This window comes from Zea mays, chromosome 4 (genome assembly GCF_902167145.1).
Source record: "Zea mays cultivar B73 chromosome 4, Zm-B73-REFERENCE-NAM-5.0, whole genome shotgun sequence".
Taxonomy (NCBI): domain Eukaryota; kingdom Viridiplantae; phylum Streptophyta; class Magnoliopsida; order Poales; family Poaceae; genus Zea; species Zea mays.
The window spans coordinates 224,525,065-224,597,153 of record NC_050099.1 but is presented as its reverse complement, the minus strand read 5'-3'; the positions used below and the strand labels follow the sequence as shown (position 1 = coordinate 224,597,153).

General features: G+C 43.5%; 2 protein-coding genes, 1 non-coding gene and 1 pseudogene across 3 annotated transcripts; 2 read left to right on the top strand and 2 right to left on the bottom strand.

The window, feature by feature from the left end:
* The first annotated feature begins 22,504 nt into the window (after positions 1–22,504).
* LOC103655932 (nuclear pore complex protein NUP214) lies at positions 22,505–24,358 on the top strand. Its single transcript, XM_008682604.1, has 6 exons — positions 22,505–22,519; positions 22,865–22,882; positions 22,985–23,042; positions 23,410–23,543; positions 23,623–23,747; positions 24,319–24,358. Exons 1-6 carry the CDS (start codon positions 22,505–22,507, stop codon positions 24,356–24,358), a joined length of 390 nt encoding a protein of 129 aa, XP_008680826.1.
* A 2,700-nt stretch (positions 24,359–27,058) lies between these two features.
* Positions 27,059–28,159, top strand: LOC118477090 (uncharacterized; annotated as a pseudogene).
* Positions 28,160–28,557: 398 nt separating this feature from the next.
* Positions 28,558–30,743, bottom strand: LOC542617 (ribosomal protein S27). The gene is made up of 4 exons (NM_001112144.2): positions 30,658–30,743; positions 30,476–30,577; positions 30,295–30,323; positions 28,558–28,886 (listed from the first exon to the last, which is right to left on the bottom strand). The coding sequence occupies exons 1-4, from the start codon at positions 30,658–30,660 to the stop codon at positions 28,760–28,762; spliced, it is 261 nt and encodes an 86-aa protein (NP_001105614.1). The 5' UTR covers positions 30,661–30,743; the 3' UTR covers positions 28,558–28,759.
* A 391-nt stretch (positions 30,744–31,134) lies between these two features.
* Positions 31,135–31,322, bottom strand: LOC111591473 (U2 spliceosomal RNA). The gene has a single exon (XR_004858090.1). It is a non-coding gene; the product is annotated as a U2 spliceosomal RNA (small nuclear RNA).
* Between the last annotated feature and the right edge of the window lie 40,767 nt (positions 31,323–72,089).

Sequence of the window (72,089 nt, the reverse complement as noted above, 5' to 3'; positions counted from 1 at the left end):
GGTGTTACTGTCTTTAGAAGAAGTGATGATTCAGTAGCATTTAAGGGAGTGTTAGAGGGTCAGCTATACTTAGTAGATTTTGATAGAGCTGAACTTGACACTTGCTTAATTGCTAAGACTAACATGGGCTGGCTCTAGCATCGCCGACTAGCACATGTTGGAATGAAGAATCTTCACGAGCTTCTAAAGGGAGAACACATTTTGGGACTAACAAATGTTCATTTTGAGAAAGACAGGATTTGTAGCGCATGTCAGGCAGGGAAGCAAGTTGGTGTTCATCATCCGCACAAGAATATCATGACGACTAACAGGCCACTCGAGCTCCTACACATGGATCTTTTCGGCCCGATAGCTTACATAAGCATCGGCGGGAGTAAGTACTGTCTAGTTATTATGGATGATTATTCTCGCTTCACTTGGGTGTTCTTTTTGCAGGAAAAATCTCATACCCAAGAGACCTTAAAGGGATTCTTGAGACGGGCTCAAAACGAGTTTGGCTTAAGGATCAAGAAAATAAGAAGCGACAACGGGACAGAGTTCAAGAACTCTCAAATCGAAGGCTTCCTTGAGGAGGAGGGCATCAAGCATGAGTTCTCTTCTCCCTACACCCCACAACAAAATGGTGTAGTGGAGAGGAAGAATAGAACTCTATTGGACATGGCAAGGACCATGCTTGATGAGTACAAGACTTCGGATCGGTTTTGGGCGGAGGCGGTCAACACCGCGTGCTACGCCATCAACCGGTTGTATCTACACCGAATCATCAAGAAGACATCATACGAACTTCTAACCGGTAAAAAGCCCAATGTTTCATATTTTAGAGTCTTTGATAGCAAATGCTTTATTCTTCTTAAAAGAGGTAGAAAATCCAAATTTGCTCCTAAGGCTGTAGAAGGCTTTTTACTAGGATATGATTCAAACACAAGGGCATATAGAGTCTTTAACAAGTCCTCTGGACTAGATGAAGTTTCTTGTGACATTGTGTTTGATGAGACTAATGGCTCTCAAGTAGAGCAAGTTGATCTTGATGAGCTAGATGATGAAGAGGCTCCATGCGTCGCGCTAAGGAACATGTGCATTGGGGATGTGTGTCCTATAGAATCCGAAGAGCCTCCAAATGCACAAGATCAACCATCTTCCTCCATGCAAGCATCTCCACCAACTCAAGATGAAGATGAGGCTCAAGATGATGAAGGAGAAGATCAAGAAAATGAGCCTCCACAAGATGAGAGTAATGATCAAGGGGGAGATGCCCGTAATCAAGATGAGGAAGATGAACAAGTTCCAAGGCCGCCACACCCAAGAGTCCACCAAGCAATTCAACGAGATCACCCAGTGAACACCATCCTCGGCGATATTCAAAAGGGGGTAACTACTCGATCTCGTGTTGCTCATTTTTGTGAACATTACTCTTTTGTTTCCTCTATTGAGCCACATAAGGTAGAGGAAGCACTTCAAGATTCGGATTGGGTGGTGGCGATGCAAGATTCAGATTGAGCCACATATTCAAAAGGAGGTATGGCATTTAGTTCCACGTCCTAACCAAAATGTTGTAGGAACCAAGTGGGTTTTCCGCAACAAGCAAGATGAGCATGGTGTGGTGACAAGGAACAAAGCCCGACTTGTGGCCAAGGGATTTTCACAAGTCGAAGGTTTGGATTTCGGTGAAACCTATGCACCCGTAGCTAGGCTAGAATCAATTCGCATTTTACTTGCCTATGCTACTTACCATGGCTTCAAGCTTTACCAAATGGACGTGAAGAGTGCCTTCCTCAATGGACCAATCAAGGAGGAGGTCTATGTTGAGCAATCTCCCGGCTTTGAAGATAGTGAGTATCCTAACCATGTATATAAACTCTCTAAGGCGCTTTATGGGCTCAAGCAAGCCCCAAGAGCATGGTATGAATGCCTAAGAGACTTTCTTATCACAAATGGCTTCAAAGTCGGAAAGGCCGATCCTACTCTATTTACTAAAACACTTGCAAATGATTTGTTTGTATGCCAAATTTATGTTGATGATATTATATTTGGGTCTACTAACGAATCTACATGTGAGGAATTTAGTAGGATCATGACACAGAAATTCGAGATGTCTATGATGGGGGAGTTGAAGTACTTCTTAGGATTTCAAGTGAAGCAACTCCAAGAGGGCACCTTGAGAGCACCTAGAGGGGGGGTGAATAGGTGATCCTGTAAAACTTGAACTTAATGCCACAAAAACTTGGTTAAACCTTAGCACAGTATTGCCAAGTGGCTAGAGAGGAGTCTTAGCGAAACACAATAACCACAAGAGGATCAACACAGGTAGACACAATGGTTTATCCCGTGGTTCGGCCAAGTACAACACTTGCCTACTTCCACGTTGTGGCGTACCAACGGACGAGGGTTGCAATCAACCCCTCTCAAGCGGTCCAAAGACCCACTTGAATACCACGGTGTTTGCTTTTCTTTTCTATATCCCGTTCGCGAGGAATCTCCACAACTTGGAGTCTCTCGCCCTTACAAAGATGTTCACAAAGAAGCACGAAGAAAGGGAGGGATTAGCAACTCACACAAGACACAAAGATCACAGCAAATACGCACACACACAGGACCCAGACTTAAGCTCAAAAGACTAGCACACTAGAACGGAGCTCAAATCACTAGAATGTCGAACAAGTGCGCAAGAATGGAGTGTGAGTGATCAAGAGTGCTCAAGGAATGCTTGGTGTGCTCCTCCATGTGCCTAGGGGTCCCTTTTATAGCCCCAAGGCAGCTAGGAGCCGTTGAGAGCAATCCGGGAAGGCAATTCTTGCCTTCTGTCGCCTGGCGCACCGGACAGTCCGATGCACCACCGGACACTGTCCGGTGCGGATTTCCTTCCTTATTTGGTGAAGCCAACCGTTGGCAGCCTTGGAGCCGTTGGCGCACCGGACACTGTCCGGTGCACACCGGACAGTCCGGTGCCCCCTCCCGACCGTTGGCTTGGCCACGTGTCTCGCGCAGATCGCGCAGCCGACCGTTGGCCCGGCCGACCGTTGGCTCACCGGACAGTCCGGTGCACACCGGACAGTCCGGTGAATTATAGTCGTACGTCGTTAATTCCTTCCCGAGAGCAACTAGTTTGCCTGAGCCAGCCTGGCGCACCGGACACTGTCCGGTGCACCACCGGACAGTCCGGTGCACCCAGACAGAGCTGGCTTTGGCTGAAACAAGGCTATCTCTCTCCAATTTGTTTTCTCCTGTTTCCAGCACTTAGACACAATACGTTAGTCTCTAAAACAATGTACTAAGTCTGAGAAACATACCTTTATACTTGATTTGTACTTTGTCCACCATTTGACACTTAGGCACTTGTGTCGGACACTAAATCACTAAAACACTTAGAAATGGCCCAAGGGCACATTTCCCTTTCAATCTCCCCCTTTTTGGTGATTTATGCCAACACAACATAAAGCAAGTAGAACAAGTACAAAATCAATTCAAATAAGAACTCAAAATTGTTTTGATTCATATTTGGCATATATGGATCACTCTTTGCCACCACTTGGTTTGTTTTTGCAAATCAAACTCAAATTTCTATCTCTAAGTCAAACACACTTGTTAAGACATAAAGAGAGTCATTCCAAGAGAAATTGATTCAAGATTTCAAAAACTCCCCCCTTTTTCCCATAATCAACACTTCTCCCCACAAGAAGCCAACTTTTGACAAAAAGAGCCAATAAGAGTATTTTGACAAAACAAAAGCTCTATTCTATTATTTTCAAAATTCTTAAGTGGTAGCCGATCCATTTATTGCTTTGGCCTTTATTTTCTCCCCCTTTGGCATCAAGCACCAAAACGGGATCAATTGTGGCCCTAAAACCCCATTGCCTCACTAAAATCTTCAATAAGAATACAAAGGCAATAAGAGTACGTGAGATGAACTTGGAATAAGTTACCCTCTCATCGGAGTGCAGTGGAAGTCTTTCATGGTCCAAGTCCACCTTTTCCCTTTCAAACTTCCTTTGAGACTAAAACAAGAAAACTCGAGCACATTGTTAGTCTCAAAGGGTCAAGTTGTAACACATCTCCCCTAAATATGTGCATCACTTTGCAACGGACTTGTGAGGTCCGGGGAGTGCTTGTACAACTTGAGCGCCATAAATAAGCAACAAAATGCATAAGGAACATGATCAAAGGCATAAACACAAGTATGCTATAAATCAATCCAAGTTCCACGAATCTAAGACATTTAGCACACTACGCAACTTGCAAAAGGTCTGCTCATCTAAAGGCTTGGTAAAGATATCGGCTAGCTGGTTCTCGGAGCTAACATGAAACACTTCGATATCTCCCTTTTGCTGGTGGTCTCTCAAAAAGTGATGCCGGATGTCAATGTGCTTTGTGCGGCTGTGTTCAACAGGATTATCCGCCATGCGGATAGCACTCTCATTATCACATAGGAGTGGGACTTTGCTCAGATTGTAGCCAAAGTCCCTGAGGGTTTGCCTCATCCAAAGTAGTTGCGCGCAACACTGTCCTGCGGCAACGTACTCGGCCTCAGCGGTGGATAGGGCAACGGAGGTTTGCTTCTTAGAACTCCTTGACACCAGGGACCTTTCTAAGAATTGGCACGTCCCCGATGTACTCTTCCTATCGACCTTACATCCAGCATAGTCGGAATCTGAATATCCAATCAAGTCAAAGTTAGACCCCTTTGGATACCAGATCCCGAAGCAGGGCGTAGCGACTAAATATCTAAGAATTCGCTTCACGGCCACTAAGTGACACTCCCTTGGATCAGATTGAAATCTAGCACACATGCATACGCTAAGCATAATATCCGGTCTACTAGCACATAAATAAAGCAAAGAACCTATCATTGACCGGTATGCCTTTTGATCAACGGCCTTACCTCCTTTGTTGAGGTCAGTGTGTCCGTCAGTTCCCATTGGCGTCTTTGCGGGCTTGGCGTCCTTCATCCCAAACCGCTTTAGCAAGTCTTGCGTGTACTTCGTTTGAGAGATGAAGGTGCCATCCTTGAGTTGCTTCACTTGGAACCCAAGGAAGTAGTTCAACTCGCCCATCATTGACATCTCGAATTTCTGCGTCATCACCCTGCTAAACTCTTCACAAGACTTTTGATTAGTAGAACCAAATATTATGTCATCGACATAAATTTGGCACACAAAGAGATCACCATCGCAAGTCTTAGTGAAAAGAGTTGGATCGGCTTTCCCAACCTTGAAAGCATTAGCAAAAAGTCTCTAAGGCATTCATACCATGCTCTTGGGGCTTGCTTAAGTCCATAGAGCGCCTTAGAGAGCTTACACACGTGGTCGGGGTACCGTTCATCCTCGAAGCCAGGGGGTTGCTCCACGTACACCTCCTCCTTGATTGGCCCGTTGAGGAACGCGCTCTTCACATCCATTTGGAACAACCTGAAGGAATGGTGAGTGGCATATGCTAGCAAAATACGAATGGACTCTAGCCTAGCCACAGGAGCAAAAGTCTCCTCAAAGTCCAAACCTGCGACTTGGGCATAACCTTTTGCCACAAGTCGTGCCTTGTTCCTTGTCACCACCCCGTGCTCATCTTGTTTGTTGCGGAACACCCACTTGGTTCCCACAACATTTTGCTTGGGACGAGGCACCAGTGTCCAAACTTCATTCCTCTTGAAGTTGTTGAGCTCCTCCTGCATGGCCAACACCCAGTCCGGATCTAGCAAGGCCTCCTCTACCCTGAAAGGCTCAATAGAAGATACAAAGGAGTAATGCTCACAAAAATTAACTAATCGAGACCGAGTTGTTACTCCCTTGCTAATGTCACCCAAAATTTGGTCGACGGGATGATCTCTTTGAATCATTGCTCGAACTTGGGTTGGAGGTGCCGGTTGCGCTTCTTCCTCCATTACATGATCATCTTGTGCTCCCCCTTGATCACACGCCTCCTGTTCATCATCCTGAGTTGGGGGTTGCACCATTGTTGAGGAGAAGGTTGATCTTGCTCATCTTGTTCCTGTGGCCGCACATCTCCAATCGCCATGGTGCGTATTGTGGTCGTTGGAACTTCTTCTTCATCGGTTAGAAGCTCGTACGAAGTCTTCTTGAGGAGGCGGTGAAGGTAGACCCGGTTGATGGCGTGGCAAACCGTGTTCACGGCTTCCGACCAAAAACACTCGGGGGTCTTGAACTCTCCAAGCATCGTCCTCGCCATGTCTATAAGTGTCATGTTCTTCCTCTCTACCACACCATTTTGCTGTGGTGTGTAGGGAGCGGAGAACTCGTGCTTGATCCCTTCCTCCTCAAGGTACTCCTCCACTTGAAGGTTCTTGAACTCGGACCCATTGTCGCTCCTTATCTTTTTCACCTTGAGCTCAAACTCGTTTTGAGCTCTCCTTAGGAAGCGCTTGAGGGTCCCTTGGGTTTCAGATTTATCCTGCAAAAAGAATACCCAAGTGAAGCGGGAAAAGTCATCAACTATAACAAGACCATACTTACTTCCTCCTATACTTAGATAGGCGACTGGTCCGAAGAGGTCCATGTGAAGCATCTCCAAAGGTCTTGATGTGGTCATCACGTTTTTGGTGTGATGAGAGCTTCCCACCTGTTTGCCTGCTTGACAAGCTGCACAAGGTCTATCTTTTTCGAATTGCACATTAGTTAAACCTATCACGTGTTCTCCCTTTAGAAGCTTGTGAAGATTCTTCATCCCCACATGTGCTAAGCGGCGATGCCACAGCCAGCCCATGCTAGTCTTAGCAATTAAGCATGCATCTAGACCGGCCTCCTCTTTTGCAAAATCGACTAAGTAAAGTTTGTCGTCTAATACACCCTTAAAAGCTAATGAACCATCACTTCTTCTAAAGACAGACACATCTACATTTGTGAATAGACAATTATATCCCATATTGCATAATTGACTAATAGATAACAAATTATATCCAAGAGACTCAACTAAAAACACATTAGATATAGAGTGCTCGGATGAAATAGCAATTTTACCTAACCCTTTTACCTTGCCTTGATTCCCATCACCGAATATTATTGAATCTTGGGAATCCTTGTTTTTGACGTAGGAGGTGAACATCTTCTTCTCCCCCGTCATATGGTTTGTGCATCCGCTGTCGATAATCCAGCTTGAACCCCCGGATGCATAAACCTGCAAGGCAAATTTAGGCTTGGGTCTTAGGTACCCAACTCTTGTTGGGTCCTACAAGGTTAGTCACAATTGTCTTAGGGACCCAAATGCAAGTTTTGTCTCCCTTGCATTTTGCCCCTAATTTTCTAGCAACTATCTTCCTATCCTTCCTACAAATAGAAAATGAAGCATTTAAAACATGATATATTGTAGAAGGTTCATTAACTTTCCTAGGAACATTAACACCATTTCTCCTAGGCACATTTTTACCATGCATACAGGAAGAACTAGAAGCAAACATAGCATATGAATCATAAACATGTGAATCAAAAGCATCATGACTTCTATTTGCATTTCTAGCATGTCTCCTATCATGATACATAAAGCATGGTTCTTTTTAGCACTACTAGCCATAGGGGCCTTCCCTTTCTCCTTGGCGGGGATGGGAGCCTTATGGCTTGTTAAGTTCTTGGCTTCCCTCTTGAAACCAAGTCCATCCTTAATTGAGGGGTGTCTACCAATCGTGTAGGCATCCCTTGCAAATTTTAACTTATCAAATTCGCTTTTGCTAGTCTTAAGTTGGACATTAAGACTAGCTACTTCATCATTCAATTTAGAAATTGAAACTAGGTGTTCACTACAAGCATCAATATTAAAATCTTTACACCTAGTGCAAACCACAACATGTTCTACACAAGATGTTGATTTATTAGCTATTTCTAACTTAGCAGTCAAGTCATCTTTTATGCTTTTTAAACTAGAAATAGAGTCATGGCATGTAGACAATTCACAAGAAAGCATTTCATTCCTCTTTATTTCTAAAGCAAGGGGTTTTTGAGCTTCTACAAACTTGTCATGTTCATCATATAAGAGATCCTCTTGCTTTTCTAGCAATCTATTCTTATCATTCAAAGCATCAATCAATTCATTTATTTTATCCACCTTGGTTCTATCTAGACCCTTGAATAAACATGAATAATCTATTTCATCATCATCACTAGACTCATCCTCACTTGAAGAAGCATAAGTACTAGTGTTACGAGCGCTTACCTTCTTTTCCCTTGCCATGAGGCAAGTGTGATGCTCGTTGGGGAAGAGGGATGACTTGTTGAAGGCAGTGGTGGCGAGTCCTCCGTTGTCGGAGTCGGACGACGAACAATCCGAGTCCCACTCCTTACCAAGATGTGCCTCGCCTTTTGCCTTCTTATAATTCTTCTTCTTCTCCCTCTTGTTCCCTTCTTCCTGGTCACTATCATTGTCGGGACAGTTAGCAATAAAATGACCAACCTTACCACATTTGAAGCATGAGTGCTTCCCCTTTGTCTTGGTCTTGCTTGGCTGCCCCTTGCGACCCTTTAGCGTCGTCTTGAAGCGCTTGATGATGAGGGTCATCTCTTCATCATTGAGCCCGGCCGCCTCAAGTTGCGCCACCTTGCTAGGTAGCGCCTCCTTGCTCCTCGTTGCCTTGAGAGCAATGGGTTGAGGCTCATGGATTGGACCGTTCAACGCGTCGTCGACATATCTTGCCTCCTTGATCATCATTCGCCCGCTTACGAATTTCCCAAGAACTTCTTCGGGCGACATCTTGGTGTACCTAAGATTTTCACGGATATTGTTCACCAAATGTGGATCAAGTACAGTAAAGGACCTTAGCATTAGACGAACGACGTCGTGGTCCGTCCATCGTGTGCTTCCGTAGCTCCTTATCTTGTTGATAAGGGTCTTGAGCCGGTTGTATGTTTGGGTTGGCTCCTCTCCCCTGATCATTGCGAATCTTCCAAGCTCGCCCTCCACCAACTCCATTTTGGTGAGTAAGGTGACGTCGTTCTCCTCATGTGAGATCCTGAGGGTGTCCCAGATCTGCTTGGCATTGTCCAAGCCGCTCACCTTATGATACTCGTCCCTGCACACAGAGGCTAACAACACAGTAGTAGCTTGTGCATTTCTATGAATCTGTTCATTGATAAACATAGGACTATCCGAGCTATCAAATTTCATTCCACTTTCCACAATCTCCCATATGCTCGGATGGAGAGAGAATAGGTGACTACGCATTTTGTGGCTCCAAAATCCGTAGTCCTCTCCATCAAAGTGAGGAGGTTTGCCAAGTGGAATGGAGAGCAAATGAGCATTTGTACTTTGCGGAATACGAGAGTAGTCAAAAGAAAAGTTTGAATTAACCGGTTTCCTTCTCTCGTAGTCGTTGTCGTCGTTGTCCTTTTGGGAAGAGGTGGACTCATCGCTATCGTCGTAGTAGACGATCTCCTTGATGTGTCTTGTCTTCTTCTTCTTCCCATCTTTGCGTTTGTGGCCCGAGCCCGAGTCGGTAGGCTTGTCATCCTTGGGCTCGTTGACGAATGACTCCTTCTCCTTGTCATTGATCACAATCCTCTTGCCCTTAGGATCCATCTCTTCGGGCGGTTAGTCCCTTACTTGAAGAGAACGACTCTGATACCAATTGAGAGCACCTAGAGGGGGGGTGAATAGGTGATCCTGTAAAACTTGAACTTAATGCCACAAAAACTTGGTTAAACGTTAGCACAGTATTGCCAAGTGGCTAGAGAGGAGTCTTAGCGAAACACAATAACCACAAGAGGATCAACACAGGTAGACACAGTGGTTTATCCCGTGGTTCGGCCAAGTACAACACTTGCCTACTTCCACGTTGTGGCGTCCCAACGGACGAGGGTTGCAATCAACCCCTCTCAAGCGGTCCAAAGACCCACTTGAATACCACGGTGTTTGCTTTTCTTTTCTATATCCCGTTCGTGAGGAATCTCCACAACTTGGAGTCTCTCGCCCTTACAAAGATGTTCACAAAGAAGCACGAAGAAAGGGAGGGATTAGCAACTCACACAAGACACAAAGATCACAGCAAATACGCACACACACAGGACCCAGACTTAAGCTCAAAAGGCTAGCACACTAGAACGGAGCTCAAATCACTAGAATGTCAAACAAGTGCGCAAGAATGGAGTGTGAGTGATCAAGAGTGCTCAAGGAATGCTTGGTGTGCTCCTCCATGCGCCTAGGGGTCCCTTTTATAGCCCCAAGGCAGCTAGGAGCCGTTGAGAGCAATCCGGGAAGGCAATTCTTGCCTTCTGTCGCCTGGCGCACCGGACAGTCCGGTGCACCACCGGACACTGTCCGGTGCGGATTTCCTTCCTTATTTGGCGAAGCCGACCGTTGGCAGCCTTGGAGCCGTTGGCGCACCGGACACTGTCCGGTGCACACCGGACAGTCCGGTGCCCCCTCCCGACCGTTGGCTTGGCCACGTGTCTCGCGCAGATCGCGCAGCCGACCGTTGGCCCGGCCGACCGTTGGCTCACCGGACAGTCCGGTGCACACCGGATAGTCCGGTGAATTATAGCCGTACGCCGTTAATTCCTTCCCGAGAGCAGCTAGTTTGCCTGAGCCAGCCTGGCGCACCGGACACTGTCTGGTGCACCACCGGACAGTCCGGTGCACCCAGACAGAGCTGGCTTTGGTTGAAACAAGGCTATCTCTCTCCAATTTGTTTTCTCCTGTTTCTAGCACTTAGACACAATACGTTAGTCTCTAAAACAATGTACAAAGTCTGAGAAACATACCTTTATACTTGATTTGTACTTTGTCCACCATTTGACACTTAGGCACTTGTGTTGGACACTAAATCACCAAAACACTTAGAAATGGCCCAAGGGCACATTTCCCTTTCACACCTTCATTAGCCAAACGAAGTATATTCAAGACATTCTAAACAAGTTTGGGATGAAGGATGCCAAGCCCATCAAGACACCCATGGGAACCAATGGGCATCTCGACCTCGACACGGGAGGTAAATCCGTAGATCAAAATGTATACCGGTCAATGATAGGATCTTTACTCTATTTATGTGCATCTCGACCGGATATTATGCTTTCCATATGCATGTGTGCAAGATTCCAAGCCGATCCTAAGGAAGCTCACCTTAGGGCCGTAAAACGAATCTTGAGATATTTAGTTTATACTCCTAAGTTTGGCCTTTGGTACCCTAGGGGATCCACATTTGATTTAATTGGTTATTCGGATGCCGATTGGGCAGGGTGTAAAATTAATAGAAAGAGCACATCGGGGACTTGCCAGTTCTTGGGAAGGTCTCTGGTGTCTTGGGCTTCAAAGAAGCAAAATTCTGTAGCTCTTTCTACCGCCGAAGCCGAGTATATTGCCACAGGCCATTGTTGCGCACAATTACTTTGGATGAGGCAAACCCTTAGGGACTATGGTTACAAATTAACCAAAGTTCCTCTTCTGTGTGATAATGAGAGTGCAATCCGCATGGCGGATAATCCCGTTGAACATAGCCGCACTAAACACATAGTCATTCGGTATTATTTTCTAAGGGATCACCAACAAAAGGGGGATATCAAGATTGCATATATTAACACCAAAGAACAATTAGCCGATATCTTTACCAAGCCACTAGATGAACAAACATTTAACAAACTTAGGCATGAGCTAAATATTCTTGATTCTCGGAATTTCTTTTGATGTTTTGCACACATAGCTCATTAATATACGTTTGATGATATCTCTTTTATATGCTATGACTAATGTGTTTTCAAGTGTATTTCAAACCAAGTCATAGATTGAAAGGGAATTGGAGTCTTCGGCAAAGACAAAGGCTTCCACTCCACTCCATCAAATTACTCACCCTTCGCCGTCACTCCACGCAACTCTCCAACTTTGGTATAATCTTCACTCTTATGTTATTTACCATAGGGAGAGAAAGTAAAAGGGCTTATATTTCACTCAAGTATCCGTTTTTGGCGATTCATGCCAAAGGGGGAGAAAGTATTAGCCCAAAGCAAAAGGACCGCACCACCACCAATTTTCAAAAATTTGAGTTAAGAAAAGATGCTTCAATTGATAATTTTTTCAATAGGTATCTTATTTTTGATAGAATTTCAAATTGATACAACCCTTTCAAAACTAATATCTAAAACCCTCTTGAACACTAAGAGGAGGATTTTATTGAGGGGGAGTTTTGTTTAGTCAAAGGAAAAGCATTTGAAACAAGGGGAGAAAATTTCAAATCTTGAAAATGCTTCTCAAAATCTTACTCATTTACCTTTGACTATTTGCAAAAGGACTTTGAAAAGAATTTACAAAGGTATTTGCAAAAACAAAACATGTGGTGCAAGCGTGGTCCGAAATGTTGAAAAAAATCAATCCATGCATATCTTATGAAAATTTATTGGTTCAATTCTTAGTATCCTTTGCACTTACATTATGCAAACTAGTTCAATTATGCACTTCTATATTTGCTTTGGTTTGTGTTGGCATCAATCACCAAAAAGGGGAAGATTGAAAGGGAAATAGGCGTACACCTTTTCCTAATTGATTTTGGTGGTTGAATTGCCCAACACAATTAATTGGACTAACTAGTTTGCTCTATATTATGAGTTCTACAGGTGCCAAAGGTTCACAACAAACCAATAAAAAGACTGAAAAAGGATTCAAATATAGAGAGCAAAAGTCAGCCGAAGTGTGCCCTAGTCTGGCGCATCGGACTGTCCGGTGTGCCACCGGATAGTGTCCAGTGCACCAGGGACTCCAACTCCGAACTGCTCACCTTCGGGAATTCTGGAGGCCGCTCCGCTATAATTCACCGGACTGTCCGGTGTGCCAGCGGAGCAACGACTACTTCGCGCCAACGGTCGTCTGCAGAAGGCATTAAATGCGTTACAGTGCGTGCCAGAGTTAGAGCAGAGCCAGATGGCGCACCGGACAGTGAACAGTGCCTGTCCGGTGCACCATCGGACTGTCCGGTGGCCCAGAAAACAGAAGCTCCAACGGTCGGAATCCAACGGCTTGGTGATGTGGCAGGCGCACCGGACAGTGTCCGGTGGCGCACTGGACTGTCCGGTGCGCCATGCGACAGCAGCCTTCACCAAACGGCTAGTTTGGTGGTTGGGGCTATACATACCCCCAACCACCCACCATTCATTGCATCCAAGTTTTCTGACTTCCCAGACCTTACAAGAGCTATAGCATTCAATACAAGACACACCAAAGAGATCAAATCCTCTCCCAAGTCCATAGATCATTCCCAATCAAATAGTGACTAGTGAGAGAGTGACTTGTGTTCATTTAGCTCTTGCGCTTGGATTGCTTCTTTTTCTCATTCTTTCTTGTGATCAACTCAATTGTAACCGAGGCAAGAGACACCAATTGTGTGGTGGTCCTTGCGGGGACTTAGTGTCCCGTTTGATTGAGAAGAGAAGCTCACTCGGTCTAAGTGACCGTTTGAGAGAGGGAAAGGGTTTAAAGAGACCCGGTCTTTGTGACCACCTCAACGGGGAGTAGGTTTGCAAGAACCGAACCTCGGTAAAACAAATCCTTGTGTCTCACTCTTTATTTGCTTGTGATTTGTTTTTCACCCTCTCTCTCGGACTCGTTCATATTTCTAACGCTAACCCGGCTTGTAGTTGTGCTTAAGTTTATAAATTTCAGATTCGCTCTATTCACCCCCCTCTAGGCGACTTTCACACAACACATCAACACTCATCACAAGGAAGCAAATCAATCATCACACAAGGACAAACAACACAAGCATACAACAACAAACATCTCGTTGCTATATGTTAATGTTAGTTAGATGGTGGTCTTTCTTGAAAAGGGAATAACTACTCTCTAAGGTTGTCGAAGGACGAGGAGAAGAACAAGATGTGTGGGATAGGGACACGAGCACAATATGGGATGGAGTTAAAGCAAGGATTGTAATCTATAAGGGAGAAAATGCAACCAAGGGCAGGGTAGGTAAACACCATTCTCAAATCGAGATGGGAAAGATGATAATTCAAAAGGTAGGCATAAGATGATCATCATGGAAAGATCTAGTGATTACAAGGGTACAGGAGGTAACAGGCAAAAACACACCAAAAGATCGAGTTAAGACAAGACTTGCAACGCGACAGAGGAATAGGGAACGAACAAGAGCAGGGAGGGGTAAGACAACACTCTTGAACTGAAATGGGAGATGAAGCTTTAAAATATGGGTGCATGATAAGCATCAACGTGAAGATCGAGGGATGACAAGGGTTAAGGTGATAACGGACAAACACACAACAAAGGATGTATTCTAGACAAAACTTGCAAGGTGTAAAAGAAGGGGGAGTAGTCAATGATGAAATAGGTGAGGCATTATCCCCGAACAGAGATGGAAAAGAGGAGGCTTCAAAGGGTAGGTTCAAGGTAAGCAGGAAGGCAAGGGCATAGATATCATGAGGGTTTTAAAGGTAATAATGGACAAGGATATAGAATAGGAGGTAAATAAGCATAAGAACAAAGGATATAAGTACCATAAAGGATGGAGTTAAGACAGGACCTGCAAATGGAAAAGGAGAGGGTGCATCCAAGGGCTAGATAGGTAAATTGTCACTCTCAAATTAAGGTGGAAGAGAGGGGATTTTTAAGAAGTAGGAATAAAATGAGTATCAAGGCAAGATCGATGGACGACAAGGTGAGGGTGATAGCAAATAAAAACACAGCAATGGATGGAATTAACACAAAACTTGTAAGGCGAAAAAAGTGAAAAGAAATCAAGGGAGAGATAGGTAACTCGCAACTCTCAAACTGGGTTGAAAGAAATGGGAGGCTTTTAAAGGATAAGTTCAAGGTAAGCATTTAGGTAGAATACCCCAATATTGCAAGGGTCAAAGGCGATAACAGACAAGGGTATGGGAGAAAAGATGAAGGCATGGGAGAGCCAGTGGTATGAGTACAACAAAGAATGGAGTTATGTCCAAGCTTACACGCAGTAAAGTAGAGGATATAGCCAAGGGTGAGGAAGTAAAACACCGCTCTCAAATTGAGATTGGAGACTGGAGATTTTAGATAACAAACATAATGTAATCACAAGGTAGGATAGAGTGATGAGAATGGTAAAGGAAATAACAAACAAAAACACAACAAAGGATAGAGTTAAAAACTCATAGGTGACAAAGAAGAGGATATGACCAAGGGAAAGTAGGTAAAGTACAATGCTCAGATTGAGATGAAACAGAGGATATTTTAAAGGCTGGTATAAGATAAACATCAAGGTAAGATATAGGGGTGATAATGATAAATGTGATAATGATGAAAAGCATAATCCATGGACAAAGTTAAGGCAAGACTCGCAATGTGACGAAGTGGAGAAAACAATCAAGGATAAGATAAGTGAGGTTTGGACAGAAGAGTTGAAGTAAAAATTTATTACTGAAGGAAGTTACAAGGAAACAACGAGATCACCACGGGTGTGCAAAATAAAATGACCGCTCATGGATCATTAAGAAACAAGGGTGGTCAAAGGTACATTAACTGAAATGTCTTAAACAGATATTGGGATATAAAGGTAAGCATATATACAAATAAGAGTATGCAAGATTCCAATGGTACGAGCATACCAAGACCAAGAGAGTACAAATTGCCAAAAGATAGCGACTTAACAATATAATAGGGAAGGGTCTCAAAAGAGAGTAAGATTATGGACATATAAACTGAAACGTTTGAATAGTCAACAGAGTTTTTGTTAGAGGTAGGTTTTGAAACATGATTATTAAAGAATCCAGGAATACGAGCATGTAAATACCAGGGGAATAAGGATTGCCAAATGATAGCAACTTAATGACAAAAGAGGAAAGGATCCCAAAAGACAAGAAAGTTATGGTCGGGGGGCATCTACAAAGATGTCGCAAGCACAAGAGTGAGATCAGATATAATAGATTGAGAGAAGTATAGACCATACTAGAATAAAATACTTTTGGCAAGGGGGCATATAGGAGCAGAACATAGAATTAGTCGAGGTGACTAATATTTTGAAGCAGAATCAAGGATGAGGTGAAGTAATAATCAATAAGTCCTTAAAACGGCCACTGCTACTCTAGGATAGCGGTCCTACAGTCAGCAAGGCTTTGATACCACTTATGTCACACCCGGTTTTGAAGGTAAACTGATGTGAACCATGTACGTGCCAGGATCAGAAATTCACGTACACAGCGATTACATAAATGACTCATCATAGCACAATGCTTCGAATTACAATAAAGAGTAAGTAATTATATTACAGACTAGAGCCATTTACATAATATAAATCTAAATGCACATAGTAGAAACATATCCAACGTAAATAAACACACCACAGGCAGCTAACTGGGGGAGGTCGCTAGCCTAATCCTCGAACTCATCGACGTCCTAGAACTCCTGGAGATCCGCCTCGACGTCTTCTTCTCTTTCTTTACCTGAGCATAGATTGTGTCCCACCTGGTTCTGGGGGCAAAACAGAATGCATAGCATACGTGGGCCAAGATCCATTTTCCACACATATGTTGACGTCACAAGTGTAATATATCAAAAGACAATGCAATAAAGGCGTAAAAGGGAGTAGAGTAACTTTATTACATCATCTAGAACATTGTATCTTAACAAGTATCATAATTGAAGTACAGCGGAATTAAACTTGGACACTCTTCCACAGGAAGGTAACAGGCGCATCGTTAGACTCAAAATTCATCAACGTCATCTGCGAAGTCTTCGTCATCACCCTCTGATCAAAATATTAGCAAGAGTGAGCTCACTTATGGTTGGGGCTCAGCAAGTGGGGGAAATAATGCAAATTTAACAAGGTAGGCTATGGATAAGCGGTAAGCATTTTAGTTGGTCAATATTTTATTAGCAACATCTGATTTACTAATTGTAAGTGTATCCCAAATATCCCAATTAATTAAAAGGCATAAGATTATATCAAAAACACTTAAGTGAAATCACTTAAGCAAACCACTAGTAGATCATCGGATCAAGATTTATTTTCCATCTTTAAGTTCAATTATCATGTGAGGGTCCAGGTTGCTCTTAACCGTGAGCACGGCTGACATATTAGTTTTACACTCTACAGAGGTGGTACAACTTTACCCACAAACTGTGTATCCCATCTAGGGATGGCAATGGGTACGGGTATGGGTAAATAACCGCGGTTATTTACCCGTTGGGTACGGATATGGTGGAGTTTTATATCCGCGGGTACGGGTATGGGTACTATATGGTATCCACGGGTAATAATTTTGTGGGTATAGATATCTGCTATCCATATCCGTCACCCGATGGATATATGACATGTGGACCCAAACAGTGGCCAGCACAGCAGTCCTCCAGTGGCCAGCACTCCAACGTCCAAGTCCAAGCGGCCTGCCGCAGTGCCACCTACGGCCCAGGAGGCCAGGAGGCTACGACCAGAGGCCAAATCCAATCCATCATCCAAGCGATCAACAGCCTGCGTCCTGCCCCTGCGGTCTTGGACTCTTGGTCTCGGCCTCTCGGGCTCTCGGCGGTCAGTCACTCAGTCGGTCTCCAACTCCAAGTTTCTAACCCTAGCCAGCCGCCAAGCTTGAAGTTCCAGTCGTGCTCGTGCAGGGCTGCAGCGAGCAGCAAGCCGCCGAGCACAGGGTGCCGCCGAGCAGCCGAGCCGCCGCCGAGCACAGGGCGCCGCCGAGCAGCCGAGCCACCGTCCGAGCCGCCCTGCCGCCGCCGAGCGCCGAGTCTTCTCTGGTAAATTAAAGCTGCTTAGATAAATTAGTGTTTCAATTTAGAGTGTTGGACAGATTGCTTGTAGGGATTTGAAAAGATTACTTGCTGAAATTTTAGTGGGCGGGCGGGTAACGGATATCCGTTGGATAACGGATACCCGGCGGGTACGGGTACGGATACAGATCCGTACCCACGAGCGTAAATGGGTATGGGTATGGGTATGATTTTATCTCGTGGGTATGGATACGCGAACCATATATCTGCGTTTTACCCACCCGATTGCCATCCCTAATCCCATCTAGCCTGGGTTGATCAGACCCATAAACACTGGTGAATGGCTAGGGATCCACTATGAGGCTTTCACAAAATAGCCATAGTACAAAGCCACCCGCTATGGTTTCCACGTCAGTATTGATGGCCCTCTGGGTGAGGTAACTTAGCCAAGACTACCACCCCATGTTAACATGATCTGCCATCAAACCACTGCCTCCCCTTCTTGCCCATCTTTCAGGTAGGGATGCTAAGCACTAAGTCTATAGAGCTAATTACCAAAGCTAGAGCCATTATAGCACTTGTGGTTGCACTGTTATCCTGGGTGGTCACTCCATGTTCCATTTAATACAAAATGTTCTTGTTTAACCATCGGGTTAACAACATATATAAAACTTCATTTCTGGGACATAGTATCATTAAAAGAGTGACATCATGTTTATCAAGTTGGGCAATAGCCAAAAATCGCTAAGCATAGCATTTATCCCAGGGTAATTCAAGGAATAGGGTTGGTAATTCTAGGAAATCCTTATTTTGGCAAATCCCATCAAGTTATGCAATATCCGAAAAGTAAACATTATTATATGCATTATTTGGGTACAAACAGAAATGCAGAGGGAGAATCCACTTGCCTTGATCGAACGTGTCCTGTGGGTCATCCTCGAACTTGTAAACAATTATTCCAAATCATTAGATTATTTATATCCTTTTTTTATTAACATGAATAAACATCAAAGATATCTATATTACATTTGTACCTTCGGCTTGATAGAAGGTGGGAAAATAGCAATGGCGCCAGAGTGATTACAATTCAGTGTGAACAGTACGGGGTACTGTTCATCTATTTATAGACACGGGACGCAGCTTAGATAAAATTACACTTGTGTCCCTAATGAGCAATTACAACCATAACACAAATTATTAGGGACTCAGTAGTCTTTTCCTCTTTAAGTCGGTGCCATCCTTCATCTTGGGCATGTCCTTATGCTGAAGCTCCTTCAATTATAGCTTCGGTCATATATCTTCATGTCGTGCCTGCTTGCATATCGTCCTACTAAAGGTGTTTTTTGCTTAGAGGACCTTCGGCGGAGAAAAGAAGCCCCCAACACTTCTGATCTTGGGTGATGAGCATTGTCTCATAGATGCTCTCATTGCTATCAAACAAGAGGCAAAGTCCATGGAGCAGGATGCAATTGAGTGTAAAGCACGGTCAGACCCCGAGATGGAGAGGATTGAGGATCAATTGAAAGCTATAGAGCCTATCGCCATACAAAAACATTTTAGCACCCCTTCCTCGCCGGAGTTGTATGAGCCTAGTGACGCTGACTCATACGACTCGGACAGGACTACTAGGTATAGTTTTTGGATTTAAATTTTTGTGAACATTTGCTTGTTGTCGAACTGGTTTTGTAATAATTTACATTTGTCCTGTGCTTCACGTTACTGGTGAGTTGAATACATGTGTTGTTGTTGTTTTTGTTTGTTTCATTATTAGTATGTAGACCGTCGTCATGATACTTACGAAAGCAAAAAAAATGACTTACATTCTATTGAGTACGATGACAGCACCTTCACCAACATGCAAGATACATTTTTGCTCAGTTCAAATGCATGTTAGTTTTGTGTGTTTCAGTATTAGTTTCTAGCCCATTCTGTATACGCTATGAATAGGATGAAAGCATGTCCAGTAGCATGTCTGACACATAGATGAGTACAGGTGCATCAACCAGTACAGTACGACAGTTGCATTAATTGAGGCTAGCATATGCTCGGAAAACTCATGTCGGCGTTGACACGAAGTAAGCGAGCTACATGGTCGTTGTTAGGGATACGGAGGTACCGTTAGCTAAAGCAGGAGATAATTGCACGGTAGAAACGGATGAGACAGTCCCTAACCGTAGTCTACCCTGTAAGCGAGGACACGCAAAACAGCACATACTTTTTGCAACGGACCAAAAACCGCTAACCTCGTAGCATCACACCAAACAGTGAAAAACTCGTCTTCATGCTGCATGGCCTGAAGGATACACATGAACAACGGTCCATGCATCCGAACCTTTAATGAATAGGGAAAATGTAAGAACGAAAGGAACTTCTAAATAAAATTAAAACTAATAATTATGAAATGTACCTTGGACGAAAAACTTGGATGAGATACACAAGATTTGGTTCAAAGTAATGGTGATTGATGAGATTTTCGCTATCACTGTGGCCCTATGATTTACTCGCCGAGGCAAGAAAGTATGTCTACGTCGCCTGCTCGAACCTCCAATGCCAAGTTGCTCAACGGCTTGCAAAACGAACACGTTGTCGAGCTCATCTTTGGAATTGTCGGAAGACAAAGAGTACACGAACTCTCTCAAATAGTCCATGATGAACTCAGGCAACTACGTTTGGTAGAGAATAGGAAGTGTGGATGTGAGTATGTCTTGGCCCCTTGCTTGTATTTATAGGCGGGTGGATCTTGTCGAGGAAACCAAGTTAGAGTGGCGTGTCGTGGAAGTGCAAGAGAAGGGTGTGGATTCATGATATATTAAAATTCATGTACTGTGGCGCACGTATACTTGTGTACGAAATGCTTGATAAGAGAATAACAATTGTAATTAGTGTTCGACAAATATTGTACGTAAAACGTGCATGTAGGTTTTTATCTGTTACTAACAATTTGTTTTTGGTTCACTAATGTACAGTATTCGAATAGTATAAAATCCGAACATTAAACAACGAATAGTCAAACAACTACGAATTTACACTTATATTTAAATTAATGACGACGAATCTTGCAAATTGCCTGTAGCCGGGCGAACACTGTACAAAACTAAAACAAAAACAAAAAAATGAAAATGGATGTTAGTTGAGTTAGTTGAAGAGAAATATATATAATAATAGTATGATAGGGTACAGAAGTTTGATATGAAGGAAGCGCTGTAGAGAAAATAGATATAGATGGAGAGATGTTGCAGACATAGCAAGTGAGTGGGAAATAGAGAAGAAAATATAACTGTTGAAGATAATCTAAAACTGGTTGCATCGCTTCCCAGGAACAGCTCCCTCCCCTAACCCTATTGCTGTATAGTGTCACCCTTGTGCTGTAGCGGGCCTCTACAGTCTACACTATAAGGAAGAAGCACAAGAGTCCGATGGATAAAAAATTGTTATTTTTTTATGGATAACGTAGATATTTTTAGTAAATAAAAATTGATAATAAATAAATATAGAAAATCTCTACTACTTATTAAGTTAGCAATAGTAGCCTGCCTTTTTGTGTTCTGACGTTCTGTGATCTCAGCCGTCCATTCTACATTCTGAGATCTCAGCCGTCCGATCCTGCCCACCAACCCCACGCGGCCTCTCCCACTCTGCCTTCCGTCACCCCCAATCCTTTTCCTCCCCGTCGCGGCGTCGCCGGCTGCCACGGTCCACCAACGACTCTTCTTCCTCACCTCCCTCCTGCTCCAGCTCTAGCTCGTCTCTCTCCTCGCCTCGCGTAGGGTTTCGCTTCCCGTCTCGCCGTCGTCAGTATGGGGGACAAGTAAGTATCTCTCCGCTCCGTGCCCCCTATCTCTCTCTGCCTCTCCTAGGGTTTCGACGCCTCACTTTGATTCCCCTCCTCGATCTACTCTCCCAGCTACGATGACGAAGGCGAGCTGATCGTGAACCTCGACAAATGGGAACCCTCCCCTGAGCATCAGCCGTATGAAGACCTCGATGACGACCTCGACGGCGGCGGCGATTGGACCCGCGACCGCTCTCCGACCCCCGTCCACGGCGACGACGGCGGGGTAGGGTCCTATCTCTCTCTGCCTCTCCATCATACCTCCTGTGGAATCCGCAGATGCTCAAGCAATTTATCTAGCTCTTCCATAAGCCCTTTGTTATTTACAGACTGCATCTCCAAGCCATTGTCACGTGATTCAATCTGCAAACTTAGATAGTAGGGGACCAATTAGTGAAGTTCTTTCTTATCAGCATCTAGAATAATGTGTCTTCTGCTAACAAATGACTGCAGCAGGACCAATGGACCACAAAAACAGACACAATATTTAATTTTTCAAAATGACAAATCCAAGAGGCCAGGCTGATGCCAAAGGAAGAATTCTACCAAAATTCTAAAACCGATGATAACAAGCAAGCAAGAATTCAGGACCTTCAGATTCCAAGTGAATATTGAGTTGATTCAGAAGACCTTGTAGCTTAGGTGCCCGTGAGAACGGCTATTTAACTGACGATGGTGTTTTCTGTTCTGGTTTAAGCAAATCGTCAAGCGACAAGTTCTTTGGTGGGAATCAACAAAGCCACAGCACGCCAAAGAAACCCCAAGAGAAGTTCGATGTTGGTGTTCTTGAGACTTCATGCTCTTATTCTGCTGCAGTCCCTGCTGGTACAAGTAGCAAGCGGCATGTAGCTAGGAAGTGGAAGCGCTCGCTCAGTGACCCCTTCTGTTCACGGCCGCACAGTGCTCCGGAATTGGTGTCAGGATGCAAGGGATCACCGCTCGTGCCTGTGGCTCCAGAGGACAGGTAGGCGATGAGCTACAGAAGACGTATCGTGTTATGTTTTTTTGAGCATAAATTGCAACGGAATTATGAATATTGTTATCTGAGGCATCATGGATGTGAAAAAGGTACTATGCAACTAATTTTTTAAGGTGTTGATTTTCTAAGAGGATGTTTGGTGAAAGGGCCAAGATGTCCATAGGAATTGAATTAGGCTAATATAATTTTTTAATAATTAAATCATATCAATTAGTTCACTCTACCCCTTGTGCCTAAGAGCGTTATTTATTCTATATAGAAGTTTTGGACTCTATGTACCAATCATATTTTTGCACTGCAATTTTAATAATATAAAAACAATAATTGAAATGCTTAAATATATAGAAAGGGATGTTGGTTTTAGAGATGCATGCATAACCATCCAACAGCGTTCTCTTTCTATGTTTGAGGATGGCTTACAAAACTTTTTGCAGCTGTTGCAGGTCTTCAAGGTATATCATAATTACGAGTGACCCTCAACTGTCTATCTGGGGTGCTGTCCATTCCTCTATTATAAAACTTTACTAAATGTATATGCTTGTTTTAAACCCCAGCGCAAAGTAGAGGAGCAATGTTCAAAAATTGAAGATTTGAGGAACAACATGTTTCAAGGTGAGATATTCGTATGTTCTTTTGACTATCTTTTTAGTAAGTAGGTAGAACAGGGTACACCTTTTTTCTTGCTCCCTTACATATCTTCACACCTGTAAGAAATTATTTGATCAAAATGATATGCTTTTGCAGGATAAATACTTCATGTCATTTTTGCCATTGTTTGTGATGTATGTGTGTACCATTGTAATCATGAAAACTACATATGCAGTTATTCATACCAACGTGGTCTGGAATTAACTTTGAAGAAATACAAATGATTATTCTTGATTAATAGCTATGTTTAATTTGCTTCATTGGATCACTTACAAATGAATGAAGCCACCAGAAAACGTGGGCTGATATGTTACATTATTGTCCCCTTCAGTTTCTGCTAGGCAAACTTACATGAAAGGAATTGTTAGCCAGTCTTCAGATAATCAGTACTGGGATATATGGAACCGTCAGAAATTGAGTCCAGAATTCGAAGTGAAGAGACAAAATATTCTCAGAGCTAACCAGGTATCAGTATCTAACATTCTGACTAACTTCATTTGTTTGTATGACTTTAGAGGAGAATAATATGTCCTTTGTAATATAGGATTTGACAAATCAGCTGGTTGAGCTGGAGAGGCACTTCAATAATCTAGAGATGAACAGATCAGGTGAAACAGGAAGAGTGGCTTCTAATCTAAGAGCTGTTTATTCTAATAAGTCAAGTTCGAGGTATTTAACTGTTAGACCTTCTTGCTACAAATTTTATACAGATTTAGTGGTTATCATCAGTTTGTTGACAAACAACTGAATAAGTGGCCGATTTATGCTCTTCTCCTTTCAAAGCGACTATGTAGCGCATAAATGCATGTAACCTTTTACCTTTATGTTTGTTCCCACCAGTATATTTTGGTGAAAATACTCTCTTGTTCTGTATTTTTTGTTTGTAACAAACTCAAATTATCTACACATTGTATGCCATTGCAGGGTGTTAGTCCGAAACTATGTAGTATTGGCGATCGAGCTTTAACCCACAGAAGGCACTGTTCTTTTGAGTTTGATTAATCATTATATTATTAGTATCTTACCTATATATCTATTCACTAACACTTGAACAGGTAACTTGGTGAAAATTGTAATTCCACGATCTAACCCAAACGATGCTTTACCTGTTACCTATTATGCCCCTTCTAAAATAAAATGGGACGATGGCCATCTATTGTGTTACATTGTGAATTGAGTGTTCCTGAAGGTGTTCATCAAGTTTCTCATTTTGTATTACCGTTTACCTATTTGATGGCAGATCTGAATGGAGATGTGTCTACAGCGACAACACAATTTGATCATTTCACTCTGCATGGGGGACGCCTTCTAGGCAAGTACTACGAGAATGTCATGGGGATGCTGCGACAGTTCCTGATGATGATTCAATTGACCAATCAGATGGCAGGTATGTTCCTTTCCTTTCTTTTATTTTCTTAGCCCCATCTTTATCATGTAGCTCTTATAAGCCGTTATTTTTAGGATCCATGACGATGAAGGCAAGGTGACATTAGCTACTGATGTTAATGAATATGTTACTTCTGTGGCAAACAGCAACGAGGAGAATCTTGATATTACATCAGTACAGCAATCTGAAGTCACTAGAGCTGATTTCTTGGATGTCATAAGCAATACTGAATACAACCTAACATCAACTCCAGATTATGCAACTTCAAGTGCACCATTGCAAGATTCTGCTTCACAGAGTTTACAGGAAAACCGACAATTCCAGAACATCTCTCCTTTCTCAAGCTTCATGGTACATACCCAACCCATGCCACCTTATATATTTTATCTATTTCTACAAAATCAGTTAGTATTTACTCTCTATTCCATGACATAACTATTTTGGTCTGACCATTTAGCTTAACATTACCTGAAAAGGAATAATAAGACAATGATATTGTCTTCCTTTGTTAGCACTAGCCAAATTATATTTTAATAATCAGATGAAGTTAGAGCTTAAACTATTTTGGTGTGAATTAAATGTACTCTACTTCAAAAACAAATTATTCATTTAGAAGTTAGTGGATCTAAAAAAGTCTCTTCCTTGATATTGTATGTGTAACTCTGCTTGTTAATTGTTGCACATATGTGGTTGCTGATCAGATGCGGACAGTGTCAATTTTTTTATTGGAGTCGTTAACTTAAAACCAAGACAATACTGCGTCTATAATTGTACCAAACTTTATTTCCGTGTCTACATTGCTAACCAAAATTTAGAGTTAAACTTTGTCAAACTACTATATTACTTGGCTGCTAACACAACTGAGAGAAATACTGAAAATCAAACCTTCAGTCCATCCTTTCATAGGATTTTAATTTGTGCATCACAGAGAGTTTTACATGTCTGAACGTTATAGATGTCAAAGAGTTCATTGCAGTTTATCACACTCCACTCCGCCGCTGCCTCGACCAGGATGGTGTCGATCTCATGGAGGACGTCCACCTAAGTCCCAAGAACACCCACGCCCATGCCCTTCTAGGCAAGTACTACGAGAAGAAGGGGCTCATTGCTGAAGCTTGGGAAGCCTTCAAAACCGCTACATCTATCGACCCAGACCATGCCATGAGTCATCTTTGTTGACCTTACCCCCACCTCTTAGCGAGAGAATTCTTGTGATTTTCTTGATTTTTGTTGTTCGCCTGTTCATGTTTGATGTCACTAATTTTATTTGTTGTTGTTGTGCAGATTTGAGATCGAGCGAAGCTAAGCTTTTCATCAAGATGGCGCTTGTAAGTGTTTGTTCAATTAGTAGTTGTTTAAGTAGCCTCTATCTCTTACTTCTTTATATGCTAGAGGCGTGTTTAAGTTGATTGCATTGGTGAGATTATTTTATTGTAGTTTCGACTTGTGGTGTGGCATGTCATGATGGCCTCAAATCATCAGGTAAATTACTTCTCTACTGTTGTAATGGAAAACCTGGGCCAAGGGAGTAATTTCGACTTGCGTAGTAATGGAAAAAATTACCTTCTCTTTTTGAGGGTTCCAATCCATTTCGTTCTCTATGATTGTCACATACCTATTGTTGCTACTATAAGAATAAGTCAATGAAAAAAGCTTCATCTCTATTTGTTTCCGCTATGCATTGTGTAGCTTAGAGTTGTCTCTCTTAGAGGTTAATTTGTCATCATGCTGATATTTGGTTTGAAATCTATGTATTTCTATAGTGTTACGGGTGGCCACCACAGGCGAGGGGTCTGCTTCAACTTCTTGACAGAGACCTATGGTGCTGATTAGAGGCTTTCTTGGCAATGGAAAGTTTTGTTGGTAGTAGTATTAGCTTTATAGGGGGACATGTCATTAGGGTTGATCTTGTGCTTTTGAGGCCTTGCTTACAGGCACGGTACTACTGAAATAGTTAGCAAAAGATGGCAATACTGATGTAATCCGGAACGTATCAGTACATATCAACTGTCGTCTTAGTTTCAGTTCATGAAGTGAATGCATACCAAACTATGTCCCAGTTCAAAGCATCTAGAACAGTGAAGTATTCTGTCTGTCGCGTTTTCTCATTCTGATAATTCATATCAACTGCTTGTGATGCTTTGCCATTATGGAATTGAGTATGCTGTGAGTTCAGATCACTTTATAGGATCATTATGGAATTGAATTAATTTGTTTTACCCTGAGCATTAATCTTAGGAGTTGCTGGCCTGACAATGTGATCTCTGTGACTTTAGGTGCTCTTTCTTCAGACAAATTATTACATACTATTTTTACTGCTTAATATACGCAGAGAGTTAAGTCCTTAGCCATGGCTATATATATCATGTGTTGATACCAATTGATGAAAACAACATAGCATTTAAAGTCGATCTAAACTTAGCCTATGCGTGATCACTATTCTCTAATTCAACTTAGTGGAGCAGTTAGACTTTAAATACTAACCAGAGTTTTAATATGTCGGGCCTGTTTTATTTCCTATCTAAAACGCCACAATGTACCTATGCGTAAATAGTGCAAAAATATATTAAGAGTGCGAAAATAGTGCGAAACCATGAATAAGAAAGAGACTGGATCTCAGTTTGTGCGTGCGTAAATAGTGTGAAAATAGATTAAGAGTGCGAAAATATAGTTCATTAAGAGAGACAATATGATAGAGACAATATGATATTAGGGGAGTTAAAAAAAAGGGAAATGTATCCAACTTGCATCATTAAAAATGTAATAATCCTACTACTAATTAAGATGGAGCGTGGGCGCCCTGGCGCGGCCATGCCCCCGCCTATCTCTAACTGACATGCTGGCCCCACAAGACACCCGCCTCCACCTCGCAGATGCGTGAGTCAATGGGCCACCCACACCTCGCCTCGCCTCCCCCACGGGCTGCGACGCCGCGCTGGCCTAGAAGTCCGCTGGGCCCTGGCTGATCTCGGCTGAGACCTCCTCCGCCGTCTTCCGGGACAGCGGCGACGACAGCACGAACGACCCCTGCCGAACCAGTCCCCTCCCTCCTCCTCCGTTCTCACCTGTGCCCATCGTCGTCGCCACGAGCACCGGCTCCCGATACACGCCCTCCTTGTTCCAGCCGGCCGTGGCGGCCTGGAACTCCTCGGCGTTCCATATGTTGGCCATGAACTCGTCCATGTTCATGGACCCGAAGTTGCGGCCCGGCTCGCACAACGAGTTCTGCAGCTCCTCCAGCGTCAGCGACATGATGGACGACTGCCGCGCCAGCGGATCCACCGCCTGCTGCTGCTGCTGTTGCTCCTCGGCGACGTCGCTGGTCTGGGCGCGCGAGTGCTGCAAGGAGACCTCCTGCTCGTCGAGGGCCTTCACGTTCTTGTTCATCTCCGACGCCATATCTCACTCGACCTGCAAGACTGGCTCCTTTTTAGCACACTCTCTGCTGATGCGTTGTTGAACGCGACGCGGCACGCGGTCCTTATATGAATAAATTATGTACATACCGGATGTAAACACCACATATTTCTATATAAGTTATCGTAGTATTCTATGTTTCCGTTGCAACGCACGGGCACCCACCTAGTAATATTTTATGATTACAGTGAGATATAGAGAAAAAAATTAGAGATAGCTGAGAAAAAAAAATAGTAGAATCTAGGTAACGTGACACAAGTGGGGTATAAGAGGTGAACATTAGAGGTAACCATTACGACACAAGTGGTTGGACGTGAATGAATGCATAGAGAGCATAAGGGGGTGTTTGGTTACACCCCGCTAAAATTTAGCCCATGTCCCATCGAATGTTTGAACCTCCGTTCCGGGTATTAAATGTAGTCGGATTATAAAACTAATTTATCAGCCAAAGATTAAAAGACGAGACGAATCTAGTCTAGTTGGTTGGGTCTATATTTCATACTCTATTTAAAAGTCAAACGCTTGATGTGACCCGGGCTAAACTTTAGCAGAAGCAACCAAACACCCCCTAAGAACGTAAACAGCTAATATCTCAGCCAACAGAAATGTACGAAGTGTTCTCTGGATTAACCCTCAAACCAAAGGATAAAGGACAATGACTACCAAGAAACCAGATGTCACCAAATATCGTCAACATCATAATATAAATTCAAAGAGCCATTAGTTCATCACAATCCAAACCAAACCAGATATAAGTTTGGAAGTAGCCAACATGCAACACATAGCTGCTCGAGAACAACTTATGGAAAATCTTAGCTAAAGGCAGTTCATGACGCTAGTATCTGGCATAGAGCAAAACTTGAAGACCACATCCGCTCTAGTCTCCCTTCCTGCGGAAAGAGCAGCCCTCAGTGAGCCTTGCCTTTCCTCCTGTGGGTTGGCAGAGGACAGTTTGGCAGCCAGGGCACACAACAACAGTCTGGGAGTGGCTGAAAACAGTGGTTCTGCAAAAAAAAACATTAATTAATCCATTACACTACCTTTCCACCAGAAGGCATAGGAGAACTTGATAAAACAATGAGTATAACTATAACACAATGAAATAAACAATATAAGCTTATGATGCTTAAATTTATGACAACATCCTGGTTATTTGGGACCTAAAGACACAGCAAATTGGTGATCATTATTAAGTTTTGATGGTACCAATATATTTTAACATGCTAATCCAAACTTAGGTCCTGTTTGTAGTTTTGTATTGACGGATGATAGATTACTCTGGAATTCAGTTTAACACTACCAAACCATCCATTTTCCCGAAAGTCCTTGAACTATACGTTCCACAATGCACAATGCGCGGAAAATTCATTGACACTTCAGAAATACCAAATGGAAAGACATCAGTCCACGAAGAGAAAGCGATCATTGTGATAATAATCTATTGAGTGTTTCTCCAGTTACCTACGACAACTAACAAAGTAAATTTTAATCAAATTGTTAGTGACCAAGAAAAAATCAAATGTTGCTGGAATTCGACAGGACAACTATCAGCTCCTGACCAAAGATGAGGAAATTTATAAACAGTTTTCCAAAACTCTAAATCCTACCTTAACTAGTACTCCATTCCGAATTTTAAGTATTTTTGGCTTTCCTAGATACATTTCTTCTACTATGCATCTAGACATAGTGTAAGTATAATTACACACCAAAAGGGAATCTAGAAAAGCCAAAATGTCATAGAATTTGGAATGGAGTAGAAATTTACTACTACACACTAGCCTTGTCAGGGAAAAACTCTAGAATTACAGAATCACTTTGCAGGTCAAACAAGACAATTCAATAATATCCATTCAACAATAATGTACAACTTAACAAAAAATAGCTTCTTTTATTTGTCTTCTACAACTTGCTATGTCAGTTTAAAATTGTAGTCGACCAAGAAAAACAATCTTATGTGGAATTGGAGCAGGGACAATTAACAGCTTCTGAGCAAAGACAAGTGAAATTTATAAACATGTTCTCAAACTCTACTCAATGCATTAAAATTGTAGAAAGTTTCTACTGTACAGTAACCATAAGTTAAAAACTGTAAAAAAATTACACATACTCATTTTGAAGGTCAAACAACATAACTTCATATTATCATGCAACAAATAAATAGCAAACATCTAACAATAGCTTACTAACTGGCTAGTTTCTTTGTCCCAAATGTATCAGTAATATACCTACTGGCTACAATTAATACAGTATTTACTAATAGGAAAGATATTTCAGTTCAAAAGAACCTCGGTTTAAGCAAAACATAAGCACCAGGGAAGGGGGTTCAATGGTAACCCACAATCAATCAACAATTGGCGAGAACTAAATAATCTAAACCTTGAATAGAATCTAATGAGGGGCAGAAAAACTTACATGCTGAAGCACCCCTGGCACTTAACATCCTACAATACAAAAAAAAATCCCAATTAACACATGGGGGATAAAGAAAAGGTAAAGGGAAAACGACCGAGCTAACAACCGCCGCAGAAACGGGAGCACGATAGAGCTAAGAACAAGTATCATGAAGGAGACGCATTAGGGCAAGAACAAGTACCATGAAGAAGGAGTTGGGCGACTGGACGAGTCTCTTTTTCTTGTGCTTGAGCTTCTCGAGTTCTGCCGGCGGGTTGAGCAGATCAATGTCGTTCTGGAGAACCTGCGCATCCAATCAATCTCAGGATCCGACCGAGCACGCTGGATCTTCAGTAGCGGGTAGATGAGGGGATCAGAGCTTACCATCTTGCCTCGGGCTGCGGCGGAGGGAACTGCGTTAGATGCGGCGGCGGCGGCGGAGGCGCTGCAGCAGAAGTCTGAGCCGGGAGGGTTTTGCGCGGACGACGTGATGGTTACTTTATACTAGGATCTGGAGAATCCCGACCGTTCGATCCAGCTGGCTCATCATCACGACCTTTGGAGTGACCCGCATTGCGCACAGTGGCCTGGATTATTGGGCTTGTCTCTGTAGCTGAATTGAGGCCCATTTATGTGACACTGCAAGAGAACTACAAACACGCTTTATATATGCAAAGTGCTACGTTTTTTATTTATGTTTAAGTATAAAATATAAAACATAAAAATATATATATTCTGTTGGCGAGATTTATATGAATTTAGGTTTAGAGCTAATAATTATATTTTGAATCTATATTTATACATAATTTTAGTATTTTTATAACTTAAATGTGTATGGAGGGAATGGAGCACGACGACGGTGGAGCGTGAACTAGAAAAACTGGTGCTGACAAGTCCAATGCTCGCACGTTGCAACGGCACGCAATTATATTTGATACCCATAAAAATTAAATTCAATATCAAATAGAACATATGATCCACATATCAAATTTTAAACTGATAAGAATAAATATTATACTTTATTTTATCTAAAAGGACAAAAAGGGTATAGGTTGAAAAATGAGCTCGACCCCTTTCTATAGATCACTCAGTCGCTCTTCCTTCTTCAACTAGCGAGGTGTTACTGTGTATAAGAGTGTTGTGTTGTACTGTTGTGTGTGACTTCTTATTGTGTTGGGCTGGGGTAGTTTCTCACGGCCCATCTATAGAGTAATGGTTCATTTGTGGTGTAACGGTCCATTGCTAAGTGAGAAAAAACGGTGGAGAGGAACAGACCTACGCGCTTCGCATATGACATACGATGCACGATCCATAAAACTATTCATGTAAAAAAGTGTGTGTATATATATATATATATATATATATATATATATATATATATATATATATATATATATATATATATATATATATATATATATATATATATATATATATATATATATATATATATATATATATATATATATATATATATATATATATACACACGTCACACAACGCTGTCGTGCCCATTCAACCTCTTCCCACCACCTCCGCCCCCTTACACGCCTGTGGTTCATCGCCGAGCAAGGCAAAGTCGAGGTGCCCATTCAACCTCTTCCCAGCACCTCCGTCCCCCTACATGCCTGTGGTCATCGCCGAGCAAGGCAAAGTCGAGGTAAGTCATTAGGCAAAGTTTAGGGTCAATTTTTTTCTAGGGCATCTCGAGTTTTTTCTTAATAACATGTCTATTGCTTTCATTATTATTCTCATATTTTTGATAAAATGTCACCAATATGCAAATCACCAATATGCAAACCTAGTTAAATATCCTTTCTAGGTCATCGTGATTTGTTGCATAGGTTTTATACTATCACCACTATGCAAATACAATTAAATCTTGTTTTGTTACAGAGTACCGGTGCATATCCATTATCTATGCCCATAGTTGCACAATATATGATAAAATGCACTATTCTATGGTTGCAATCATTCTTTCTACATCCAAGGCTTTTTTAGCTGGATTTTTGGTCAATTTTATGCATTTTCATGATTCAGGCATACCTTCACTATTTATGCATACAACTACGTCATTTATCCTATATGTTCCATTTTTTATACAACCATCATGATGTAAATCCAGTTAATATATTGTTGTACAAATTACTCTTAGAATGCTCCTTATTTATGTATTAGGTGAGTGCTCGTGCGTTGCAACGGTAACATATAATACCACAATAACTTATATACAAATGTGTTGTGTTGTTACGAGAAAATGTTTCGTAATCCATTTATGATCCTAGACATACATAAAATTTGTTATTTTAATCTATCTATTTCACCACTATATTGCAATCATCAATATCATGTAGACTTCTATATATGATAGTTAAGTGCCTGTGCGTTTCAACAGCACATTAATTGTTTGCTCTTTCATTCGCGTACAATGTTGAGAAGCATTTCAAGTAATGTGTTATATGCTTAATAATAAATACCATATTCAGGAGAAACTATCAATGAGAACAACACCGAGGTTATTGTCCCTTACCAACTATGTTATATCAGTGCTCGAGACACCTTATGTTTGTAATGCCCAAATTTGTAAACCATATTAAAGGGAATAATTTTCCTATATGTTTTGCCTTTATTTAATATAACATGTGAATAACCTCATTTTAGGTGAGTAATTAGCCAATAACATATAAAATACATCATGCATCATGCTGAAATTATTTGTGTGTGTGCATTTACAAAAAATAGTGATCAACTCAATGGGAATACATTAAGGTTCAATATGAGAATTAAGACTTAATTTCTAATATAGAAAGGGAAAATAATACAGAAAAGAGGAGAAAGAAAATACTACACAATACAAAATAAACAAGTAAATACATAATTCCCTTCATAATGGTAAAATTCAATTAGTATATTTAAAATGAGTACAAATTCATAGTTAAATTTAAATTCAAATTTGGAATCAATAAAATAAAAAGGAAAAGAAAATCAGAAATTCTAAAGGAAAATGGGGAAGGAGAAAAGGCTTAGTGGGTTGCGGGTGCCACTTTCGGCCCATTGACTCATCACCGCGCGCACTCCACTACCGCTTTCGCGCGCCGCTTGTGTACGCTGGTGACTGGGCCCCACTGGTCAATCGCACAGCTGGGTCCAGGCGCCGCCTGACGCTGCGTCACTGACCCCACGTGCCAGCCGCTACTGCCTCGCACGTCCCTCTATCACGTGGTCCCGTAATGTCAGCACCCGCCTGCAACGACCTCGCCGGTAATGGCAGGACTTCGTCGTGAATCCCGGGGAAGTCCGTTCCCCAGACGTGGGCGTCAACCGTGCTATATGAAAGGGAAATAGGGTCAAACCTTTTCCTAAATGATTTTGGTGGTTGAATTGCCCAACACAAACAATTGGACTAACTAGTTTGCTCTAGATTACATGTTCTACAGATGCCAAAGGTTCAACACAAACCAATAAAAAGTTAAAGTTAGGGTTCAAAAAGAAACGAGCAAAACCAAGCGAAGGCTGCCCTGGTCTGGCGCACCGGACTGTCCGGTGTACCAGCGGACAGTGTCCAGTGCACCACCAGACAGTGTCCGGTGCACCAGGGAGATCAACTCTGAACTGCTAAGCCTCGGGTTTTTGGAGAACCACTCCGCTATAATTCACCGGACTGTCCGGTGTGCCATGCGGAGCAACGACTACTGCGCCAACGGTCGTCTACAAAAGTAAACAGTGAACGTTATAGTGCGTGGACAGTGCGTGCAGAGTCGGAGCAGGCGCCAGAAGGCGCACCGGACAGTGAACAGTGACTGTCCGGTGCACCACCGGACTGTCCGGTGGTCCCAGCTGTCAGAGCTCCAACGGTCGAACCCTAACGGTTGGGTGACGTGGCTGGCGCACCAGACAGTGTCCGGTGGCGCACCGGACTGTCCGGTGGCGCACCGGACTGTCCGGTGCGCCCATCGACAGACAGCCTCCCCAACGACCATTTTGGTGGGTGGGGCTATAAATACCCCCCAACCACCACCATTCAAGGCATCCAAGTTTTTCAGACATCTCACTCAATACAAGAGCTAGTGCATTCAATAAAAGACACAATTAGATTGAATCAAAGCCTCTCCAAGTCCCAATTCCACTCAAAGCAATTAGTGACTAGAAGAGAGAGTTTTGCTCGTGTTCTTTGAGTTCTTGCGCTTGGATCACTTTTCTTCTTCCTCTTTCTTGTTCTCAAGCAACTTGTAATCAACACAAGAGACACCAAGTTGTGGTGGTCCTTGTGAGGGGTCTAAGTGACCCGTTGATTAAGGAGAAAAGCTCACTCGGTCTAGGTGACCGTTTGAGAGAGGGAAAGGGTTGAAAGAGACCTGGTCTTTGTGACCACCTCAACGGGGACTAGGCCTTCAAGGGCCGAACCTCGGTAAAATAAATCATCGTGTCATCCGCTCTATTTCTTTGGTTGATTTGTTTTTGCCCTCTCTTTCGGACTCGACTTTATTTCTAACGCTAACCCCGGCTTGTAGTTGTGTTTAAAGTTTATAAATTTCAGATTTGCCTATTCACCCCCCTCTAGGCGACTTTCAATTGGTATCAGAGCTCGGTACTTCATTAGAGCCTAACCGCTCGAAGTGATGTCAGGAGATCACTGAAAGTCGCCTAGAGGGGGGGTGAATAGGGCGAAACTGAAATTCTCAAAAATAATCACAACTACAAGCCGGGTTAGCGTTAGAAATAAAATAGAGTCCGCGAGAGAGGGTGCAAAACAAATCGCGAACGAATAATGAAGTGAGACACGCGGATTTGTTTTTGAAAGTCGCCTAGAGGGGGGGTGAATAGGGCGAAACTAAAATTTACAAATATAAAAACAACTACAAGCCGGGTTAGCGTTAGAAATGTGAACGAGTCCGCGAGAGAGGGCGCAAAACAAATCGCAAGCAAATGAAGAGTGTGACACACGGATTTGTTTTACCGAGGTTCGGTTCTTGCAAACCTACTTCCCGTTGAGGAGGCCACAAAGGCCGGGTCTCTTTCAACCCTTCCCTCTCTCAAACGGTCCCTCGGACCGAGTGAGCTTCTCTTCTCAAATCAAAGTCGGGAATAAAACTTCCCCGCAAGGGCCACCACACAATTGGTGCCTCTTGCCTTGATTACAAAGGAGTTTTGATTACAAGAACAAGTGAGGAAGAAAAGAAGCAATCCAAGCGCAAGAGCTCGAAAGAACACAAGCAAATCACTCTCTCTAGTCACTATGGCGTGTGTGGAATTTGGAGAGGATTTGATCTCTTTGGTGTGTCTAGAATTGAATGCTAGAGCTCTTGTAGTAGTTGGGAAGTGGGAAACTTGGATGCAATGAATGGTGGGGTGGTTGGGGTATTTATAGCCCCAACCACCAAACTTGACCGTTGGCTGGGCTGTCTGTTCGATGGCGCACCGGACAGTCCGGTGCACACCGGATAGTCCGGTGCCCCCTGCCACGTCATCACTGCCGTTGGATTCTGACCGTTGGAGCTTCTGACTTGTGGGCCCGCCTGGATGTCCGGTGCACACCGGACAGCTACTGTTCCTTGTCCGGTGTGCCGGAATGGGCGCGCCTGACATCTGCGCGCGCTGCGCGCGCATTTAATGCACCGCAGGGAGCCATTGGCGCGGAGATGACCGTTGCTCCGGAGACGCACCGGACAGTCCAGTGCACACCAGACAGTCCGGTGAATTATAGCGGACTAGCCGTTGGAGTTTCCCGAAGCTGGCGAGTTCCTGAGGCCGACCTCCCTTGGCGCACCGGACACTGTCCGGTGTACACCGGACAGTCCGGTGAATTATAGCCGAGTCGCCTCTGGGAATTCCCGAAGGTGGCGAGTTTGAGTCTGAGTCCCCCTGGTGCACCGGACATGTCCGGTGGCACACCGGACAGTCCGGTGCGCCAGACCAGGGGTGCCTTCGGTTGCCCCTTTGCTCCTTTGTGGAATCCAAAACTTGGTCTTTTTATTGGCTGAGTGTGAACCTTTTACACCTGTATAATCTATACACTTGGGCAAACTAGTTAGTCCGATTATTTGTGTTGGGCAATTCAACCACCAAAATTTATTAGGGACTAGGTGTAAGCCTAATTCCCTTTCAATCTCCCCCTTTTTGGTGATTGATGCCAACACAAACCAAAGCAAATATAGAAGTGCATAATTGAACTAGTTTGCATAATGTAAGTGTAAAGGTTGCTTGGAATTGAGCCAACATAAATACTTACAAGATATGCATGGATTGTTTCTTTCTTATATAACATTTTGGACCACGCTTGCACCACATGTTTTGTTTTTGCAAACTCTTTTGTAAATACTTTTCAAAGTTCTTTTGCAAATGGTCAAAGGTAAATGAATAGGATTTTGCAAAGCATTTTCAAGATTTGAAATTTTCTCTCCCTGTTTCAAACGCTTTTCCTTTGACTAAACAAAACTCCCCCTAAAGGAGATCCTCCTCTTAGTGTTCAAGAGGGTTTTGATATATCATTTTTGAAATACTACTTTCTCCCTCTTTTGAACACAATAGGATAACAATTGATAAATACTCTTGGAAAACACTAAGTTTTTGAAATTGGTGGTGGTGCGGTCCTTTTGCTTTGGGCTCATACTTTCTCCCCCTTTGGCATGAATCGCCAAAAACGGAATCATTAGAGCCCTTTGAAGTACTATCTTCCCCTTTGGTCATAAGTAAATGAGTTAAGATTATACCAAAGACGAAGTTCGGTCCTTTTCTTGGAGCGATGGCGAAGGATGAGTTACGGAGTGGAGGCCTTTGTCTTCGCCGAAGACTCCAATTTCCTTTCAATACACCTATGACTTGGTGTGAAATAGACTTGAAAAGCACATTAGTCATAGCATATGAAAGAGATATGATCAAAGGTATATAAATGAGCTACGTGTGCAATATAGCAAAAGAAATTGCGCGAATCAAGAATATTGAGCTCATGCCTAAGTTTGGTAAAAGTTTGTTCATCAAGAGGCTTTGTAAAGATATCGGCTAATTGATCTTTAGTGTTAATATAAGAAATCTCGATATCTCCCTTTTGTTGGTGATCCCTAAGAAAATGATACCGAATGGCTATGTGCTTAGTGCGGCTATGCTCGACGGGATTGTCGGCCATCTTGATTGCACTCTCATTATCACATAGCAAAGGGACATTGGTTAATTTGTAACCGTAGTCCCGCAGGGTTTGCCTCATTCAAAGCAATTGCGCGCAACAATGACCTGCGGCAATGTACTCGGCTTCGGCGGTGGAAAGAGCAACCGAATTTTGCTTCTTTGAAGCCCAAGACACCAAGGATCTTCCCAAGAACTGGCAAGTCCCCGATGTGCTCTTCCTATTAATCTTACACCCCGCCCAATCGGCATCGGAATAACCAATTAAATCAAATGTGGATCCCCGAGGGTACCAAAGCCCAAACTTAGGAGTATAAGCCAAATATCTCAAGATTCGTTTTACGGCCGTAAGATGGGATTCCTTAGGGTCGGATTGGAATCTTGCACACATGCAAACAGAAAGCATAATATCCGGTCAAGATGCACATAAATAGAGTAAGGAACCTATCATCGACCGATATACCTTTTGATCCACGGACTTACCTCCCGTGTCGAGGTCGAGATGCCCATTGGTTCCCATGGGTGTCTTGATGGGCTTGGCATCCTTCATTCCAAACTTGCAAAGAATGTCTTGAGTATACTTGGTTTGGCTAATGAAGGTGCCCTCTTGGAGTTGCTTGACTTGAAATCCTAGAAAATACTTCAACTCCCCCATCATAGACATCTCGAATTTCTTTGTCATGATCCTACTAAATTCTTCACATGTAGATTCGTTAGTAGACCCAAATATAATATTATCAACATAAATTTGGCATACGAACAAATCATTTTCAAGAGTTTTAGTGAAGAGAGTAGGATCGGCCTTGTCGACTTTGAAGCCATTTGCAATAAGGAAATCTCTAAGGCATTCATACCATGCTCTTGGGGCTTGCTTGAGCCCATAAAGCGCCTTAGAGAGCCTATAAACATGGTTAGGGTACTCATTGTCTTCAAAGCCGGGAGGTTGCTCAACATAGACCTCTTCCTTGATTGGTCCATTGAGGAAGGCACTTTTCACGTCCATTTGATAAAGCTTAAAGCCATGGTAAGTAGCATAGGCTAATAATATGCGAATTGACTCAAGCCTAGCTACGGGTGCATAGGTTTCACCGAAATCCAAACCTTCGACTTGGGAGTATCCCTTGGCCACAAGTCGTGCTTTGTTCCTTGTCACCACACCATGCTCGTCTTGCTTGTTGCGGAAGACCCATTTGGTTCCTACAACATTTTGGTTAGGACGTGGAACCAAATGCCATACCTCATTCCTCGTGAAGTTGTTGAGCTCCTCTTGCATCGCCATCACCCAATCCGAATCTTGAAGTGCTTCCTCTACCCTGTGTGGCTCAATAGAGGAAACAAAAGAATAATGTTCACAAAAATGTGCAACACGAGATCGAGTGGTTACCCCCTTTTGAATGTCGTCGAGGATGGTGTCGACGGGGTGATCTCGTTGGATTGCTTGGTGGACTCTTGGGTGTGGCGGCCTTGGTTCTTCATCCTCCTTTTCTTCATCATTTGCATCTCCCCCTTGATCGTTGCCGTCATTTTGAGGTGGCTCATTTGCTTGATCTTCTACTTCATCAACTTGAGCTTCATCCTCATTTTGAGTTGGTGGAGATGCTTGAGTGGAGGAGGATGGTTGATCTTGTGTATTTGGAGGCTCTTCGAATTCCTTAGGGCACACATCCCCGATGGACATGTTCTTTAGCGCGATGCACGGAGCCTCTTCATCACCTATCTCATCAAGATCAACTTGCTCTACTTGAGAGCCGTTAGTCTCATCAAACACAACGTCACAAGAAACTTCAACTAGTCCTGAGGACTTGTTAAAGACTCTATATGCCCTTGTGTTCGAATCATATCCTAGTAAAAAGCCTTCTACAGTTTTAGGAGCAAATTTAGATTTTCTACCTCTCTTTACAAGAATAAAGCATTTGCTACCAAAAACTCTAAAGTATGAAATGTTGGGCTTTTTACCGGTTAGGAGTTCATATAATGTCTTCTTGAGGATTCGGTGAAGATATAACCGGTTGATGGCGAAGCAGGCGGTGTTGACCGCTTCGGCCCAAAACCGGTCCGGTGTCTTGTACTCATCAAGCATGGTTCTTGCCATGTCCAATAGAGTTCGATTCTTCCTCTCCACTACACCATTTTGTTGTGGTGTGTAGGGAGAGGAGAACTCATGCTTGATGCCCTCCTCCTCAAGAAAGCCTTCAATTTGAGAGTTCTTGAACTCCGTCCCATTGTCGCTTCTAATTTTCTTAATCCTTAAGCCGAACTCATTTTGAGCCCGTCTCAAGAATCCCTTTAAGGTCTCTTGGGTATGAGATTTGTCCTGCAAAAAGAATACCCAAGTGAAGCGAGAATAATCATCCACTATTACAAGACAATACTTACTCCCGTCGATGCTTATGTAAGCAATCGGGCCGAATAGATCCATGTGGAGTAGCTCAAGCGGCCTGTCGGTCGTCATGATGTTCTTGTGTGGATGATGGACTCCAACTTGCTTCCCCGCCTGACATGCGCTACAAATCCTGTCTTTCTCAAAATGAACATTTGTTAATCCTAAAATGTGTTCTCCCTTTAGAAGCTTATGAAGATTCTTCATCCCAACATGGGCTAGTCGGCGGTGCCAGAGCCAACCCATGTTAGTCTTAGCAATTAAGCATGTGTCGAGTTCAGCTCTATCAAAATCTACTAAGTATAGCTGACCCTCTAACACACCCTTAAATGCTATTGAATCATCACTTCTTCTAAAGACAGTGACACCTACATCAGTAAAAAGACAGTTGTAGCCCATTTGACATAATTGGGAAACAGAAAGCAAGTTGTAATCTAAAGAATCAACAAGAAAAACATTGGAAATAGAATGGTCAGGAGATATAGCAATTTTACCAAGTCCTTTGACCAAACCTTGATTTCCATCCCCGAATGTGATAGCTCGTTGGGGATCTTGGTTTTTCTCATATGAGGAGAACATCTTTTTCTCCCCTGTCATGTGGTTTGTGCACCCGCTATCGAGTATCCAACTTGAGCCTCCGGATGCATAAACCTACAAAACAAATTTAGTTCTTGACTTTAGGTACCCAAACTGTTTTGGGTCCTTTGGCATTAGAAACAAGAACTTTGGGTACCCAAACACAAGTCTTGGAGCCCTTGTGTTTGCCCCCAACAAACTTGGCAACGACCTTGCCGGATTTGTTAGTCAAAACATATGACGCATCAAAAGTCTTAAATGAAATGCTATGTTCATTTGATGCATTAAGTGTTTTCTTTCTAGGCAACTTAGCATGGGTTGGTTGCCTAGAGCTAGATGTCTCACCCTTATACATAAAAGCATGGTTAGGGCCAGAGTGAGACTTCCTAGAATGAGTTCTCCTAATTTTGCTCTCAGGATAACCGGCAGGGTACAAAATGTAACCCTCGTTATCCTGAGGCATGGGAGCCTTGCCCTTAACAAAGTTAGACAAGTTATTAGGAGGGACATTAAGTTTGACATTGTCTTCCCTTTGGTAGCCAATGCCATCCTTAATGCCAGGGCGTCTCCCATTATAGAGCATACTTCTAGCAAATTTAAATTTTTCATTTTCCGAGTTATGCTCGGCAATTTTAGCATCTAGTTTTGCTATATGATCATTTTGTTGTTTAATTAAGGACATGTGATCATGAATAGCATTAATATCAACATCTCTGCATCTAGTGCAAATAGTGACATGCTCAATGGTAGATGTAGATGGTTTGCAAGAATTAAGTTCAACAATCTTAGCACTAAGTATATCATTCTTATCTCTAAGATCGGAAATTGTAATTTTGCAAACATCAAAATCTTTAGCCTTAGCAATTAAATTTTCATTCTCTAATCTAAGGCTAGCAAGAGATACATTCAATTCATCAATCTTAGCAAGCAAATCAATATTATCGTCTCTAAGATTGGGAATTGAAACATCACAAACATGTGAATCAACCTTAGCATTTAAACTAGCATTTTCATTTCTAAGGTTGTCAATAATCTCACGGCAAGTGCTTAGCTCGCTAGACAATTTTTCACATTTTTCAACTTGTAGAGCGTAAGCATTTTTAACCTTAACATGTTTTTTATTTTCCTTGATTAGGAAGTCCTCTTGGGAGTCCAAGAGATCATCCTTCTCATGGATGGCACTAATTAGTTCATTTAATTTCTCTTTTTGTTCCATGTTAAGGTTGGCAAAAAGAATGCGTAAGTTATCCTCCTCATTGCTAGCATCATCCTCATCACTAGAGGTTTCATATTTAGTGGAGGATCTTGATTTTACCTTCTTCCTTTTGCCGTCTTTTGCCATGAGGCACTTGTGGCCGACGTTGGGGAAGAGAAGCCCCTTGGTGATGGCGATGTTGGCGGCGTCCTCGTCGGAGGAGGAGTCGCTTGAGCTTTCGTCGGAGTCCCACTCCCGACAAACATGGGCATCACCGCCCTTCTTCTTGTAGTACCTCTTCTTCTCCTTTCGCCTCCCCTTCTTGTCGTCACCTCGGTCACTGTCACTAGATATAGGACATTTAGCAATAAAATGACCGGGCTTACCACACTTGTAGCAAACCTTCTTGGAGCGGGACTTGTAATCCTTCCCCCTCCTTTGCTTGAGGATTTGGCGGAAGCTCTTGATGACGAGCGCCATTTCCTCATTGTCGAGCTTGGAGGCGTCTATTGGTTGTCGACTTGGTGTGGACTCCTCCTTCTTCTCCTCCGTTGCCTTGAACACAACGGGTTGAGCTTCGGATGTGGTGGCATCATCAAGCTCGTTGATCTTCCTCGAGCCTTCGATCATGCACACAAAACTCACAAATTCCCGATAACTTCCTCGGGGGTCATTTTAGTATATCTAGGATTACCACGGATCAATTGAACTTGAGTAGGGTTAAGGAAAATAAGAGATCTTAGAATAACCTTAACCATCTCGTGGTCATCCCACTTTACGCTCCCGAGGTTGCGCACTTGATTCACCAAGGTCTTGAGCCGGTTGTACATGTGTTGTGGCTCCTCCCCTTTGCGAAGCCGGAACCGACCGAGCTCCCCCTCGATCGTTTCCCACTTGGTGATCTTAGTGAGCTCGTCTCCCTCGTGCGCGGTTTTGAGCACATCCCAAATCTCCTTGGCGCTCTTCAACCCTTGTACTTTGTTATACTCTTCTCTACTTAGAGAGGCGAGGAGTATTGTTGTTGCTTGAGAGTTGAAGTGCTCGATTTGGGCCACCTCATCCTCATCATAGTTCTCATCCCCTACCGACGGTACCTGTGCACCAAACTCAACAACATCCCATATACCTTTGTGGAGCGAGGTTAGATGAAATCGCATTAAATCGCTCCACCTAGCGTAATCTTCACCATCAAAAGTTGGTGGTTTGCCTAATGGGACGGAAAGTAAAGGTGTATGTTTGGAAATGCGAGGGTAGCGTAGGGGGATCTTACTATACTTCTTGCGCTCTTGGCGCTTAGAAGTGACGGAGGGCGCATCGGAGTCGGAGGTCGATGTTGATGAAGTGTCGGTCTCGTAGTAGACCACTTTCCTCATCCTCTTGTGCTTGTCGCTTTTCCGATGCGGCTTGTGGGAAGAAGATTTTTCCTTCTTCTCTTTGTGGTGAGAAGAGGAAGACTTTTTCTCCTTCCATTTGGAGGAGTCCTTCTTCTTCTCCTTCCTCTTGGTGCGGGACTCTTCCGATGAAGTGCTCCCGTGGCTTGTAGTGGCTTTTCGCCGGTCTCCATCTCCTTCTTGGCGTGATCTCCCGACATCACTTCGAGCGGTTAGGCTCTAATGAAGCACCAGGCTCCGATACCAACTGAAAGTCGCCTAGAGGGGGGGGGTGAATAGGGCGAAACTGAAATTTACAAATATAAACACAACTACAAGCCGGGTTAGCGTTAGAAATGTGAACGAGTCCGCGAGAGAGGGCGCAAAACAAATCGCAAGCAAATGAAGAGTGTGACACACGGATTTGTTTTACCGAGGTTCGGTTCTTGCAAACCTACTCCCCGTTGAGGAGGCCACAAAGGCCGGGTCTCTTTCAACCCTTCCCTCTCTCAAACGGTTCCTCGGACCGAGTGAGCTTCTCTTCTCAAATCAAAGTCGGGAATAAAACTTCCCCGCAAGGGCCACCACACAATTGGTGCCTCTTGCCTTGATTACAAAGGAGTTTTGATTACAAGAACAAGTGAGGAAGAAAAGAAGCAATCCAAGCGCAAGAGCTCGAAAGAACACAAGCAAATCACTCTCTCTAGTCACTATGGCGTGTGTGGAATTTGGAGAGGATTTGATCTCTTTGGTGTGTCTAGAATTGAATGCTAGAGCTCTTGTAGTAGTTGGGAAGTGGGAAACTTGGATGCAATGAATGGTGGGGTGGTTGGGGTATTTATAGCCCCAACCACCAAACTTGACCGTTGGCTGGGCTGTCTGTTCGATGGCGCACCGGACAGTCCGGTGCACACCGGACAGTCCGGTGCCCCCTGCCACGTCATCACTGCCGTTGGATTCTGACCGTTGGAGCTTCTGACTTGTGGGCCCGCCTGGATGTCCGGTGCACACCGGACAGCTACTGTTCCTTGTCCGGTGTGCCGGAATGGGCGCGCCTGACATCTGCGCGCGCTGCGCGCGCATTTAATGCACCGCAGGGAGCCGTTGGCGCGGAGATGACCGTTGCTCCGGAGACGCACCGGACAGTCCGGTGCACACCGGACAGTCCGGTGAATTATAGCGGACTAGCCGTTGGAGTTTCCCGAAGCTGGCGAGTTCCTGAGGCCGACCTCCCTTGGCGCACCGGACACTGTCCGGTGTACACCGGACTGTCCGGTGAATTATAGCCGAGTCGCCTCTGGGAATTCCCGAAGGTGGCGAGTTTGAGTCTGAGTCCCCCTGGTGCACCGGACATGTCCGGTGGCACACCGGACAGTCCGGTGCGCCAGACCAGGGGTGCCTTCGGTTGCCCCTTTGCTCCTTTGTTGAATCCAAAACTTGGTCTTTTTATTGGCTGAGTGTGAACCTTTTACACCTGTATAATCTATACACTTGGGCAAACTAGTTAGTCCGATTATTTGTGTTGGGCAATTCAACCACCAAAATTTATTAGGGACTAGGTGTAAGCCTAATTCCCTTTCAGTTTTACCGAGGTTCGGTTCTCTCAAACCTACTCCCCGTTGAGGAGGCCACAAAGGCCGGGTCTCTTTCAACCCTTTCCCTCTCTCAAACGGTCCCTCGGACCGAGTGAGCTTTCTCTTCTCAAATGCTTGGAACACAAAGTTCCCACAAGGACCACCACAAGATTGGTGTCTCTTGCCTCAGTTACAAGTGAGTTTGATTGCAAGAAAGATTGAAAGAAAGCACGATTGCAAAAGCCAAGCGACAAGAGCGACAAATAACACACGGATCACTTTCTCTCTCAAGTCACTAATCACTAAAGATCTCTTTTCTCAATTGTGAAACTTGGAGAGATGGAGGCTTTGAATGTGTCTTGGAATGAATTGCTAGCTCTTGTATTGAATGTTGAAGGTTGGAATGCTTGGGTGAGGTGAATGGAGGTGGTTGGGGTGGTATTTATAGCCCCCAACCACTTCCTAGTCGTTGCTCCATTCTGCCGACCGCGGACGGTCCGCCCGCCTGGTCCGGACGGTCCGCGCCTGTAGATCAACGGCTGAAAATGCAACGGTCAGCAGTAACGGCTATATCAATGGCTATATTGCATTTAATGCGTCGTCAGATGTCAGATAAAGTCAGGCGCGGACGGTCCGGTCGTGCACCCCGGACGGTCCGCGCGGACGCTATAATTCATTTTCCGAACCCGTCACCTTCGGGTTTTTCGGTTCCTTACCTACCGGACGGTCCGCGCGAGGTCCCAGACGGTCCGCTCTTTTCCTCCGGACGGTCCATAGTGCAGACTCGGATTTATGCATTGGTTCTGTTCGAGGGTCATCCTGGTGGTGCGGACGGTCCGCCGCAAGGGCCCAGACGGTCCGCACTTGGCCTATTTTTCCAAAAAGCTTCTCCTGTCCGGAATAATCTACGGTATTCCGGACAGTCGATTTAGTACGTTTGTAGATGAACCTTTGGCACCTGTAGAACATATATTCTAGAGCAAACTAGTTAGTCCAATTATTTGTGTTGGGCAATTCAACCACCAAAATTATATAGGAACTAGGTGTAAGCCTAATTCCCTTTCAATCTCCCCCTTTTTGGTGATTGATGCCAACACAAACCAAAGCAAATATAGAAGTGCATAATTGAACTAGTTTGCATAATGTAAGTGCAAAGGTTGCTTGGAATTGAGCCAATATAAATACTTACAAGATATGCATGGATTGTTTCTTTCATTCTTAATATTTTGGACCACGCTTGCATCACATGTTTTGTTTTTGCAAATTCTTTTGTAAATCCTTTTCAAAGTTCTTTTGCAAATAGTCAAAGGTAAATGAATAAGATTTTGCAAAGCATTTTCAAGATTTGAAATTTTCTCCCCCTGGTTCAAATGCTTTTCCTTTTGACTAAACAAAACTCCCCCTAAATGAAATCCTCCTCTTAGTGTTCAAGAGGGTTTTGATGTAACAATTTTGAAATACTACTTTCTCCCCCTTTGGAACACAAAAAGATACCAAATTGATATTTATTTGAAAATTATTTTAAAATTAGGTGGTGGTGCGGTCCTCTTGCTTTGGGCCAATACTTTCTCCCCCTTTGGCATGAATCGCCAAAAACGGATACTTGGAATGAAGTAAGGGCCCGTTCTAGCTACTTTCTCCCCTTTGGCAAGGAAAACATATAAGTGAAGATTATACCAAAGATGGAGAGTGATGTGGAGCGACGGCGAAGGATGAGTAGTAGAGTGGAGTGGAAGCCTTTGTCTTTGCCGAAGACTCCAATTCCCTTTCAATATACCTATGACTTGGTTTGAAATATACTTGAAAAACACATTAGTCATAGCATATAAAAGAGACATGATCAAAGGTATATTTATAAGCTATGTGTGCAAATTAGCAAAAGAAATTCCTAGAATCAAGAATATTGAGCTCATGCCTAAGTTTGGTAAAAGTTTGTTCATCAAGTGGCTTGGTAAAGATATCGGCTAATTGATCTTTAGTGTTAATGTATGAAATCTCGATATCCCCCTTTTGTTGGTGATCCCTAAGAAAATGATACCGAATGGCTATGTGTTTAGTGCGGCTATGCTCAACGGGATTATCTGCCATGCGGATTGCACTCTCATTATCACATAGAAGAGGAACTTTGGTTAATTTGTAACCATAGTCCCGCAGGGTTTGCCTCATCCAAAGCAATTGCGCGCAACAATGGCCTGCGGCAATATACTCGGCTTCGACGGCAGAAAGAGCGACCGAATTTTGCTTCTTTGAAGCCCAAGACACCAAGGATCTTCCCAAGAACTGGCAAGTCCCCGATGTGCTCTTTCTATTAATTTTACAACCCGCCCAATCGGCATCGGAATAACCAAGTAAATCAAATGTGGATCCCCGAGGGTACCAAAGCCCAAACTTAGGAGTATAAGCCAAATATCTCAAGATTCGTTTTACGGCCGTAAGGTGGGATTCCTTAGGGTCGGATTGGAATCTTGCACACATGCATACGGAAAGCATAATGTCCGGTCGAGATGCACATAAATAAAGCAATGAACCAATCATCGACCGGTATACCTTTTGATCGACGGATTTACCTCCCGTGTCGAGGTCGAGATGCCCATTGGTTCCCATGGGTGTCTTGATGGGCTTGGCATCCTTCATTCCAAACTTGGTTAGAATGTCTTGAGTGTACTTTGTTTGACAAATGAAGGTGCCCTCTTGGAGTTGCTTGACTTAGAATCCTAGAAAATACTTCAACTCCCCCATCATAGACATCTCGAATTTTTGTGTCATGATCCTACTAAATTCTGCACATGTAGATTCGTTAGTAGACCCAAATATGATATCATCAACATAAATTTGGCATACAAACAAATCATTGTCAAGAGTTTTAGTGAATAAAGTAGGATCGACCTTGCCGACTTTGAAGCCATTTGCAATAAGGAAGTCTCTAAGGCATTCATACCATGCTCTTGGGGCTTGCTTGAGCCCATAAAGTGCCTTAGAGAGCTTATAAACATGGTTAGGGTACTCACTGTCTTCAAAGCCAGGAGGTTGCTCAACGTAGACCTCCTCCTTGATTGGTCCGTTGAGGAAGGCACTCTTCACGTCCATTTGGTAAAGCTTGAAGCCATGGTAAGTAGCATAGGCTAATAATATGCGAATTGACTCAAGCTTAGCTACGGGTGCATAGGTTTCACCAAAATCCAAACCTTCGACTTGTGAATACCCCTTGGCCACGAGTCGAGCTTTGTTCCTTGTCACCACACCATGCTCGTCTTGCTTGTTGCGGAATACCCACTTGGTTCCTACAACATTTTGATCAGGACGTGGAACCAAATGCCATACCTCGTTCCTCGTGAAGTTGTTGAGCTCCTCTTGCATCGCCATCACCCAATCCGAATCTTGGAGTGCTTCCTCTACCTTGTGTGGCTCAATAGAGGAAACAAAAGAGTAATGCTCACAAAAATGTGCAACCCGAGATCGAGTGGTTACCCCCTTATGAATGTCGCCGAGGATGGTGTCGACGGGGTGATCTCGTTGGATTGCTTGGTGGACTCTTGGGTGTGGCGGCCTTGGTTGTTCATCCTCCTTGTCTTGATCATTTGCATCTCCCCCTTGATCATTGCCATTATCTTGAGGTGGCTCATCTCTTTGATCTTCTCCTTCATCAACTTGAGCCTCGTCCTCATTTTGAGTTGGTGGAGATGCTTGCGTGGAGGAGGATGGTTGATCTTGTGTATTTGGAGGCTCTTCGAATTCCTTAGGGCACATATCCCCAATGGACATGTTCGTTAGCGCGATGCACGGAGCCTGTTCTTCACCTATCTCATCAAGATCAACTTGCTCTACTTGAGAGCCGTTAGTTTCATCAAACACAACGTCACAAGAAACTTCAACTAGTCCTGAGGACTTGTTAAAGACTCTATATGCCCTTGTGTTTGAATCATATCCTAGTAAAAAGCCTTCTACAGTTTTAGGAGCAAATTTAGATTTTCTACCTCTCTTAACAAGAATAAAGCATTTGCTACCAAAAACTCTAAAATATGAAATGTTGGGCTTTTTACCGGTTAGGAGTTCATAGGATGTCTTCTTGAGGATTCAGTGTAGATATAACCGGTTGATGGCGTAGCAAGCGGTGTTGACCGCCTCGGCCCAAAACCGATCCGGTGTCTTGTACTCATCAAGCATGGTTCTTGCCATGTCCAATAGAGTTCGATTCTTCCTCTCCACTACACCATTTTGTTGTGGCGTGTAGGGAGAAGAGAACTCATGCTTGATGCCCTCCTCCTCAAGGAAGCCTTCTATTTGTGAGTTCTTGAACTCCGTCCCATTGTCGCTTCTAATTTTCTTGATCCTTAAGCCGAACTCATTTTGAGCCCGTCTCAAGAATCCCTTTAAGGTCTCTTGGGTATGGGATTTTTCCTGCAAAAAGAACACCCAAGTGAAGCGAGAATAATCATCCACAATAACTAGACAGTACTTACTCCCGCCGATGCTTATGTAAGCGATCGGGCCGAATAAATCCATGTGTAGGAGCTCCAGTGGCCTGTCACTTGTCATGATGTTCTTGTGTGGATGATGAGTGCCAACTTGCTTCCCGGCTTGGCATGCGCTACAAATCCTGTCTTTCTCAAAATGAACATTTGTTAGTCCTAAAATGTGTTCTCCCTTTAGAAGCTTATGAAGATTCTTCATTCCAACATGGGCTAGTCGGCGGTGCCAGAGCCAACCCAAGTTAGTCTTAGCAATTAAGCAAGTGTTGAGTTCAGCTCTATCAAAATCTACCAAGTATAGCTGACCCTCTAACACTCCCTTAAATGCTATTGAATCATCACTTCTTCTAAAGACAGTGACACCTACATCAGTAAATAGACAGTTGTAGCCCATTTGACATAGTTGCGAAACGGAAAGCAAATTGTAATCTAAAGAATCTACAAGAAAAAACATTGGAAATAGTATGGTCAGGTGATATAGCAATTTTACCCAATCCTTTGACCAAACCTTGATTTCCATCCCCGAATGTGATAGCTCGTTGGGGATCTTGGTTTTTCTCATATGAGGAGAACATCTTCTTCTCCCCTGTCATGTGGTTTGTGCACCCGCTGTCGAGTATCCAACTTGAGCCCCCGGATGCATAAACCTACAAAACAATTTTAGTTCTTGATTTTAGGTACCCAAACGGTTTTGGGTCCTTTGGCATTAGAAACAAGAACTTTGGGTACCCAAACACAAGTCTTGGAGCCCTTGTGTTTGCCCCCAACAAACTTGGCAACTACCTTGCCGGATTTGTTTGTAAGCACATAAGATGCATCAAAAGTTTTAAATGAAATACTATGATCATTCGATGCACTAGGAGTTTTCTTTCTAGGCAACTTAGCACGGGTTGGTTGCCTAGAGCTAGATGTCTCACCCTTATACATGAAATCATAGTTAGGGCCAGAGTGAGACTTCCTAGAATGAGTTCTCCTAATTTTGTTCTTAGGATAGCCGGCAGGGTACAAAATGTAACCCTCGTTATCCTGAGGCATGGGAGCCTTGCCCTTAACAAAGTTAGACAAGTTCTTAGGAGGGGCATTAAGTTTGACATTGTCTCCCCTTTGGAAGCCAATGCCATCCTTGATGCCAGGGCGTCTCCCATTATAGAGCATACTTCTAGCAAATTTAAACTTTTCATTTTCTAAGTTATGCTCGGCAATTTTAGCATCTAATATTGCGATATGATCATTTTGTTGTTTAATTAAAGCCATGTGATCATGAATAGCATTGATACCAACATCTCTACATCTAGTACAAATAGAAGTGTGCTCAACGGTAGATGTAGAGGGTTTGCAAGATTTTAGTTCTACAACCTTAGCATGCAACATATTATTCTTAGTTCTAAGGTCGGAAATAGTAGTATTGCAAACATCAAAATCTTTAGCCTTAGTAATCAAATTTTCATTTTCTACTCTAAGGCTAGCAAGAGAATCATTCAATTCCTTAATCTTAGCAAGCAAATCATTATCATTTCTAAGATTGGGAATTGAGACATCACATACATGAGAATCAACCTTAGCAATTAATCTAGCATTTTCATTTCTAAGGTTGTCAATGGTCTCATGGCAAGTGCTTAGCTCACTAGACAATTTTTCACATTTTTCAACTTGTAGAGCATAAGCATTTTTAACCTTAACATGCTTTTTATTTTCCTTGATTAGGAAGTCCTCTTGGGAGTCCAAGAGATCATCCTTCTCATGGATGGCACTAATTAATTCATTTAATTTTTCTTTTTGTTGCATGTTTAGGTCGACAAAAATGGTACGCAAATTATTTTCCTCATCACTAGCATTATCATCACTAGAGGATTCATATTTAGTGGAGGATTTAGATTTAACCTTCTTCCTTTTGCCGTCCTTTGCCATGAGGCACTTGTGGCCGACGTTGGGGAAGAGGAGTCCCTTGGTGACGGTGATGTTGGCGGCGTCCTCGTAGGAGGAGGAGTCGATGGAGCTCTCGTCCGAGTCCCACTCCCGGCAAACATGGGCATCGCCGCCTTTCTTCTTGTAGTACTTCTTCTTTTCTCTCCTCTTTCCCTTCTTGTCGTCGCCCCTGTCACTGTCACTAGATATAGGACATTTTGCAATGAAATGACCGGGCTTACCACACTTGTAGCAAACCTTCTTGGAACGGGATTTGTAATCCTTCCCCTTCCGTTGCTTGAGGATTTGGCGAAAGCTTTTGATGATTAAAGCCATCTCCTCATTGTCGAGCTTGGAGGCGTCAATTGGTTGTTTACTCGGTGTAGACTCCTCCTTCTTCTCCTCCGTCGCCTTGAATGCCACCGATTGTGCTTCGGACGTGGAGGGTTCATCAAGCTCGTTGATCTTCTTTGATCCCTTGATCATACATTCAAAGCTCACAAAGTTCCCGATTACTTCCTCGGGAGTCATTAGTGTATATCTTGGGTTACCACGAATTAATTGAACTTGAGTAGGGTTAAGGAAAATAAGTGATCTCAAAATAACCTTTACCACCTCGTGGTCATCCCATTTCTTGCTCCCGAGGTTGCGCACTTGGTTCACCAAGGTTTTGAGCCGGTTGTACATATCTTGTGGCTCCTCCCCTTGGCGAAGACGAAAACGACCGAGCTCCCCCTCAATCGTTTCCCGCTTGGTAATCTTGGTGAGTTCATCACCCTCGTGCGCGGTCTTGAGTAGGTCCCAAATCTCCTTGGCATTCTTCAACCCTTGCACTTTGTTGTATTCCTCCTTGCTTAGAGAGGCGAGGAGTATGGTGGTGGCTTGGGAGTTGAAGTGCTCGATTTGGGCCACTTCGTCCGTATCATAGTCTTCATCCCCTACGGATGGTACCTGTGCTCCAAACTCAACAACATTCCATATACTTTTGTGGAGTGAGGTTAGATGAAATGTCATTAAATCACTCCACCTAGCATAATCTTCACCATCAAAGGTTGGCGGTTTGCCTAATGAAACGGAAAGTAATGGAGTAGGTCTAGATGTACGAGGATAGTGTAAGGGGATCTTACTAAACTTCTTGCGCTCTTGGCGCTTAGACGTTACGGACGGCGCATCGGAGTCGGAGGTCGATGTTGATGAAGTGTCGGTCTCGTAGTAGACCACTTTCCTCATCCTCTTGTGCTTGTCGCCTTTCTGATGCGACTTGTGGGAAGAAGATTTTTCCTTCTTCTCTTTGTGGTGAGAAGAAGAAGATCTTTTCTCCTTCCATTTGGAGGAGTCCTTCTTCTTCTCCTTCCTCTTGGTGCGGGACTCTTCCGATGAAGTGCTCCCGTGGCTCGTAGTGGGCTTAGCGCCGGTCTCCATCTCCCTCTTGGCGTGATCTCCCGACATCGCTTCGAGCGGTTAGGCTCTAATGAAGCACCGGGCTCTGATACCAATTGAAAGTCGCCTAGAGGGGGGGGGTGAATAGGGCGAAACTGAAATTCTCAAAAATAATCACAACTACAAGCCGGGTTAGCGTTAGAAATAAAATAGAGTCCGCGAGAGAGGGTGCAAAACAAATCGCGAACGAATAATGAAGTGAGAGACGCAGATTTGTTTTACCGAGGTTCGGTTCTCTCAAACCTACTCCCCGTTGAGGAGGCCACAAAGGCCGGGTCTCTTTCAACCCTTTCCCTCTCTCAAACGGTCCCTCGGACCGAGTGAGCTTTCTCTTCTCAAATGCTTGGAACACAAAGTTCCCACAAGGACCACCACAAGATTGGTGTCTCTTGCCTCAATTACAAGTGAGTTTGATTGCAAGAAAGATTGAAAGAAAGCACGATTGCAAAAGCCAAGCGACAAGAGCGACAAATAACACACGAATCACTTTCTCTCTCAAGTCACTAATCACTAAAGATCTCTTTTCTCAATTGTGAAACTTGGAGAGATGGAGGCTTTGAATGTGTCTTGGAATGAATTGCTAGCTCTTGTATTGAATGTTGAAGGTTGGAATGCTTGGGTGAGGTGAATGGAGGTGGTTGGGGTGGTATTTATAGCCCCCAACCACTTCCTAGCCGTTGCTCCATTCTGCCGACCGCGGACGGTCCGCCCGCCTGGTCCGGACGGTCCGCTCCTGTAGATCAACAGCTGAAAATGCAACGGTCAGCAGTAACGGCTATATCAACGGCTATATTGCATTTAATGCGTCGTCAGATGTCAGATAAAGTCAGGCGCGGACGGTCCGGTCGTGCACCCCGGACGGTCCGCGCGGACGCTATAATTCATTTTTCTGAACCCGTCACCTTCGGGTTTTTCGGTTCCTTACCTACCGGACGGTCCGCGCCTGAGGCCGGACGGTCCGCGCGAGGTCCCAGACGGTCCGCTCTTTTCCTCCGGACGGTCCATAGTGCAGACTCGGATTTATGCATTGGTTCTGTTCGAGGGTCATCCTGGTGGTGCGGACGGTCCGCCGCAAGGGCCCAGACGGTCCGCACTTGGCCTGTTTTTCCAAAAAGCTTCTCCTGTCCGGAATAATCTACGGTATTCCGGACAGTCAATTTAGTACGTTTGTAGATGAACCTTTGGCACCTGTAGAACATATATTCTAGAGCAAACTAGTTAGTCCAATTATTTGTGTTGGGCAATTCAACCACCAAAATTATATAGGAACTAGGTGTAAGCCTAATTCCCTTTCAATCACGCCAAGAAGGAGATGGTGACCGACGAGAAGCCCGCCACAAGCCACGGGAAGCTCCATCGGGGGAGTCCGGTAACAAGGTGAAGGGATCCCCTTCACACAACAAGTCGCATTGGAGCGGCGAGAAGAAAAAGAAGATGAAGAAAGTGGTCTACTACGAGACCGACTCTTCGTCGCCATCCACCTCTGGCTCCGACGCGCCGTCCATCACTTCCAAGCGCCATGAGCGCAAGAAGTTTAGTAAGATCCCCTTACGCTACCCTCGCATTTCTAAACGTACTCCATTACTTTCTGTTCCATTAGGCAAACCACCAGTTTTTTATGGTGAAGATTATTGTATGTGGAGTGATAAAATGAGGCATCACCTAACCTCACTCCACACTAGTATTTGGGACGTTGTTGAGTTTGGAGCACAGGTACCATCCGTAGGGGATGAAGGATATGATTCGGATGAAGTTGCCCAAATCCAGCACTTCAACTCCCAAGCCACTACTATACTCCTCGCCTCTCAAGTCGAGAGGAGTATAATAAGGTGCAAGGGTTGAAGAGCGCCAAAGAGATTTGGGACGTGCTAAAGACCGCACACGAAGGAGATGAGGTGACCAAGATCACCAAGCGGGAAATGATCGAGGGGGAGCTCAATCGATTCATGCTCAACTAAGGAGAGGAGCCACAAGCCATGTACAACCGGCTCAAGACCTTGGTGAACCAAGTGCGCAACCTCGGGAGCACAAAATGGGATGACCATGAAATGGTCAAGGTTATTCTAAGATCACTCGTTTTTCTTAATCCTACACAAGTTCAATTAATTCATGGTGATCCTAGATATAAGCTAATGTCTCCCGAGGAGGTGATAGGAAAGTTTGTGAGCTTTGAGTTGATGATCAAAGGCTCCAAACAAATCATCGAGCAAGACGGCACCTCAACACCCGAGGTGCAACCCGTCGCATTCAAGGCGACGGAGGAGAAGAAAGAAGAGTCTACATCAAGTAGACTCCCCATTGACGCCTCCAAGCTCGACAATAATAAGATGGCGCTCATCATCAAGAGCTTCCGCCAAATCCTCAAGCAAAGGAGGGGGAAGGATTATAAGCCCCGCTCCAAGAAAGTGTGCTACAAATATGGTAAGCCCTGTCATTTCATTGCTAAATGTCCATTATCTAGTGATAGTGACAGAGGCGACGACAAGAAGGGAAAGAGGAAGGAGAAGAAGAGGTACTACAAGAAGAAGGGCGACGATGCCCATGTGTCACACCCGGTTTTAGAAGGTAAACCGAATGCGAACCATGTACGTGCCAGGATCAGTTATTCACGTACACAGCGATTACATAAATGACTCATCATAGCACAATGCTTCGAATTACAATAAAGAGTAAGTAATAATATTACAGACTAGAGCCATTTACATAATATAAATCAAAGTACACAGAATCGAAACGTAGCCAACGTAAACAACCCACCACAGGCAGCTGACTGGGGGAGGTCGCTAGCCTAATCCTCGAACTCGTCGAAGTCCTGGAACTCCTGGAGATCCGCCTTGACGCCTTCTTCTTTACCTGAGCATAGATTGCACCAAAGGCAACCTGGTGTTTTGTGAAAGCAAGGGTGAGTACACATCAACGTACTCAGCAAATGTCCCGTTTGGCTGAAGTGGACTAGCTTTATGTGGGGTTAAGTCGAGCAGTTGCTTTTAGTTGGTCAGGTTATTATTACTAGTAGAAAGCCAGGTTTTAGCATTAACCCAAGTTATTAACCCAAAGTACTCTTTCCAAACGGAAAGAATACCACTTACCATTACCATAAGCATAATCATAACCATCCTCCTCATCACCACCTGTAAACCATACATCTCTGATCAAGTATCTCTAATCAATGGAGCTCCCTTGGCCGCTCATAACCGCGAGCACGACTGATATATCAGTTTCATAACACTCTGCAGAGGTTGTGCACTTTACCCACAAGCCGTGATTCCCTCTTGCCTCGGGCCGATCAAACCCTTAAACACTACCAAGGTGAATAGGCAGGGTTTCACTACGTAGCCTTTACAAAGATTCCCCGGGGCTGTAGCCGCCCGTTAGGTTTCCTAAATGTACCGCACTCCTCCCCAAGGGACAAATCAACCTTGGCAGAGCGAGCCGCATACACCGAGCCCCATTGACGGCACGACGGCGAAGCGAACTACACCCCAGATCCTCTAATTATTCAGCTAAGGGCACCCCATTCCACCCTCATGGTTGCACTGTTTTCCCGGGCGGTCATCCATAGAACAGGTCCTTACGGAGAGGCACTCGAGAAACCGCTCGAGCCCCCTTGAATACCACAGATACAACATCATAATAAAGGAGGGAAACACCGTATCATTGATAATTCTCATCATGTTCATTGATTAGAGTTGAGCAATAGCATAAAGCTAAACAATAATAACCCAAAAGGTAATCAAGGACAAGGTAAATACAAAGCTAGTCAATCCTTAGGTTGATCATGGTATGCGGGTTGATGAATTATAAAGTAAATTGGACATAATAGGTCAGAGGACACTTGCCTTCACCAAACAGATGCTCAGGGTCTTCAGCTTCGTAGAACTCGAAGAGCTGGGTCATTTGGTCGCCGAAGCTTGTTCATCGATTCCTCGAAGCTCGGAAATGGATCGCAGTCTATTCGCGACGCACAGCGAATACAAACAGGCACAAACAAACATATACTTGCATAAGAACATTACACCATACGAGATAAAATATTATAAAAGCGAGCAATATAAAATAGAGAGCGCCTCTACGGTTACGCGAGGGAAAGAACCACGATAGTCGAAGCTATGGTCGAGGGGTTAGCGCGTTTACACTAAGCAAGTATTAATTAGAATAATTAATTTGACGTAATTATATTATTGACATTTATGAAATATAAATTAAGCCTACTTAGTTTTGACTAACTTACTATTTTAATTGTGGACGACTAAACAAATAGTTAATTAACTGGAATGAGTGATTATAAGCAAACAACTTAATATCGCGCGCGAACATCGCAATCGACGCCCGACAACGCGTGCGAATAGCACGCGCGACACGCGAGAATCACTAACAGATATCGTGTTTATACTAAACAAGTATTAATTAAGACATTCGAGTATGCATAATCATATTACTAGGTACTTATAAAACGCAACTAACATTATAAATTAGTTTAAGTAGATGGCTGCTTTCATAACTGTTAGATAAATAAATAATCAATTAATTAAGACATGTATCACGACGAAATAATGCTACCAACACATAGGCGATAAGGTTACGAAGTTAATGCGACTAAAATGACTCAAAACAGATTTACGACACAAAATATACTGTATAAATAATAATTCCGATTTTAAGAGACGCGACCTATGAGAATTGCTAAACATGTGTCGCGATTACACTAGACAAGTATTTAAATTAAAATATTTGAGTTGGGATTAATCATGTTAGAATTTATTTATAGAAGAGCAAGCTCAAAATTATAAATTAGTTCTAATTTAAAAAGCTAACTTACTCAATGTTGGTTAACTAACATTAATTTAATTGATAGACTATGCATTCGTGATAGCATTGGCCATCCGTTGAATTGGTCACCTTGGCATGATTATGGCGATAGGAACATGGCGTATGTTGAACTTGGGACTGTCGACATCTTCAATCTGTTCCGCGCACGAACTGAGCGACAACAGGACGGACAGATCGACGCCATGGGCGAGATCCAAGTTAAACCAGCAGTACACCGGCGAGCAGAGGGGCTGGGCAACTCCATAGGCGAGCAGAGCGCGCGCGCCATGGCGAGAAACAACAGAGAGAAACGTCAGGCGCCATGGGGGTTTTCACGGCTGGGAAAGGGAAGCAGGGACAGCGACGAAGAGACTCTCCCTGCCGTCGGCTGAGCCGCGCTGCGCGACGCCGGAGAGCGAGCAGGGAGGGGCGAGCGCCAGAGACGAGAGCTGGAGCGAGGGAGGAAGGAAGCCACGGCGCAGGAAGCATTGGACGCCGAGCAGAGACTGGAGCAGGGGCCGAGCGCACCATGGGGACCAGGGTGGGGTCGCGGTCGGCGAGCAGGGATGCGTGTGAGCAGGAGCCGGAGCGTCGCCTTGAGGGAGGAGGGCGCACAGAAGCTTGAACCCAAGCACAGTGGAACGGCCATGGCTGAGAGGGACTCGAGCGCGCTGGCTGTGCAGGAGCTCGGGATGAGAGAGGAGCGCAGCGCTGGGAGCCGGACGCCGTGGGAACCGCTCGGCAAACTCCATGTCGGGGCCAGGGAAGAAGAGGGGGCGGCGGGGAAGAGGAGGGAGAGAGAGGTGCATCGTGGGGGAGAGGGAGATGAACAGGGGCGACCGGAGCACTGACGGGTGGGTCCCACGAGGGGCGGCAGCGGCGGCTGGGGTACATCGGCTAGGGTTTGGGGGAGGAGTGCGCCGGCGCCGAGTGGGCCAGGTGGGCCGCGTGGCAATGGGCTGGGGGGCTGGGCCGCGGGAAGGCCGGCCAGGGGGCTGAGGGGGGGGGTTTCTTTTATTTATTTTTCCTTCCTTTCATTCTTTTTTGAAAACATGTTTTAGTTTTGAATTCAAATTCAAACATGTTTCCTAAATTTTGAATAAATGCACCATCACAAAGGAAAAACATGCCTCGACATGCTATGCAACAATCAAGGACCCCTTTTTAGGGTTTTACTGTACTAGGCTTAAACTTATATAAAACAAAATAACCCTTTGCTATTTAGGAAAAAAAGAAAAGAAAAGCAAGGAAAAGAGAGGGTAACACCTGAATTTGGTGGATATTAGAAAAGAAATTTTATACCCCCAAATTCAGGGTGTTACAAATCTAACCCCCTTAACAGAATCTCGTCCTCGAGATTCAAGAAGAGGCTAGCAAGAAAATGAGATTGGTTCATTAGTCTTTCATAGCTTTTTCTAACTCAACTTTGCCTCCGCCGGCTTGACTTGTGAATTGGTTGCTTTGACCATCAGATGCTTGAGATCGATTGATGCAATTCTTGAGAACCTCCTGGACCTGTGGGTAAGGACCCACACACGCTTTCGCTACGCCACTCTGATCTTGTTGGTTGATGTTAATCGCATTGTCTTCATCAGGGTTAGCGGCTAACCCCCTTAACAAGAGCATTGATACACACTTGATGAAGATGTTGCCGACTCTGATCTTGACTGATTTGGAGGAGCTGGAGGTTGCCAAAAGGACAGGTGTAAGAGGAAAGAATAACGAGAAAAGGTAAGTATAGACGGATTAGAGAGAGCAGGGGGAGAACCCAACTACTTAACTCTATGGCACTCACCTAGTAAACAGATTCCATTGCGGTCCAAGGGCCACAACACATCAACACTCATTCCAAAGAAGCAAATTAGTCATAGCAGAAGGACAAACATCACGAGCACACATCAACAAACATCTCGTTTCTATACGTTCCTTTTAATTAAATGGTGGTCTTTCCTCTAAGGCCAACAAAAGGCAAGGGGAATAATAAGACATGGAGCGTAGGGGTATGATCATAATAAAGGATGGAGCTAAAGCAATGATTGTAACCGACAAGGGAGAGAATGCAACCAAGGTCAGGATAGGTAAAACACCCTTCTCAAATCGAGATGGGAAAGATGATAATTCAAAAGGTGGGCATAAGATAAGCATCATGGAAAGATCTAGTGATTACAAAGGTACATGAGGTAATAGGCGAAAGCACATCAAAAGATCGAGCTAAGACAAGATTTGCCACGCGACAGAGGAAAAAAAAAGGGACGAACAAGAGCGGGGAGGCGTAAGACAACACTCTTGAACTGGAATGGGAGAGGAAGCTTTAAAATGCAGGTGCAAGATAAGCATCATGGTAAAGTTCAATGGATGACAAGGGTTAAGGTGATAACAGACAAACACAACCAAGGAGGTATTTTAGACAAAACGTGCGAGGTATCAAAGAATGGGAAGCAATCAATGGTGAAGTAGGTGAGGCATTATCCTCAAACAGCAATGAAAAAGAGGTGGCTTTGAAGGGTAGGTTCAAAGTAAGCATGAGGGCAAGGGCATAGATATCACGAGGGTTTAAAGGTGATAACAGACAAGGATGTAGGAGAGGAGGTAAATGCGCATAATAACCAAGGATATAAGCACCACAAAGGATGGAGTTAAGACAAGACCTACAGATGAAAAAGAAGGAGGTACGTCCAAGGGCTAGATAGGTAAACAACCACTCTCCAATTGAGGTGGAAGAGAGGAGATTTTAAAGAGCCAGAATAAAGATGAGTATCAAGGCAAGATCGATGGATGACAAGGTGGTGGTGATAGAAAATCAAAACACAGCAAAGGATGGAATTAAGACAACACTTGTAAGGCGAAAAGAAGTGAAGAGAAATCAAGGGAGAGGTAGGTAACTCGCAACTATCAAACTGGGTTGAAAGAAAGGGGAGGATTTAAAGGATAAGTTTAAGGTAAGCATTTAGGTAGAAGACATAAATATCGTAAGGGCCAAAGGCGATAACGGACAAGGGTGTAAGAGAAAAGATAAAGGCATAGAAGAGCAAGTGGTACAAATACAATAACGAATGGAGTTAAGTCTAGGCCTACACGCGATAAAGAAGAGGATATAGTCAAGGGTGAGATAAGTAAAACATATATCTCGAATTGAGATAGAAAAGAGGGGATTTCAACAAGCAGACCTAAGATAAGTATCAAGGCAAGATCTACAGATTACAAAGGTAAGGATGATATCAAACAAAAGCTCAACAAAGGATGAAGTTAAGGTAAGACAAGACTTGCAAAGCGACAAAGGGAAAGGAAACAAACAAGAGCAGGATAGGGAAAATAACACTCTCGGATTGAAATAAAAGAAGTGAGGCTAAGAAATAGGTAAACATCATGGTAAATATGGAGAGAGGTCAAGGGTTAAAGGTGATAATAGGCAAGGATATAAAGGAAGAGGTAAATGTGCATTAAAAAAACCAGGAATCTAGGTACAATCAAGAATAGGAATAAGATAAGTCTTGCAAGAGGTAAAGTATAGGATATAACCACGGGTGAGATAAGTAAGAGACCACACTTGAACTAAGGTGGGAGATTGGAGGTTTTAGATAACGAACATAGCGTAATCACCAAGGTAAGGTTGAGAGATGAGAAGGGTAAAGGCAATAAGAAGCAAAAGCACAACAAAGGATGAGGTTACAAACTCGCGAGCCAAAGAAGAGGATACGACCAAGAGAAAGAAGGTATGAGACGGAAGAGGGGCGATTTTAAATGGCAGGTATGAGACAAACATCAATGTAGGATATAGAGGTGTCAAGGGTGCATATGATAATAATTAAAAAGCATAACAAATGATATAGTTAAGACAAGACTCGTGAAACGACAAAGTGGAGAAAACAATCAAGGGTAAGATCGGTAAGGTTCCAACAGAAGGGTTGAAGTAAAGATTCATTACCGAGTGGAGTTACAAGGAAACAACGAGATTACTACAGATGTGCAAAATAAAATGATCACTCCTGGATCATTAGGAAACAAGGGTGGTCAAGGGCATGTTAACTGAAATATTTCAAACAGATATTGGGACATAAAGGTAAGCATATATAAAAATAAGAGTATGCAAGATTCCAATGGTACGAGCATACCAAGACCTAGAAAGTACAAAGTGCCAAAAAGATAGTGACTTATCAATAGAATAGGAAAGGGTCTCAAAAGACAGTAAGATCATGGACATATAAACTGAAATGTTTAAATAGGTAGTAGAGGTACAAGGGTAAGTGCTTTAGATTAAGGGATAAGGGTATTAAAAATGCAAGGATACGAGCATGTAAATAACAAAATGGAATAGAGATAGTCAAATAGTAGCAATTTAATATTGGATGAGGAAAGAGTCCCAAAAGACTAAAGGCTATGGTCACGGGGCATCTACAAAGATGTCGCAAGCACAAGATGAGATCAGATCTAATAGATTGAGAGAAGTATAGACCATACCAGAATAAAATACTTTTTGGCAAGGGGGCATATAGGAGCACAACATAGAATTAGTCGAGGTGACTAATATTTTGAAGCAGAATCAAGGATGAGGTGAAGTAAAAGTCAAGAAGTCCTTAAAACGGCCAATGCTACTCTAGGTCAGCGGTCCTACAGTCAGCACGGCTTTGATACCACTTATGTCACACCCGGTTTTAGAAGGTAAACCGAATGCGAACCATGTACGTGCCAGGATCAGTTATTCACGTACACAGCGATTACATAAATGACTCATCATAGCACAATGCTTCGAATTACAATAAAGAGTAAGTAATAATATTACAGACTAGAGCCATTTACATAATATAAATCAAAGTACACAGAATCGAAACGTAGCCAACGTAAACAACCCACCACAGGCAGCTGACTGGGGGAGGTCGCTAGCCTAATCCTCGAACTCGTCGAAGTCCTGGAACTCCTGGAGATCCGCCTTGACGCCTTCTTCTTTACCTGAGCATAGATTGCACCAAAGGCAACCTGGTGTTTTGTGAAAGCAAGGGTGAGTACACATCAACGTACTCAGCAAATGTCCCGTTTGGCTGAAGTGGACTAGCTTTATGTGGGGTTAAGTCGAGCAGTTGCTTTTAGTTGGTCAGGTTATTATTACTAGTAGAAAGCCAGGTTTTAGCATTAACCCAAGTTATTAACCCAAAGTACTCTTTCCAAACAGAAAGAATACCACTTACCATTACCATAAGCATAATCATAACCATCCTCCTCATCACCACCTGTAAACCATACATCTCTGATCAAGTATCTCTAATCAATGGAGCTCCCTTGGCCGCTCATAACCGCGAGCACGGCTGATATATCAGTTTCATAACACTCTGCAGAGGTTGTGCACTTTACCCACAAGCCGTGATTCCCTCTTGCCTCGGGCCGATCAAACCCTTAAACACTACCAAGGTGAATAGGCAGGGTTTCACTACGTAGCCTTTACAAAGATTCCCCGGGGCTGTAGCCGCCCGTTAGGTTTCCTAAATGTACCGCACTCCTCCCCAAGGGACAAATCAACCTTGGCAGAGCGAGCCGCATACACCGAGCCCCATTGACGGCACGACGGCGAAGCGAACTACACCCCAGATCCTCTAATTATTCAGCTAAGGGCACCCCATTCCACCCTCATGGTTGCACTGTTTTCCCGGGCGGTCATCCATAGAACAGGTCCTTACGGAGAGGCACTCGAGAAACCGCTCGAGCCCCCTTGAATACCACAGATACAACATCATAATAAAGGAGGGAAACAACGTATCATTGATAATTCTCATCATGTTCATTGATTAGAGTTGAGCAATAGCATAAAGCTAAACAATAATAACCCAAAAGGTAATCAAGGACAAGGTAAATACAAAGCTAGTCAATCCTTAGGTTGATCATGGTATGCGGGTTGATGAATTATAAAGTAAATTGGACATAATAGGTCAGAGGACACTTGCCTTCACCAAACAGATGCTCAGGGTCTTCAGCTTCGTAGAACTCGAAGAGCTGGGTCATTTGGTCGCCGAAGCTTGTTCATCGATTCCTCGAAGCTCGGAAATGGATCGCAGTCTATTCGCGACGCACAGCGAATACAAACAGGCACAAACAAACATATACTTGCATAAGAACATTACACCATACGAGATAAAATATTATAAAAGCGAGCAATATAAAATAGAGAGCGCCTCTACGGTTACGCGAGGGAAAGAACCACGATAGTCGAAGCTATGGTCGAGGGGTTAGCGCGTTTACACTAAGCAAGTATTAATTAGAATAATTAATTCGACGTAATTATATTATTGACATTTATGAAATATAAATTAAGCCTACTTAGTTTTGACTAACTTACTATTTTAATTGTGGACGACTAAACAAATAGTTAATTAACTGGAATGAGTGATTATAAGCAAACAACTTAATATCGCGCGCGAACATCGCAATCGACGCCCGACAACGCGTGCGAATAGCACGCGCGACACGCGAGAATCACTAACAGATATCGTGTTTATACTAAACAAGTATTAATTAAGACATTCGAGTATGCATAATCATATTACTAGGTACTTATAAAACGCAACTAACATTATAAATTAGTTTAAGTAGATGGCTGCTTTCATAACTGTTAGATAAATAAATAATCAATTAATTAAGACATGTATCACGACGAAATAATGCTACCAACACATAGGCGATAAGGTTACGAAGTTAATGCGACTAAAATGACTCAAAACAGATTTACGACACAAAATATACTGTATAAATAATAATTCCGATTTTAAGAGACGCGACCTATGAGAATTGCTAAACATGTGTCGCGATTACACTAGACAAGTATTTAAATTAAAATATTTGAGTTGGGATTAATCATGTTAGAATTTATTTATAGAAGAGCAAGCTCAAAATTATAAATTAGTTCTAATTTAAAAAGCTAACTTACTCAATGTTGGTTAACTAACATTAATTTAATTGATAGACTATGCATTCGTGATAGCATTGGCCATCCGTTGAATTGGTCACCTTGGCATGATTATGGCGATAGGAACATGGCGTATGTTGAACTTGGGACTGTCGACATCTTCAATCTGTTCCGCGCACGAACTGAGCGACAACAGGACGGACAGATCGACGCCATGGGCGAGATCCAAGTTAAACCAACAGTACACCGGCGAGCAGAGGGGCTGGGCAACTCCATAGGCGAGCAGAGCGCGCGCGCCATGGCGAGAAACAACAGAGAGAAACGCCGGGCGCCATGGGGGTTTTCACGGCTGGGAAAGGGAAGCAGGGACAGCGACGAAGAGACTCTCCCTGCCGTCGGCTGAGCCGCGCTGCGCGGCGCCGGAGAGCGAGCAGGGAGGGGCGAGCGCCAGAGCCGAGAGCTGGAGCGAGGGAGGAAGGAAGCCACGGCGCAGGAAGCATTGGACGCCGAGCAGAGACTGGAGCAGGGGCCGAGCGCACCATGGGGACCAGGGTGGGGTCGCGGTCGGCGAGCAGGGATGCGTGTGAGCAGGAGCCGAAGCGTCGCCTTGAGGGAGGAGGGCGCACAGAAGCTTGAACCCAAGCACAGTGGAACGGCCATGGCTGAGAGGGACTCGAGCGCGCTGGCTGTGCAGGAGCTCGGGATGAGAGAGGAGCGCAGCGCTGGGAGCCGGACGCCGTGGGAACCGCTCGGCAAACTCCATGTCGGGGCCAGGGAAGAAGAGGGGGCGGCGGGGAAGAGGAGGGAGAGAGAGGTGCATCGTGGGGGAGAGGGAGATGAACAGGGGCGACCGGAGCACTGACGGGTGGGTCCCACGAGGGGCGGCAGCGGCGGCTGGGGTACATCGGCTAGGGTTTGGGGGAGGAGTGCGCCGGCGCCGAGTGGGCCAGGTGGGCCGCGTGGCAATGGGCTGGGGGGCTGGGCCGCGGGAAGGCCGGCCAGGGGGCTGAGGGGGGGGGGGTTTCTTTTATTTATTTATCCTTCCTTTCATTCTTTTTTGAAAACATGTTTTAGTTTTGAATTCAAATTCAAACATGTTTCCTAAATTTTGAATAAATGCACCATCACAAAGGAAAAACATGCCTCGACATGCTATGCAACAATCAAGGACCCCTTTTTAGGGTTTTACTGTACTAGGCTTAAACTTATATAAAACAAAATAACCCTTTGCTATTTAGGAAAAAAAGAAAAGAAAAGCAAGGAAAAGAGAGGGTAACACCTGAATTTGGTGGATATTAGAAAAGAAATTTTATACCCCCAAATTCAGGGTGTTACACCATGTGTGTCGGGAATGGGACTCCGATGAGAGCTCCATCGACTCCTCCTCCGACGAGGACGTCGCCAACATCGCCGTCAACAAATGCCTCCTCTTCCTCAACATTGGCCACAAATGCTTCATGGCAAAGGACGGCAAAAAGAAGAAGGTAAAGTCTAGAGCTTCTACTAAATATACAACATCTAGTGATGAGGCTAGCTCTAGTGATGATGAAGATAATTTGCTTGCTCTTTTTGCCAATCTTAACATGCAACAAAAGGAGAAGTTAAATGAATTGATTAGTGCTATTCATGACAAGGATGAACTTTTGGATAGCCAAGAGGACTTCCTTATTAAGGAAAATAAGAAGCATGTTAAGGTGAAAAATGCTTATGCTCAGGAAATAGAGAAATGTGAAAAATCAACTAGTGAGCTTAGCATTTGCCATGACACTATCTCCAACCTTAAAATTGAAAATGCTAAATTGATTTCTAAGGTTGAGAAGTAAAAAATTTGTGATGATTCAATTGTTAGTCTTAGAAATGATAATGCTAGTTTAATTACTAAGACTGACAAGTTAAGTGAATCAATTGCTAGCCTTAAGATTGAGAATGATAAATTAATTGCTAAGGATAAGGAATTAGATGTTTGCAATGTTTCTATTTCCAATCTTAGAAATGAAAATGCTACTTTACATGCTAAGATTGATGAATTAAATGCATGTAAACCCTCTACATCTACTGTCGATCATGTTTCTATTTGTACTAGATGTAGAGATATTAATGTTGATGCTATTCATGATCACCTAGCTTTAATTAAAAAACAAAATGATCACATAGCTCAACTAACTGCTAAAATTAATGAGCATGAGATAGAAAATGAAAATTTTAAATTTGCTAGAAGCATGCTCTATAATGGGAGACGCCTTGGTATTAAGGATGGCATTGGCTTCCAACAAGGAGGCAATGTCAAAATAAATGCCCCTAAAAATTGTCTAACTTTGTTAAGGGCAAAGCTCCCAAGGCTCAGGATAACGAGGGCTATATTTTATATTCTGTTGGTTATCCCGAGCACAAGATTAGGAGAATTCATTCTAGGAAGTCTCACTCTGGCTCTCATCATGCTTTTATGTATAAGAGTGAGGCATCTAGTTCTAGGCAATCCACTCATGTTAAATTGCCTAAAAAGAAAACTCCTACTGCATCAAATGAGCCTATTGTTTCATTTAAGACTTTTGATGCTTCATATGTTTTAACTAACAAATCAGGCAAAGTAGTTGCCAAATAAGTTGGGGGCAAACACAAGGGCTCCAAGACTTGTGTTTGGGTACCCAAGGTGCTTATTTCTAATGTCAAAGGACCCAAGACCGTTTGGGTACCTAAGAACAAGGCCTAAACTTGTTTTGTAGGTTTATGCATCCGGGGGCTCAAGTTGGATCATTGATAGCGGGTGCACAAACCACATGACTGGGGAGAAAATGATGTTCTCCTCCTATGAGAAAAACAAAGATCCCCAAAGAGCTATCACATTCGGGGATGGAAATCAAGGTTTGGTCAAAGGATTGGGTAAAATCGCTACATCACCTGACCATTCTATTTCCAATGTTTTTCTTGTAGATTCATTAGATTATAACTTGCTTTCAGTTTCTCAATTATGTAAAATGGGTTACAACTGTCTTTTTACAGATTTAGGTGTTACTGTCTTTAGAAGAAGTGATGATTCAATAGCATTTAAGGGAGTGTTAGAGGGTCAACTATACTTAGTTGATTTCAATAGAGCTGAACTCGACATTTGCTTAATTGCTAAGACTAATATGGGTTGGCTATGGCATCGCCGACTAGCCCATGTTGGGATGAAGAATCTTCACAAGCTTCTAAAGGGAGAGCACATTATGGGACTAACCAATGTTCATTTTGAGAAAGACATGGTTTGTAGCACATGTCAAGCAGGAAAGCAAGTTGGTGCCCATCATCCACAAAAGAACATCAAGACGACCGACAGGTCGCTTGAGCTACTTCACATGGATTTATTCGGCCCGATAGCTTACATAAGCATCGGCAGGAGTAAGTATTGTCTTGTAATTGTGGATGACTATTCTCGCTTCACTTGGGTGTTCTTTTTGCAGGAAAAATCACAAACCAAAGAGACCTTAAAGGGATTCTTGAGATGGGCTCAAAATGAGTTCGGATTGAGGATCAAGAAAATAAGAAGCGACAATGGGACGGAGTTCAAGAACTCTCAAATTGAAGGCTTCCTTGAGGAGGAGGGCATCAAGCATGAGTTCTCTTCTCCCTACACACCACAACAAAATGGTGTAGTGGAGAGGAAGAATAGAACTCTACTTGACATGGCGAGGACCATGCTTGATGAGTACAAGACACCGGACCGGTTTTGGGCCGAGGCGATTAACACCGCCTGCTACTCCATCAACCGGCTCTACCTTCACCGAATCCTCAAGAAGACATCATATGAACTCCTCACCGGTAAAAAGCCCAATGTTTCATATTTTAGAGTCTTTGGTAGCAAATGTTTTATTCTTGTTAAAAGAGGTAGAAAATCTAAATTTGCTCCTAAGGCTGTAGAAGGCTTTTTACTTGGTTATGGCTCAAACACAAGGGCATATAGAGTCTTTAACAAGTCGACTGGACTAGTTGAAGTTTCTTGTGACATTGTGTTTGATGAGACTAATGGCTCTCAAGTAGAGCAAGTTGATCTTGATGAGCTAGATGATGAAGAGGCTTTGTGCGTCGCGCTAAGGAACATGTCCATTGGGGATGTGTGTCCTAAGGAATCCGAAGAGCCCCCACAAGCACAAGATCAACTGTCATCTTACATACAAGCATCTCCACCAACTCAAGATGAGGAATAGGCTCAAGGTGATGAAAATGAAGATCAAGAAGATGAGCCACCTCAAGAGGAGGACAATGATCAAGGGGGAGATGAAGAAAATAAGGACAAGGAAGATGATCATGAAATACAGGGTCAAAGACCGCCACACCCAAGAGTCCACCAGGCAATTCAAAGAGATCACCCCATGAACTCCATCCTCGGCGATATTCATAAGGGGATAATCACCCGATCTCGTGTCGCTCATTTTTGTGAACATTACTCTTTTGTTTCCTGTATTGAGCCATACAGGGTAGAGGATGCACTAAAAGATTCAGATTGGGTGTTGGCAATGCAAGAGGAGCTCAACAACTTCACGAGGAATGAGGTATGGCATTTAGTTCCACGTCCTAACCAAAATGTTGTAGGTACCAAGTGGGTATTCCGCAACAAGCAAGATGAGCATGGTGTGGTGACAAGGAACAAAGCACGACTTGTGGCCAAAGGCTATTCGCAAGTCGAAGGTTTGGATTTCGGTGAAACCTATGCACCCGTAGCTAGGCTTGAGTCAATTCGTATATTACTTGCCTATGCTACTTACCATGGCTTTAAGCTTTATCAAATGGATGTGAAAAGTACCTTTCTCAATGGACCAATCAAGGAAGAGGTTTATGTTGAGCAACCTCCAGGCTTTGAAGATAGTGAGTACCCTAATCATGTCTATAAGCTCTCCAAGGCGCTCTATGGGCTTAAGCAAGCACCAAGAGAATGGTATGAATGTCTAAGAGACTTTTTAATCAGTAATGGCTTCAAAGTCGGAAAAGCCGATTCAACTCTCTTTACTAAAATTGCAAAAGATTTGTTTGTATGCCAAATTTATGTTGATGATATCATATTTGGGTCTACTAACAAATTTACATGTGAAGAGTTTAGTAGGATCATGGTTCAAAAATTCGAGATGTCTATGATGGGGGAGTTGAAGTATTTTCTAGGATTTCAAGTCAAGCAACTCCAAGAGGGCACCTTCATCAGCCAAACAAAGTACATTCAAGACATACTTACCAAGTTTGGAATGAAGGATGCCAAACCCATCAAGACACCCATGGGAACCAATGGACATCTCGACCTCGACACGGGAGGTAAACCCGTAGATCAAAAGGTATATCGATCGATGATAGGATCTCTACTCTATTTATGTGCATCTCGACCGGATATTATGCTTTCCGTATGCATGTGTGCAAGGTTCCAAGCTGATCCTAAGGAAGTTCACCTTAGGACCGTAAAGAGAATCTTGAGATATTTAGTTTATACTCCTAAGTTTGGCCTTTGGTACCCAAAGGGATCCACTTTTGATTTGATAGGATATTCAGATGTTGATTGGGCAGCGTGTAAAATTGATAGAAAGAGCACATCAGGGACTTGTCAGTTCTTGGGAAGATCCCTGGTGTCTTGGGCTTCAAAGAAACAGAATTCAATAGCTCTTTCTACTGCCGAAGCCGAGTATATTACCGCAGGCCATTATTGCGCGCAATTGCTTTGGATGAGGCAAACCCTCAGAGACTATGGCTACAAATTTAGCAAAGTCCCTCTCCTATGTGATAATGAGAGTGCAATCCGCCATGCGGATAATCCCGTTGAACACAGCTGCACTAAGCACATAGCCATTCGGTATCACTTTTTGAGGGATCACCAACAACAGGGGGATATCAAGATTGCTTATGTTAGCACCAAAGAACAATTAGCCGATATCTTTACCAAACCACTAGATGAGAAAACCTTTACCAAACTTAGGAATGAGCTAAACATTCTTGATTCTCGGAATTTTGATTGATATTTTGCACACATAGCTCATCTATATACCTTTGATTGTATCTCTTTCATGTGCTATGACTAATGTGTTTTCCAAGTGTATTTCATGCTAAGTCATAGATTGAAAGGGAAATGGAGTCTTCGGCGAAGACAAGGCTTCCACTCCACTCTACCGGTATTATTTATCCTTCGCCGTCACTCCGCATCACACTTCAACTTTGGTATAATCTTCACTCATATATTGTTTGCCAAAGGGGAGAGAATTTTTAAAAGGGCTCTAAAGACTCTGTTTTTGGCGATTAATGCCAAAGGGGGAGAGAGTATTAGCCCAAAGCAAAAGGACCACACCACCACGCCAATTTCAAAATTTTTCGAAACAAGTTTAAGTTTTTAAATGTTTTTCAATTGGTATCTTTGAAATTAGTATTCCTCTATCTCAATTGGTAAAACCCTCTTGAACACTAAGAGGAGAATTTCATTAAGGGGGAGTTTTGTTTAGTCAAAGGAAAAACATTTGAAACAGGGGGAGAAAATTTCAAATCTTAAAAATGCTTCTTGAAATCTTATTCATATACCTTTGACTATTTGCAAAAAGACTTTGAAAAGAATTTCCAAAAGAATTTGCAAAAACAAAACAAGTGGTGCAAATGTGGTCCAAAATGTTAAATAAGAAGAAAACAATCCATGCATATCTTATTAAAGTTTAAATTGGTTTAATTCCAAGCAACCTTTGCACTTACCTTATGCAAACTAGTTCAATTCTGCACTTATATATTTGCTTTGGTTTGTGTTGGCATCAATCACCAAAAAGGGGGAGATTGAAAGGGAAATAGAGTCAAACCTTTTCCTAAATGATTTTGGTGGTTGAATTGCCCAACACAAACAATTGGACTAACTAGTTTGCTCTAGATTACATGTTCTACAGGTGCCAAAGGTTCAACACAAACCAATAAAAAGTTAAAGTAAGGGTTCAAAAAGAAAGAAGCAAAACCAACCGAAGGCTGCCCTAGTCTGGCCCACCGGACAGCGTCCGGTGCACCAGGGAGATCAACTCTGAACTGCTCAGCCTTGGGTTTTTGGAGAACCACTCTGCTATAATTCACCGGACTGTCCGGTGTGCCATGCGGAGCAATGACTACTGCGCCAACGGTCGTCTGCAAAAGTAAACAATGAACGCTACAGTGCGCGAATAGTGCGTGCAGAGTCGGAGCAGGCGCCAGAAGGCGCACCAGACAGTGAACAGTGACTGTCCGGTGGTCCCAGCTATCAGAGCTCCAACGGTCAAACCCTAACGGTTGGGTGACGTGGCTGGCACACCGAACTGTCCGGTGCGCCCATCGACAGACAGCCTCCCCAATGACCATTTTGGTGGGTGGGGCTATAAATACCCCCAACCACCACCATTCAAGGCATCCAAGTTTTTCAGACATCTCACTCAATACAAGAGCTAATTTGCATTCAATACAAGACACAATTAGATTGAATCAAAGCCTCTCCAAGTCCCAATTCCACTCAAAGCAATTAGTGACTAGAAGAGAGAATTTTGCTCGTGTTCTTTGAGCTCTTGCGCTTGGATCGCTTTTCTTCTTCCTCTTTCTTGTTCTCAAGCAACTTGTAATCAACACAAGAGACACCAAGTTGTGGTGGTCCTTGTGAGGGGTCTAAGTGACCCGTTGATTAAGGAGAAAAGCTCACTCAGTCTAGGTGACCGTTTGAGAGAGGGAAAGAGTTGAAAGAGACCCGGTCTTTGTGACCACCTCAACGGGGACTAGGCCTTCAAGGGCCGAACCTCGGTAAAACAAATCATCGTGTCATCCGCTCTATTTCTTTGGTTGATTTGTTTTCACCCTCTCTTTCAGACTTGACGTTATTTCTAACGCTAACCCCGACTTGTAGTTGTGCTTAAAGTTTATAAATTTCAGATTTGCCTATTCACCCTCCCTCTAGGTGACTTTCACTATATCTACTCATTCTGTCCATCCCTTGCCTCCCTCTGTCCACACGCTTGGCTCCACACCATACGACCCGTGCGCTACCTCCTTAGGCAAGGAAATTGCCGCCGTCGCCGGCCGGTCTGTCTCTATCGTCCAGTGCCACAGGACTACCGGTGGCTAGCAAGGCACGGGGATTCCTGGCA

Coding starts and splice junctions, on each gene's coding strand:
- LOC103655932 (XM_008682604.1), top strand. Junction 23,544..23,622: donor ATATTCTCAGAGCTAACCAG/GTATCAGTATCT, acceptor TTTGTAATATAG/GATTTGACAAATCAGCTGGT. Junction 23,748..24,318: donor TCTAATAAGTCAAGTTCGAG/GTATTTAACTGT, acceptor ATTTGATGGCAG/ATCTGAATGGAGATGTGTCT.
- LOC542617 (NM_001112144.2), bottom strand. Junction 30,324..30,475: donor CGCCCAACTCCTTCTTCATG/GTACTTGTTCTT, acceptor TTTGTATTGTAG/GATGTTAAGTGCCAGGGGTG. Junction 28,887..30,294: donor TGCCAGGGGTGCTTCAGCAT/GTAAGTTTTTCT, acceptor TTTTTTTTGCAG/AACCACTGTTTTCAGCCACT.